This window comes from Haliotis cracherodii, unplaced genomic scaffold (genome assembly GCF_022045235.1).
Source record: "Haliotis cracherodii isolate W230 unplaced genomic scaffold, xgHalCrac1.p SCAF_14, whole genome shotgun sequence".
Lineage (NCBI taxonomy): Eukaryota > Metazoa > Mollusca > Gastropoda > Lepetellida > Haliotidae > Haliotis > Haliotis cracherodii.
The window spans coordinates 18154485-18226573 of NW_027266269.1; the positions used below are offsets into that span (position 1 = coordinate 18154485).

The 72089-nt window shown below is 42.9% G+C and overlaps 3 protein-coding genes across 3 annotated transcripts in view; 1 reads left to right on the top strand and 2 right to left on the bottom strand.

Annotated features, from left to right (window-relative positions):
- Positions 1-293: 293 nt before the first annotated feature.
- Positions 294-27837, top strand: LOC139461047 (melanotransferrin-like). The gene is made up of 8 exons (XM_071242556.1): positions 294-567; positions 8525-8622; positions 10719-10854; positions 11055-11318; positions 13162-13620; positions 21984-22227; positions 24244-24362; positions 25126-27837. The coding sequence occupies exons 1-8, from the start codon at positions 498-500 to the stop codon at positions 25920-25922; spliced, it is 2187 nt and encodes a 728-aa protein (XP_071098657.1). The 5' UTR covers positions 294-497; the 3' UTR covers positions 25923-27837.
- A 4377-nt stretch (positions 27838-32214) lies between these two features.
- Positions 32215-53434, bottom strand: LOC139460601 (apicoplast pyruvate carrier 1-like). The gene is made up of 11 exons (XM_071242067.1): positions 53326-53434; positions 52704-52893; positions 50675-50801; positions 43332-43471; positions 42496-42628; positions 40481-40587; positions 39689-39809; positions 38530-38652; positions 33790-33999; positions 33428-33527; positions 32215-32279 (listed from the first exon to the last, which is right to left on the bottom strand). Exons 1-11 carry the CDS (start codon positions 53432-53434, stop codon positions 32215-32217), a joined length of 1425 nt encoding a protein of 474 aa, XP_071098168.1.
- A 13543-nt stretch (positions 53435-66977) lies between these two features.
- LOC139461048 (ras-related protein Rab-11B) overlaps positions 66978-72089 on the bottom strand; it is a 16794-nt gene continuing 11682 nt past the window's right edge. Inside the window, exons 4-6 of the mRNA XM_071242557.1 lie at positions 71906-72089; positions 71132-71212; positions 66978-70613 (exon numbers count right to left, since the gene is read on the bottom strand). The exon at positions 71906-72089 is cut by the window's right edge and continues 10 nt beyond it. Of these exons, the coding sequence (XP_071098658.1) occupies positions 70474-70613; positions 71132-71212; positions 71906-72089 (405 nt within the window). The 3' untranslated portion in view covers positions 66978-70473. The remainder of the gene's footprint in view (positions 70614-71131; positions 71213-71905) is intronic.

Here is a 72089-nt window from a genome sequence, read left to right on the forward strand (position 1 = left end):
CGCATCGCGTCGTGACCAAATACCTCGGTTCGCACCAAAAGTTTGGCGTCTGTTCGAGTCACGCACGCACGCACGCACGCATACATACATTCCTATGGAGATTTATAAACAAACTATTGGAGAATTCATCTTTCACACATCGCAATTGAACCCACGTTACACATTGCAATACCAGCCCTGTACATTGTGCGCTGGAGCACAACATACATGTACCTTGCACACCAAGACACCGACGGCGGGGACAATGATAAATGTAAAATCTCAAGTGTGACATTTTCAGTCACGTGACATGATGCATAATAGAGGCTATACACCACCAGGGCTGCATTTGCCTGTTCTTTGTTTCTGAACTAGCACATGTTTACACGTAGACCGGAATAGTCTTCTTCAATCAGCAAACAGGTCCGGTTCTGGGAAAACCTTGATCCCGCTGTTCACCACACGTGACGCGGAGGACATAGCATCAGACCAGTGGCAGAGGTCGGCAGTACATCAACATGGGGCCTACCACAGCGGTTCTCGTCATTGCGATGGCTAGTTACCTGGCAACAGCCGAGGACGTTAATGGTTAGTGCGCTCTCTCTCTCTCTCTCTCTCTCTCTCTCTCTCTCTCTCTCTCTCTCTCTCTCTCTCTCTCTTTCTCTCTTGTACTGTAGTCAACGCTCACAGATTACTATGATGTAGATTGTTTTCACTTTCATGTTTTGGGGGATGTGAACAAGGGAGAAGTAACGCAACTAAACAAATGTCGCTGGTTTTTCATGTTTGTTTTTGGCAAGAAATAAGGAATATTTGGGAGAATTGCTTCTAATGGTTTCTTTGAAAGGTATCGAGGTGCTTCATTGCCATTCTAAGCAAATTGTAGTACAGGGTTTTGTCAAGTCAACGTCAACGGGAACACCATAGAGCACTTATGGCGACGTTACGCTTCAAGACATTCATTTGTTTTCCCTGGATTTTGGACCCACAAAACATTTTTGGTCCGGACAGACAGTGATTCCTCGTGGGTGTAAAACACCAGGCCAGATAATCCCTGTAGTACTGCGACAAAGTATGAACACACACATGTAATCTACTAAAGAAATATAGTCTCCACTCCCTACCATTTCAGTTTTGAATAAAAGGTCCAGAGAGTAAAGGTGACAAAACACTTTCCATATTCACAAGGAAGACTCCATTCTGCGATTCCGACTGTATCAGGAGAATGTGTTTACTTGTACGAGGGCTGTCTGATACATTCTGCCCATTCTGGGGGGGGGGGGGGGGGGGGGGGGGGGGGGGGGGGATTGCGTCATAGTGTACTCTCTTGTTGTGGATAGTACATGATGTCATAGATATGTATCAACAATACCTTGACACATCAGTACAATAAACAGGTGGCTGTTGACCTTTGGAAAGTGAACAAACTTGGAAACGTGTATTGATCAAGTACTTCCAGAAAAGGGGTTAACGCCGCCAGATATGAGAACAATCGTCCATCAGGACAATGCACCAGTGCACAAATCAATCATTGCCCTGGATACAATCTATGAGTGTTTCTTTGGACTCCTTCAGCATTCACCGTTATTCTACAAACACGAAGAAAGCTCTCTCCGGAACCCATTTCGACTCGACCGATGACGTAATAGCAGTTGTGGAATTCTTTTTGGACAGCCAAGGGAAGGGCTTCTACTATACTGGGATAAAATCCCTCAACATCGTTGGCAAAAAATGTATCAATGTGGAAGGAGATTGTGTTCAAAAATAAATAATTTAAATGTCTTTAGGTCAAGCCTTTTTATCATATCAATCGCCTCTCGTATACATGTATTGGTTTAACTATGTTCCCCTTTTCAGAAAAGAACAAAACAAATAATGACATATCAATAACAGATCAGAACATTGTACCTATTGACTATGGTCATGTAGAAACTGCAAATAAGAAACATACTGAGCACGTGACAGTTCCTTAATACGTTTCATATTTCTTACTGTTGTGTGCAATTTTTTATTTACTCAGAAGTCAGCAATATTCCAGCTTTTTTGCTGGTGGCGTACATTCTTAAGTCTGAGCCAGACAAGCCGGTGGTTAAAGTACTAGCATGGTCGAGGTCCAACTGCTTCGGCTGCTACAGTATTAAATCAGCCGACTGACAGAACCTGGCCACTCCAATGCCAAGTCTGTGGTAACTGCGACATATTCTGGATAGCCACTGGGTAGCAATGAGTGAACATTTAAATAGCATCATAGTGTGTATCGGAAAATAACATCCGGACTCAAAGTTAGGAAAAGACGTGTGCAGCTTTAATGTCTCTCTCAAACATTTATGAAAACTTTTTCAATTATATCACGCTGGGAGTGGCTGTAATATCCGTACATCCGGGTCGTTAAAGTGTTTATGAGGCTGAACGCTTGTGTCGCCTGTTAACTGATATTGTCAAGACCGCGAGGTTGTCCCGACCTCCTGTGTGTGTCCTGTGTCACTTGATATATTCAACTTTAGTCAGCCGACGCGAAGACAAGGAAGTTCTGCTGGCAGTCACAGGGCTTCGCGCACATTTTTTCCCTTGTTCTGCATTGCGTAATTCATGTTTTGGATGAAATGTGCCTTGATTAAACAAAGCCTACACATCGAAAGTAAACCCGCAACAATACGTCAAAAGTAGATTGTTTGGACACAAGAAGCCATGGTCAAACGCAACATTCAAATTCAGAATTTGAATCTAGCACTGTTGACCTAAGATTGAAAATACCGATGTCTTTGCGGACATTTCACGTGATTATCTGCCATTCCGTAAGTAAAGTGAGTGAGTGAGTTTGGTTTTACGCCGCTTTTCGCAATATACCAGCCATATCATGGCGGGGGACACCAGCAATGGGCTTCACACATTGTACCCATGTCGGGAATCGAACCCGCGTCTTCGGCGGAAGTAAAGCGAATGAGAAATTAGTTAAAGTCACGTTACCATGAGAAAGCATGGTGCACGTCAGTGCATCTTGCAACACTTGGCTATAAATTGCCTTCGACAATAATGCAACCATCAGTTCAAATCTCATTGTTCGTGGTCAAAGTTTAAGTTAAGAAATTCGAAATCAAGCTATAGCATTCTGCAGGATGGCAGATCACAATGATGTGCAGCCAGACGGTTCGGGGTGTCCCAAAAGGCTATAGAACCTTTGGATTCGGTTCAAACAGACAATTCCGTGAGTGATCTTCCTCGATCAGGTCGCCCAAATGCCTCCCAAATGCCTCCACAAGAAAGGATGACCAGTACCTGCGTGTGACAGCCCTCCGGAACAAACACACCACAGCCAGATCACTATCCGATAGCTTACATCAGGTACACGTGTATCGGTCGTTTAGACGTCGACTGCGTTTGCAGGACAAGACAGCATCTGCAGAGGGAGCATCACGGATGGTGATAAGTTCTCTGTTCGGATGAATCCCGTTTCAATTTCCTGTTCAAAGATAGACGGAGAAGTGGTTATTGACGCCAAGGTGAACGTTACATTGACACTGCAGTTAACGATGGAGCACAGCACATCCCCCAGCGTCAGATCGGGATGCAGAGGCAATGTAGAGCTTGCATCTTGGCCAGAGGTGGTCATACCCGATGTTATGTTTGTGGTACCATCACCTGTTGTTTGGCATATTGTCCGTTCTAGATAAACTGCCTTTTGATTTTCGAGCCTGTGCCTTTGTCACATTGTGTACAATTAATGTCACATGTTATGTTCATCCTATTCCCAGATTGTGATCATAAACTCTTAGTTGTGTCACTGAAACGTGTTTTGTGTCATTAAAGATCCATATAGTCAGTTGACCACCAGCGGAAAAGAGGTTTAGTTTAGATTTTCGTTCCCACATTTTCCTGTATACCGTAAACCTTTTCTATTGCATAAAGCAGGTATCTGTACAAATTTTCATTAGGTAGTAAGCTTGCAAGTGTGTGCGTGAATTTTCAGGTGGTCAGAATTGCATAAATTGAAGGGAAAATGCTTAGTTGAGTGGTGTGCTGTGGTGTTGTGTGATGTAGTGTGGGGTGGTGGTGTCTGGTGCGTGTTTAAGTATGCTTGTGTTGTCTGGTGAGTGGTGTGCTGTGAGGCGGTGTGTAGTGGTGGTGTCTGGCGAGTGGCGGTGTGGTTCAGCGGCGTTTGTGGTGCGTGATGGTGTGGTGGTGTGGTGATGTAGTGTGGTGGCGTGGTGTGTGATGGTGTGGTGGTGATGTAGTGTGGTGGCGTGGTGTGTGATGTGTGATGGTGTAGTATTGTATGGTGGTGTGTTTTGCGGTGTAGTGGTGTGGTGTGGTGTAGTGATGTGGTGGTGTGTTATTGTATGGTGGTGTGATGTAGTGATGTGGTATTGTATGGTGGTGTGTGGTGCGGTTTAGTGATGTGGTGGGTGTGGTGTGGTGTGGTGTGGTGATGTGAGGTGTGGTGTGGTGTGGAGTGATGTGATGTGGTGTTGTGTGGTGTGGTGTGGTGATGTAGTGTGGTGGCGTGGTGTGTGATGGTGTGATGATGTTGTATTGTATGGTGGTGTGTGGTGCGGTGTAGTGATGTGTAGTGATGTGGTGGTGTTGTGTGGTGTGGTGTGGTGTGGTGTGGGCTTGTGTGGTGTGTTGCGAGTTGATGTGGTGTGGTGTGATGCGCGGTGATGTAGTGTGGTGGCGTGGTGTGTGGTGGTGTGATGGTGTGGTATTGTATGGTGGTATGTGGTGATGTGTGGTTTGGTGTGGTGTGGTGGAAGGTGATGTGGTATGGTGTGATGATGTGGCGTGGTGTGGTTTAATGTACATGTAGTGTGAGGTGGTGGTGTCTGGTGAGTAGGGATGTGGACTGGTGTGGTGTGGTGGCGCGGAGTGATGGTGTATTGTATGGTGGAGTGTGGTGCTATGGTGTGGGCTGGTGCGGTGTGGTGATATGGTGTGGTGTGGTGTAGTGTAGTGTGAGGTGGTGGTGTGTTGATTGGTGTGGTGTGGTGTGGTGTGTTGATGTGGCGTCATGATGTGGCGTGATGATGTGTGATGTGTGAGGTGGTGGTGTCTGGTGAGTTATTGGTGTGGTGTGGTGTGTTGCGCGGTGATGTGATTTGGTGTGATAATGTGGCGTTGTGTGGTGTACATGTAGTGTAAGGTGGTGGTGTCTGGTGAGTAGGGGTGTGGCGTGGTGTGGTGTGGTGTGGTGTGGTGTGGTGTGGTGTGGTGTTGATTGCTGTGGTGTGGTGTGGTGATGTGGCGTCATGATGTGTGATGTGTGAGGTGGTTGTGTCTGGTGAGTTATGGGTGTGGTGTGGTGTGTTGCGCGGTGATGTGATGTGGTGTGATGATGTGGCGTGGTGTGGTGTACATGTAGTGTAAGGTGGTGGTGTCTGGTGAGTAGGGGTATGGACTCGTGTGGTGTGGTGTGGTGCGGTGTGGTGTGGTGTGGTGTGGTGTTGATTGGTGTGGTGTGGTGTGGTGATGTGGCGTCATGATGTGGCGTGATGTGGTGTGGTGTAGTGATGTGGTGTGGTGCGGTGTGGTGATGTGGTGTGGTGTAGTGATGTGGTGTGATGTGGTGTGGTTAAGGTGATGTAGTGTGGTGGCGTGGTGTGTGATGGTGATGTGGTGTGGTGTAGTGGTGTGGTGTGGTGTGGTGATGTGGTGTGGTGTAGTGATATGGTGATGTTGTGTGGTGTGGTGTGGTGTGGTGTGGTGTGGTGTGGTGTGGTGGGGTGTGGTGTGGTGGTGTGGTATTGTATGGTGGTGTGGTTTGGTGATGTGGTATTGTATGGAGGTGTGTGGTGTGGTGTGGTGTGGTGTGGTGAGGTGTGGTGTGGTGTGGTGCGTCTTGTGTGGTCTGGTGGTGTGATGTGGTGTGGTGTGGTGAGGTGTGGTGTGGTGTGGTGTGGTTAAGGTGATGTAGTGTGGTGTGTGATGGTGTGTGGTGTGGTGTGGTGTGGTGTGGTGTGGTGTGGTGGTGTGGTAATGTATGGTGGTGTGGTTTGGTGATGTGGTATTGTATGGAGGTGTGTGGTGTGGTGTGGTGTGGTGTGGTGTGTTGTGGTGTGTTGTGGTGTGTTGTGGTGTGGTGTGGTGGACGGTGATGTGGTGTAGTGATATGGTGGTGTGGTGTGGTGATGTGGTGTGGTGTGGTGTGGTGTGGTGTGATGTGGTGTGGTGGTGTGGTGTGGTGGACGTTGATGTGGTATGGTGTGATGATGTGGCGTGGTGTGGTGTGATGTACATGTAGTGTGAGGTTGTGGTGTCTGGTGAGTAGGGATGTGGTGTGGTGTGGTGTGGTGTGGTAGGGTGTGGTGTGGTGTGGTGTGGTGTGGTGTGGTGTGGTGTGATGTGGTGCGGTGTGGTGTGGTGGGGTGAGGTGGGGTGGGGTGGGGTGGGGTAGTGGGGTGGGGGCTGGTGTGGCGTGGGCTGGTGTGGAATATTCCGAGGTGATATGATGTGGTGTGGTGTGCAGTGATGTGGTGTGGTGTGGTGATGTGGCGTGGTGGCGGTGTGGTGTGGTGTAGTGATGTGGTATTGTATGGTGGTATGGTGTAGTGATATGGTGTAGTGATATGGTGTGGTGTGGTGTGGTGTGGTGTGGTGTGGTGTGGTGTTGATTGGTGTGGTGTGGTGTGGTGTGGTGTGGTTAAGGTGATGTAGTGTGGTGGCGTGGTGTGTGATGGTGTGTGGTGCGGTGTAGTGATGTGGTGTTGTGTAGTTATATGGTGGTGTGGTGTGGTGTGGTGTGATGTGATGTGATGTGATGTGGTGTGGTGTGGTGTGGTGTGGTGTGGTGTGGTGTGGTGTGGTGTGGTGTGGTGGTATTGTATGGTGTTGTGGTTTGGTGATGTGGTATTGTATGGAGGTGTGTGGTGTGGAGTGGTGTACTGTGGGGTGGTGGTGTCTGGTGAGTGGTTATGTGTGCTGGAGTTGTCTGGTGTGCTCTGGTGTTGTGTGGTGTACTGTGGGGTGGTGGTGTCTGGTGAGTGGTTACGTGTGCTGGAGTTGTCTGGTGTGCTGTGGTGTACTGTGGGGTGGTGGTGTCTGGTGAGTGGTTACGTGTGCTGGAGTTGTCTGGTGTAGTGATGTGGTGTGGTGGTGGTGAGGTGTGGTGTGGTGTGGTATGGTGTGGTGTAGTGTGGACTAGTGTGGTGTGGTGTGGTGTGGTTTGGTGTGGTGTGGTGTGGTGCGGTGTGGTGTGGTGTGGTGGGGTGGGGTGGGGTGGGGTGATGTAGTGGGGTGGGGGCTGGTGTGGCGTGGGCTGGTGGGGTATATTGCGAGGTGATATGATGTGGTGTGGTGTGCAGTGATGGGGTGCGGTGTGGTGATGTGGCGTGGTGGCGGTGTGGTGTGGTGTAGTGATGTGGTATTGTATGGTGGTATGTTGAAGTTATATGGTGTAGTGATGTGGTGTGGTGTGGTGTGGTGTGGTGTGGTGTGGTGATGTGGCGTCATGATGTGGCGTCATGATGTGTGATGTGTGAGGTGGTGGTGTCTGGTGAGTTATGGGTGTGGTGTGGTGTGTTGCGCGGTGATGTGATGTGGTGTGATGATGTGGCGTTGTGTGGTGTACATGTAGTGTAAGGTGGTGGTGTCTGGTGAGTAGGGATGTTGACTGGTGTTGTGCGGTGTGGTGATGTGGTGTGGTGTAGTGGTGTGGTGTGGTGTGGTGTGGTGTGGTTAAGGTGATATAGTGTGGTGTGGTGGTGTGTGATGGTGTGTGGTGCGGTGTAGTGATGTGGTGTGGTGTAGTGATATGGTGGTGTGGTGTGGTGTGGTGTGGTGTGGTGTGGTGGTGTGGTATTTTATGGTGGTGTGGTTTGGTGATGTGGTATTGTATGGAGGTGTGTGGTGTGGTGTGGTGTGGTGAGGTGTGGTGTGGTGTGGTGTGGTGTGGTGTGGTGTGGTGTGGTCTGTTGTGGTTTGGTGGTGTGGTGTGGTGTGGTGTGATGTGGTGTGGTGTGGTGTGATGTGGTGTGGTGTGGTGTTGTGTGGTTAAGGTGATATAGTGTGGTGTGGTGGTGTGTGATGGTGTGTGGTGCGGTGTAGTGATGTGGTGTGGTGTAGTGATATGGTGGTGTGGTGTGGTGTGGTGTGATGTGGTGTGTTGTGGTATGGTGTGGTGGTGTGGTATTTTATGGTGGTGTGGTTTGGTGATGTGGTATTGTATGGAGGTGTGTGGTGTGTTGTGGTGTGGTGAGGTGTGGTGTGGTCTGTTGTGGTTTGGTGGTGTGGTGTGGTGTGGTGTGGTGTGATGTGGTGTGGTGGTATGGTGAGATGTGGTGTGGTGTGGTGTGGTGTGGTGATGTAGTGTGGTGGCGTGGGGTGTGATGGTGTGGTATTGTATGGTGGTGTGTTGTGCGTGGTGGTGTGCAGTATTCATCGATGTCGCACCAGTGACGTCATGACTTCCAGGTATCAGTAGGAGACTGTGGCTGCTCCATGTTACCCGTTAGCAGGTGCTTCCAACCATGACCCACATTCAATGTGAACAGCGTCTCACCTCCTCACCTCCTCGATCATTGTGTCTCAGTAGCTGTTTATGCATTTGTTTCAGTGCGGTTCTGTGTAACCTCCGAACCAGCCATGACTAAATGTGAGGCCATGAAGAGGGCCTTTGCTGACGCTAGCCTAGGCAATATCGGCTGTGTGAAGGTGAGTGAGTGAGTTAGTGATTGAGCGAAAATTTCGTTGCATGATACCCGTGCATATCAAGTATATGCGGCGTTACAGCCTGATTGGCAGGAAGACCCCGCGAGACAACAGCCGCTGGGGACCGCTTTCTGCTGCGACTTCGCTTTGACGTACAATCCGTCGAATGATAGCGGGGTCTGTCGTCCCTGAGCAGAACCTGTGCTTTTTTCTGATGAGAACATGTCCCAACTGTTCCGAGACGACGTCATAACACAGATCTACCGACGTAGCCACAGAATTCGACGCTGCCCCAATCCTCGAATGGGCAGAGATCTGATTGTTCAGGCACTGATTCATTGACATTGATTTTGTGATGGTTTTCTTGATAGTGCTATGCGAAATCGCACATTTTCCACTTGTGCTGTTTATGAACAGGCGTTGACATTTGATTAGACTTCTTGTGTATACAGTGTTACACTTTTAGAAATACAACGTTCGCTCAGCTTGTTTGTGGCAACTTTTATCGTTTCGATGCTATGAGACTGTGGAAGTTATCCTATGAAAAGCTAGGTCGTACAATTTATCAAGTACCCAACAGGAAGCTGTTTGATGCCACTGTAACACCTGTATTAACATACGATTCAGATATTGGGGGCTTTGAAATCTTAAGAATGTTCACTTGACCTTCATAAGAAAATTACTTCGTGTGAAGAAAAGCGCACCTCTATATATGATGTATGGTGAAAGTGGAAGAAAACCTATATATATTGATGTGTACTCTACAATGATCACCTACCGGGCTACATTTTTAAATGAAAAACCAACACTCTTTTCTTCGCTCATGTACAAAGTTCTGAAAGGGTATTTTGTGAAAAATACTAATAATAAACCAGAAAATAAGTACCTCGATTGAATTCAACATATTCTCTGCCGTACAGGTTAAAACTACATTTGGACTTCTTTTACAATAGAAACTAGACATTATCTGAAATTGAAAATAAAACAAATGTCTTGAAGACCATTATATCCAAAACTGGAGGTCTGACACAGAATCATCATCTAAGGTTAAATTCTATAATATAGTCAAGGATTCCATTGAAAATGAATTTTATTATCAGAATCTGCCCTATAAATGTATTTTTACTTTAAGACTATTCAAACTTTCAAAGCACCGACTACCAGTGGAGCTTGGTCGGTGGCGCCATATAGCTCTGTTTCTTCTGCCAGTCAGATGGTATTGTATCACTATTTATTTGTTTTTGCGAATATTTTGTAGATACACATGTATAAGAGAGAAATTAGTCCCATTATACTGTCTGAAGAACCCTTGTGTGTTCAATATGATAAATGAATTTAAAAGTATAAATACTATTTTATCAAAGAAGTTTTTTAGATTTTGCTGTCAAATAATAAATAAGTGTAAGTATAATGAACTCTGCCGCCATATGTCCGTCTACTGATCTCTGATAACTGCCGCCATATGTCTGTCTACTGATCTCTGATAACTGCCGCCATATGTCTGTCTACTGATCTCTGATAACTGCCGCCATATGCCCGTCTACTGATCTCTGATAACTGCCGCCATATGCCCGTCCAGTGATCTCTGATAACTGCCGCCATATGTCTGTCTACTGATCTCTACCTCATAATGTTATGCTATGTGGCCTTGAGTGAATAAAGTTCTGTTCTGAAAAACTGATCGGCATACTTTACTTTTGTCCTGAATTGTATCAGGACCATTCAGTCATCGTCACTACGGAAAACCTTTGACCATAGATATTGATATCACGCGTTCAACTAAACACGTTTCTTTATGATTGTGGAAAACATATCATGTGTGCAAACCTGATGTATCTATGCACGCAAATACTCACAAAAAAATATTGATGAAATACCGCGCTTCTTTAAAGTTCAGTTACGTATTGACGTATGAGTAGATAGCACCTACCTATATATAACGCAGGTAATAACGAACTCTAAACGTAGCTCTCTTGGTGACCCAACGGAGGGGCTGGACATTGGGACTTGTTTTTAAAATCAATAGTTTACATTTACATTGAATCAAGCAATTATTTACCGGTGCCCCAATTTTACCGCAAGTTATCAAACCCCAACAGGCAGATGACCGGTACCAGTGTATGAAGAAGATAAAGGCCGGGGAGGCGGAAGTCATGCGCGTCGACGACACAGATATATACGCAGCTGGGAAATATTTTGGATTGATCCCGATCCTCAAGGAATCCAACAGTCTGAGTAAGTAGTAAGATATTACCTTCAAGAACAAATCAATACATTGTTGAAATGTTCTTTTCTTACATAAATTCCGGTTCATAGTTTTAAATATAAAACATATCTGATTTTGTAGCTGTTGCTGAAAATATATCTATACAAAATCCTCGATACAATATCCCAGGCACTTGTGGAAAATGACGAGACTTTGGTGTAAATTTCAGGTGCCAATGATGGGTTGTTTCTGTACAAGGCTGTGATCGTCATCCGCAAGAACAGCAGTATCACGTCACTGGAGGGGCTGCGGCAGAAAAAGTCGTGTCACACGGGGGTGGGGCGGACGGTGGGGTGGACGGTGCCGGTAGCCAACCTGCAAGCAAGGAAGCTCATCACCATCCAAGACTGTGACAACACTGTCAAAAACGTGGCCAACTACTTCCGAGAGAGTTGTGCCCCAGGCGCATTCGACGCGAAAAATGATCTTGATAGTAGGTACTCCGTGGGGATTCTAGGGACGGTAATTTCCCCAATACTAACGCTTGTCGCTAGACCTGACTTAGAGAATTGGTTGGTTACCATGGGTGAGCTGGTTGATTGTGTGTCATCGTACATCCTTGGTGTGGATTGAGTGGTTATAATCTGTGAGCAGGTTGATTGTGTGTCATCGTACATCCTTGGTGTGGATTGAGTGGTTATAATGTGTGAGCTGGTTGTTTGTTTGTCATCGTACATCCTTGGTGTGGATTGAGTGGTTATAATGTGTCAGCAGGTCGGTTGTACATCCTTGGTGTGGATTGAGTGGTTATAATGTGAGAGCTGGTTGATTGTGTGTCGTCGTACATCCTTGGTGTGGATTGAGTGGTTATAATCTGTGAACTGGTTGATTGTGTGTCATCGTACATCCTTGGTGTGGATTGAGTGGTTATAATGTGTGAGCTGGTTGTTTGTTTGTCATCGTACATCCTTGGTGTGGATTGAGTGGTTATAATGTGTGAGCTGGTTGTTTGTTTGTCATCGTACATCCTTGGTGTGGATTGAGTGGTTATAATGTGTGAGCTGGTTGATTGTGTGTCATCGTACATCCTTGGTGTGGATTGAGTGGTTATAATGTGTGAGCTGGTTGATTGTGTGTCATCGTACATCCTTGGTGTGGATTGAGTGGTTATAATGTGTGAGCTGGTTGATTGTGTGTCATCGTACATCCTTGGTGTGGATTGAGTGGTTATTATCTGTGAGCAGGTCGGTTGTACATCCTTGGTGTGGATTGAGTGGTTATTATCTGTGAGCAGGTCGGTTGTACATCCTTGGTGTGGATTGAGTGGTTATTATCTGTGAGCAGGTCGGTTGTACATCCTTGGTGTGGATTGAGTGGTTATCATCTGTGAGCAGGTCGGTTGTACATCCTTGGTGTGGATTGAGTGGTTATTATCTGTGAGCAGGTCGGTTGTACATCCTTGGTGTGGATTGAGTGGTTATAATGTGTGAATTAGTTGATTGTGTGTCATCGTACATCCTCGGTGTGGATTGAGTGGTTATTATCTGTGAGCAGGTCGGTTGTACATCCTTGGTGTGGATTGAGTGGTTATTATCTGTGAGCAGGTCGGTTGTACATCCTTGGTGTGGATTGAGTGGTTATTATCTGTGAGCAGGTCGGTTGTACATCCTTGGTGTGGATTGAGTGGTTATTATCTGTGAGCATGTCGGTTGTACATCCTTGGTGTGGATTGAGTGGTTATAATGTGTGAATTAGTTGATTGTGTGTCATCGTGCACCGGAGATCGACGCCCCAAACTTCCACTCTCTGGTCAGTCTCTCTACCAGTAGACCACGGGGCCGTTAGAATAACGTTAAAGAGTACATGTATCAGACTCTAGATCTCCAGGACTAGTATTTCGGTACACCTACACTAACCCCTTGGTTTATGAATGATAGGAAACGTCCGCTGGTGATTATGCATGTTACTGTTCATGGAAGACGTTGTATCATAATAGTATGTGGTATACTAGTATATATTTGTACATATTTTATTTGGATAATGTTTCATAAAAAACAAACAAATCGGACTTATCTGTTGCTGCATTTAACCCTGCTCGTACTTGCTTCTGTAATGGCTTGGTCTAGCGGTTACAGCTCTCGCTCGTCACGATGGAGGCCAGGGTTTGATTCCCCGAATAGGTGTAATGTGTTAAATTAGTGTTCCCCGCTGTGATATTGCTGGAATATTACTAAAAGCGGCGTAAAACCATATTCACTCACTCACACACTTACGGTACGTACTGGTCGTATCAAACATACTCTATGTCGATTGAACCTATACATTTCCCCCCGCAGGAGACAACCCAAAAAAAGTGTGTAAGATATGCGGCAACCCTCAGTGCCCGTCTGACGACACCTTTAGTGGCTACACAGGCTCCGTACAGTGTCTTCTCCAGAAGAGAGGCGAAGTAGCTTTCGCCAAACACTCCACCATCGATGAACTTGCTCGCGGGAGCGCAACTATCAGGAAGGATGATTTCCGTCTTCTTTGTCCCGACGGTCGGATTGTACTGGTGGACGAGTGGGAGTCCTGCTCCTGGGCAACGAGACCTACTGACGCCATTGTGACGTCGCCAACGTTATCCCGGGCAAAGATAGACAAACTACGGGACATCTTTGAAAATGGCGCCAGACAGTTTAATAGACCTGGATCGTTCCAAATGTTTAATTCGACCGGAGGAACTGACTTGTTGTTTACAGATGGAACAAAGCGACTGCTGGGAGTAAGCGAGACTAACTACATAGCTTATTTAGGTAAGTGAGTAAGCATGGTGAAGTGTACCCACTCTTAATATTTTTTGTACACTGAAGGCTTAAGTCACGCAAGACAAGACAAGGCAATTGATTCAACATATATTCAGAGGCCACTGTCCCAAAACACAGAAATATAGAGGATAGTTTTCTAACCGCTGCAATTTGTAGATACACGGAGAAAGTACTTGGGGTGTAGTCAGTATTTGTCTTTGTACGAGGTATACAAATATACACACATACAGCACAGACACACATATCATTTGTAGTACTCTTGACAATTCAGAATTATAAATGGTATTAAACTTATTTCTTTTTTTGCAGATTATATAGGTAAATGTGTGTTTTCAGTGTACATTATGTTCATGAATGTATTTACTTCTCTGTTACCCCGGACATTTCCCCACATATTGTTTATGCAACACACACACAACACACACATGAATGTCATCTTTCACGTACTTAATGTCAACAGTCACATATGTGTTGAACATGCTTTTTCCAGGTTAAATAGTCAAACTGCCTTAAACATGTTTGTGTTAACCTCTCGCCCACAAGATAGTTCTGAATGTGAAGCACTCCTTGGTGCCTTCTCTGATGATTTACAAACCTTCAACACATTATCATCAAAGCCTTGCAAAGATAAATCAAATGTACCAAACAAAGACAATGGTATGATGTTGAATGTGAAGAGGCAAAACGTATTATGGAGGAGTTTAATAAAAAAAAACAATATATCAATTAATACTGGGGCTCTGTTCTCTATCCTTCCAACATCTGGGTTAGACAAGGATGCATTTTGTCTCCAACATTATTTAATATACACCTCAATGATCTTCCACATTATAACAAATCTCATAGTAATAATATAACACTTTATGGTTTATACATTTGTCATTTGTTGTTTGTCGATGCCTTAATATTATTTGCCGACAAGTGTTACTTGATGGTCACAGTGTATTTTGAGTAACAAATAACCTAAAGATTAATGGTGACAACACAAATAATGTAGTTTTGGGCAAATTAAGTAAAATTGAAGAAATGAAAACCTGGACTGTGGGTGATACAAAAATACTAGTTACGGATAGATATAACTACTAAAAAATTACATTTGATGCAAATGGTAAACTTCTAAATAGTGCTAAACGTCTCCTGAAAATGTAAAATGGACTGCCACACGCTTCAGTCCACCATATTTCAACCATACCTATTGCTCTTGCTTGCAAATAAATCGAAACATTAATCGAGCCAGTGAAAAAATTATTACTGAAATCTGGGGTCCTCCTGAACAACTGTGATTTATTCAGCATTGAGAAACTGCAGCACAGAGTTTGTAAATCCATGTTGGGCAAGTCCAGCAGAACTAGGATTCTATCCTCTCATCTACACAGTACAAATAAAAATAAAGGTTTTCTATCACCATGCATCTTCCCGAGGCAAGGGCGTGAACTGACCATAAAAGTCTATTCATTCCAATCAAAATCGCGCAACAACAAGGATTATTTCAACGATTTCGGTCAACTGCAGGATTTGCAAAGCATGTGTACCGCCAACTGTGCGTCGGCAGATATCTTGCAAATCTTTAATCAAGGTGCTAAAGTCAGTTCATGTACTTCGCGAGGTGAGGCCCGTTTTATTACAATATAGATCCTGTTAAATAATCATAACAAGCAAAGACTCTGCTTACCAATGCACGACCAACAACAGGTCGTGGTGAATACTGAATAGATAGCTCTGCTTATAAACTGACAATCATGGTTGACCTGCTCTGCCGACTTAGTAGTTCTCACGGTCCCTTTTCTATGTTTCGTGGTGCGTTCCGCATCTCCAGTACAGTAAACCCCCTGTCTTCATCCTGCTGATTGTATGCATGAAACCACAACCATGTCAGTAACTGCAACCTCTTGACGTTGGAAGAGATATTGAATGTGATGCACATAACTTCAACAAATTATGTTTCTAAATTAAAATATAAACTAGTGTCCAAAAGAAACGATACCACCTGTTTGCAACGACATAAAAGAAAAACTAAACAATGCAGAAGTTTAGGATTGGTGTTATGCTTTTGAGAAATCCTTTCACAACATCTGTACAAAAATTTCATTTTAATAAAATCTGTACAACCAATATGACAAGCCTTTAAAGATGGGTGGGGTCGAAAAATGAACATTTCGTTAGAGCACTGATCACAGAAACAACGGTAAATGTCACACCACTCGTCTCAAAGTCAAGTCAGTAGCGGAGATGTCCACCGTGAGCATCAATACATGCCAGAACACGCCTACGGACTGATGACGTCAAACGTCTGATGACGTTGGGAGTGATGCGTTGCCATTCCTCGAGGAGACATCGTTCCAAGTCCTGGACGTTGACTGGAGGCACACGGCGACGTCGGATTAGCCGATCGAGGTGGTCCCATAAGTCCTCGATGGGATTCATGTCCGGTGAACATGCGGGCCATGGCAAAACCTGTACGTTGGCGTTGGCAAGGAAGTTCTGTGTCAATCTTGCTGTGTGTGGCCTTGCATTGTCATGTTGGAAAAGGAGTCCACGAAGCTGTTGCTGAATAAAGGGCACCACAACAGGCCGTAGGATGTCATCAAGATAACGCTGTGCATTCAAGTTTCCACGAATTACGACAAGCATCGTTTTGACGTCACCACATATGCCACCCCAAACCATTAACCCTCCACCTCCAAACGGCCGGACCTGTTGGATACAGTTAAGCGCCAAACGTTCACCAAATCGTCGGTATACAAGCTGCCGTCCATCGTTTCTGAAGATGAGGAATCTGCTCTAATCAGAGAACATAACACGTGCCCAGTCCCGCCGTTGCCAACGTCGAACTCGCCTGGCCCAGATCAGTCTGTTGTTCCGGTGTCGAGGCGTCAGGAGCGGTCCGCGGTAGGGATGACGTGGCCGGATACCATACTGCCGTAGTCTCCTGTAGACGGTCTGTCGAGTGATCCTGTGTCCCAGTGCTGTAGCCGCCGTGGACGTCGCTGTTACGGTGCGGTTCCTGAGGTGTAATACCCGGATGTAACGATCTTCACGGGGCGTGGTTACTCGTGGTCTTCCACTTCTGGGCCTGTCTGACGTCTGACCTGTCTGACGTAACCGCTGCATCAACCTGGTGATAGTGATGCGTGCGCAGCCCAACCTTCTGGCGACGTCGACGTGTGACGCTCCTTGTTGGACCATTCCAACGGCTCTCTCTCTCTCGATGGCTGTCAAACGTGGCATATCTTGTGTTCTTTTTGTTGCTGTGATATCAACGTGTCTGATCAGCCGTTTTATACAGTTTTTATGCACGTGCAGAACATGCTAGAGAGGGAAATGTCACTTTCACGAAATTTACGTTTTTTCCCGGAAGTGATCACGTGTTCCCGGTATTTTTTATCGACTATGCTGTGTTTGGGATGTGCAAATTGGCATGTTTTCATACTAGACAATTCACTTAGTAAAAAACAATTTTGAAAATAAGTTGGTATCGTTGTTATATACATTAACGTTTTTATTACACAGATTAAGGTAAGGTGAAGGACGTTTAGTCATCAGTTCTAAAAGAACATTGTTAAAGTTTTGGACAGAAGCTAAAACCGGTGAGCGCAGGTCAGTTGTTCACACCGCCCCTCAATCATAAACCCTTAAAGAAAACCAAGCAAAACAACAAAAAACTTGATAGTGCATCGCAATTCACCTTCATGCGAATACCTAAAATTAAAAAGTCACCTTTATACGAAGACCCCATTACAACACATGGCTGCAGACATGGTAGAGGCCTTGGATAACGTTAGCGCTTGGGGGAAAAGATGGTGGTGAAGGAGAGCAGCGCTCTGATTGGTTAAATGGCTCCCGGTCGGAACTATGTGTCACTTGGCGCCGACATTTTGTTAGAAGCAATTGCAAGTGATAGTAGGGGTGGAATCTGATTGGACAGTAGGAGATACATAGACGGGATGTAACTCGTAATAGCCAGATCTCGGCTTGGACACTCGCCCTGCGAACAAGTCGTCCTGAGCTCTCAAAACCACAAGCCGACTATGAGAGACCTCTCCAAGTCACTACCGATGGAGCTTGTCTCCATCCTGGAGCCCCTGCTGGCTTACCGGGTTGGGGACTACTCCCTCAGGACTTCCTATAAGTCCAAAACTTCCACGCTCTCCATCTCCTTTGACCTAGGTCAAAGGAAGAGGCCGATGGTCAAGGCTCCGGCCAAGACCAAGCCTCAGATGGCCCGCACCCCGGCCCCAAATCCTCCTGCACCCCGCCCGGTGCAGAAGAAGAGGCCCACACGGGAAAAGAAGACCCCTCCTCCAGTCATCGACATGGAGATTGAGACTTCCCTCCCCACCACACCGCCTCCCCCGGCAGCTGCGTTGGAACTCGCTCCCCTCGAATCCAGAGGGGAGGAGCCCTTCCGCTCGCCCGAGGGCACCGGCCACGGGGGAAAAAAGAGGAAGAGGAGAGAAATCCCCTCTCCTGAACCAGCCTCCCGACCACCCACCACCACTGCGTCCACTGAATGCCAGACCTCGTCGCCCCCCATGAGCGACAGCTGCATCCAGACCAGTCCACAGGAGCCCCCCTCCCTTAGCGACGGCCAGACCCAGACCACCCCGGTCCAGGTCCAGGATAACAGCCTCAGAGCCGTGCTTCTGGAGAAGGCAAACAGCATCCTCAAGCACTACAAGAAACACGACTCGATCAGCGCGACTCACGTCCAGGACGGCCAAGACGAGCTCTTCCCCTCAGAAGACACCTCAAGAGGCTACCTCAAGCTGATCCAGGTCTTGGGAAGGGAGAGATTCGAACACGAAATCTACAGCTACAAGGATCTCTCCCACTTCCTCGTGGATTGCGACCTACAGCGCAGTAAGCACTTCATCGCCCACTCCGCCGCCCTCCTCACCAAGTGCCTCTTCAAAACGCCAAACCCCAGGGAAGAGGCCATAGCGAAGAGACTACTGGGAGGATTCCGCCGCTAGACACCATGCTCGCCCGCCGACGCCGTGCCTTCCCACGCTTGACCCCCCTCCCCTCCAACCAACTTTTTCCATATTATTGAGTACTTTTTTACCACCCACTCCCACCCAGCCAAACCCCCACCCTCCGCAGCTTTATTAGATTAATTCTGTAAAAGTTACATTTTTGGGGGGTCGAACTTCTTTATTTATTCATTACGAGGGGCGGTCGGGTTGCCTAGTGGTTAAAGCGTTTGCTCGTCACGCCGAAGACCCGGGTTCGATTCCCGACATGGGTACAATGTGTGAAGCCCATTTCTGGTGTCCCCCGCCGTGATATTGCTGGAATGTTGCTAAAAGCGGCGTAAAACCATACTCACTCACTCACTCATTACGCTTTTTTCCCCAATAGTATAAAGTGCTTCCCTGTGTGCGAAATACGCTTTTAGTCGGAAAGCGCACGTAAAATCTCCAATGTTACTGACTGACCGTAATAGCCATTGGTTGCGCAACGATCGAGCCAGTAAAGTCAAGCCTAGTTCGGCAAGGGTGGAAATTGGACTTTCATAGTAAGTTAACGCCCTTGATTCGGGAAAATGTCCAAAAATGTAATACTTCAGAATACTTTAGCTGAAAGTAAATCTTTGGTGAATAAACCAATAAGATGGGTATACCATCTCACTCTATTCTGAGAAAAACAAAAATTATAAGTATTTATAAGATTTCCTATGACCAACATTGAAGGAGACAATAGAGTCAAAATTCGACCCTCTCTTCAAGGAATCTCTTCAAGATGCTAATTAATACAACTAAAGGCACAATAAACAGACTTAGGACATACGGGTAGTTAAAAATTAAATTAAATTAGAACCTAAGTCACCGTAAAGTAAGAAAATACCGAGTGCACTTTGCTAAACTAAGAGTAAGTAACTATACATTAACTATAGAACTTGGAAGACATACACAACCAACCACCCCACTGCATGTTCATCAACTAATGATGATACATATATGTTCCTTGGAAAATTGTCCACAAAAAAAGTGAATGTCATGATAATGAAAATACATCATTTCTCTTCATCCTCTCAAGGAATGAAGCCATCAACATCAATTGCAAAATTTTTCATATCTATAATTTAAAGAAATAAATACCCATTGATCATAATCAACCTATGTCATTTTATGTATATCATCAAATCTGTAATACTGATATTTTCTTTCAATGATCCCTTTGTGTTTACATGTTTGTCTGTATATAAATTTATGTATGTATGAAGCATAATGTTTTGGCATCTAAATATTGCATCTGGAAGTTTTTCTGCAATACATATTATCGTATTCCTTTCTATCTTATCTTATACCAAGTACATACATGGTGAATAGTACAATATACAATGACAGTATGTGGACGAAAGGGTGTTTATGATTATGTTTCTAATTATTAGAGAGGTAAAAGATTAATATGTGCATTGTTTGCAAATGCTTAAATATTACCAAAGTAAAGTAGAGTACACATGCAGAAGGAGACCAGGCGATGTATAGACTAGACTGGAGGCACGGGTGGCCCAGTCGTCTAAGGCGCCCCGATTCGCTGTGCAGAGTTGCGTCCCTTGGGCACGCCAGAAACCTGAGATTGTGGGTTCGAATCCCGGTTCGCCTCGATTATGTTTCTAAGTCTGTCAGCACCATGCCCGTGCTCGTGGGTTTCACCGAAGCGGTAAACGTCTGAAACCTGCATCACTTCGGGCTTTCCTCTCACATTAAGCTGACACGCCGTGATAAAACTGGAATACTGTTCAAAGCGGCGTTAGACCCTAACTCACTCACTCACTCACTCACTCACTCACTCACTCACTCACTCACTATCGACTAGGCGAGTACAATTACGCGAACAAAAGGTTCACGTGTGAACAAAATATCACTTTGTTATTTCACGAGCCCGATATCAAGGTATGATAGAGTGCATTCATTCCTATCTGTTAATGAGTGCGGTTTTACGCCGCTTTAAGCAAAATTCCTTCAATATCACGATGGGGAACACCAGAAATGGGCTTCACACTATCTGCTACTGGTTAATGTTAGTTATCTGTTAAACTACCTCGTGAATCAGGATACTTAGTAATCTCCATCATTGTCTGCATGTGATCCCGGGTCATGTGGGCTCTGTGGGTCATGTGGGCTCTGTGGGTCATGTGGGTCATGTGGGCTCTGTGGGCCATGTGGGCTCTGCGGGCCATGTGGGCTCTGTGGGCCATGTGGGGTCTGTGGGTCATGTGGGCTATGTGGGCCATGTGGGCTCTGCGGGCCATGTGGGCTCTGTGGGTCATGTGGGCTCTGTGGGTCATGTGGGCTATGTGGGCCATGTGGGGTCTGTGGTTCATGTGGGCTCTGTGGTTCATGTGGGCTCTGTGGGCCATTTGGGCTCTGTGGGCCATGTGGGCTCTGTGGGCCATGTGGGCTCTGTGGGTCATGTGGGCTCTGTGGGTCATGTGGGCTCTGTGGGCCATGTGGGCTCTGCGGGCCATGTGGGCTCTGCGGGCCATGTGGGCTCTGTGGGCCATGTGGGCTCTGTGGGCCATGTGGGTCATGTGGGCTCTGTGGGTCATGTGGGCTCTGTGGGTCATGTGGGCTCTGTGGGTCATGTGGGCTCTGTGGGTCATGTGGGCTCTGTGGGTCATGTGGGCTCTGTGGGCCATGTGGGTCATGTGGGCTCTGTGGGTCATGTGGGCTCTGTGGGTCATGTGGGCTCTGTGGGTCATGTGGGTCATGTGGGCTCTGTGGGTCATGTAGGCTCTGTGGGTCATGTGGTCTCTGTGGGTCATGTGGGCCATGTGGGTCATGTGGGCTCTGTGGGCCATGTGGGCTCTGTGGGTCATGTGGGCTCTGTGGGTCATGTAGGCTCTGTGGGACATGTGGTCTCTGTGGGTCATGTGGGCTCTGTGGGCCATGTGGGCTCTGTGGGTCATGTCTGGTCCATACCCCTTTTCAACAGCATGAATATGTACTTCCGGACTACGGCTTAAACAACATGCAAAGATAATCGCGTCTGACAAACCAGTGGTTGATAGTATGAGCACCAAGCAATGTCTCACGACAACAACCCTATATTAGTCGGCTCAGAAAGGTAGAAGTCTCCTGGCGCCCTGGAATCAAGGCAATATGAATGGCTTCCGTTATATCACGGTGTTTCATCATAAACCCCCCAATGGGGGCAATGTTATGATGCAGACAAACCAAAGATCATGTTTTGGATTCGAACCCACGAACATCGTATCCTGGCAAACTAGGCGCCACAAATCGCGGCGTCTAACACGGTTGGTGAATACCTAACCCCCACTTCACACGTTGTGGTACATGCAGCCTCGGCTTTACATGTCTTTAAATGACTTTACATGTTTCCAGGGGATGGCTACCTGAACACGCTGGAGAACTACGTCAAGTGCGACTTCACCAACAGGTGGTGTGTTGTCTCTGACGCGGAAGCAAACAAATGTTTACAAATGAGTGCAGCGTTCGCCGCCGGGCGGATCAGCAGCCAGATGACGTGTGTGCGCGCCGAGTCACACAGAGAATGTATGGAGAAGATTGAAGCGGGAGATGCAGACCTCGTCACCTTGGATGGAGGAGATGTGTACACGGGCGGGAAGTAAGGAAGCTTGACTAGGGAATCTGTTACGTAGAGATATGTTCCGGGTCCCTTCATTTCTAGTTATCAGGGATTCACTGTTTCTGTTAATTGCAGAATGTTTCAAATTTTTTGCCGCAACAGGTATATATATTTAGTTCAGAGAAGGCTCTAATCTTATACTTTTCATAAGATATTTGCAGTGGCATGAGACTACAATCACTATATCTGACCAAATATTATTTAAGAAGTTAATGGCTACATTTTTATTGATTTGGTAGTTGTTACGTTAAATCTTTAAGAGTTCAGGGATGGAGTGTTTTGGGGTTTTTTAATTTTAACTTAAATTTTTATTGTTGCTTTTGTCTCAAGTCCGATCTGTAAACCGAAAAAAAAACAGTGCGGCCTTAACAAGATTTTGCCATTTATTTCTTTACAACGTCAAGTTGTTCCCGACCACAAATGTGTCGCTCTGAAATGTTTTCACGTTTTATATGGGCTGGATTCAAGAAACTGAATGTAATTTGATTTTCCAGGCCAGAAGTAAGTCGAAAGTGCGTCTTCATTATGCTTGAAAGTTATTTAAAAAATATACCCCACTGTCAACGTAATACGCTTGATACTTTTACTCACCGACCTTTGAACTGGCTAGTTAATCTTTGAAACCACTTGAATTATGAAGCTGGGGATTTGTGTGTACATGGTGGTAGCAATGGTTATCTGCAATCAACCTGAATCCATTGCTCACTTGGTACTGGAAGACCATCCCCGGCTCGCTTAAAGCAAGACTTCAGTTAGATCCGCTATCTGTCGTAGATATCCTAAAGACAAAAGATGCAATAACGAAGGCCATCTAACTCTATTTCTGAGAGATGAACAGCTACTCGACCGAACAGTAATACATAAAAAAAACATGTCAATACTTGTATACAAAAATAGAAATCTTATCAATTCAAAAAGAGAAATGTTATTAATGCTAAAACTCTGCGGCCTCGTAGCCAATTAAAGCGTATCTATCGCCATGGATTGCTAGACCGTTTACGGGTCGTTTTGTTAACTGGGTGGTCATGTCGAAAGTATTGTGATATAGGACTGACTTACTGGTGTTACTGGGCTAAACCTCGGATGTAATATCGTAAACAAACTTTTAGTAGTAATCCGTGAATAAACAATTTTCCTGGGATTGCCTAGTTTAGGCCCAGTACCTTTTTATTGCTGTGAGTCTAGTCCAAGCGACTTTAGTCTATAAGGCTATATTGCCATTCAGGCGTATTGGTTTGTCTTCAGACCGTCTCCGTGGTCTAGTGGTAGAGTGTCCGCCCGGAGAGAGGAAGGTCCAGGGTACGATCCCCGGCCGCGTATGCTAAAATACGTTAAAAGATGGTACTTGTTGTTACCCTGTCTTCCGCTCGGTATGAAGGGGCTAAAACAAGGACTGGTCGGCTCGGAGTCAGTATACTGGTGTCTGAGTAGGGTATTCATGTTAAACTGCGACTGTTGGCTAGAACTATAAAACTGGCATCAGTCTGGACTAGTACAAGCAGCCAGACACACGTGCATGCACATCACTATATAAGTCCAGTAATCTTGAGTGCGATGTTAAACCCCATTTCACCTCACTTCACCTCATACAGAGTTAACAGACCTTTGATCCATGTTTAAACACGCCGAATACTGACCATGTCGTGTCTGTAGGGTTGGGGGTGTGGGGGGATGGGGTGGGGGTGTCCTCGGTACCACATGCTTCTCCGGTAGTCTACGACAACGAAGCTCAGGTAGTTATAGCAGTTGACCTTGGTGTGTCAGTGACTCATGATATCGACCACTGGTTTTCCCAACCCTCGTGAAAACAATACGGTGACTTACTTCCCTCGCAAGCGCAGCATAACATTTGGACTATGTGCTTTAACACGAAGGCTACGGACAACACGCAATTCCAAAAATACCTTTGTCGCCTAACCCTCGTTACAGACTCCTCGAATTCCTGTAAGATTTCTGATGCGGCGTTAAGTAATATTCACTCACTCCTTGTTTCAGATATCACAAGCTGGTTCCTCTGATGGCGGAGAACTACCAGAACACAAACGACACGAGCTACTGGGCTGTAGCCGTCACCAAGAAGAGCAACACTGGGGTCAGCTTTACTAACCTGAAAGGTAACCAGTAGTTATATCCTGCACATAGAACATGCGTTTATCCACCTTGATCAGAGATTGTACGGAGCTTCGGGAAATACTGTAGCCTTACCTCGCGAGTGGAAGGCCGGGTCAATGTTTCCACTATCAATGGTGAGGACTCTTCTGTAACCATGCCCCTTGTTTCTCACTGTCCCACAGTGTTGAGGGAGTTGTAGCGGTCATCATGTCAATCTGTAGTGTCAGTCATGGTCAACATGTTTCTGTTACATGAAATCAAAACTTGTACAATGTGGTCTATGACATATTGTATCCTAAAAAAAATATTTCATTTCGAAAAATCAAATGGACTAGGCATAAGTGACACACTTACGAGACTTACGATTTGTTTTGGATTCGCGATTTATTAAAGGTACATTTTCCTGACCATGTTACATTTGCTTCCGTGTTAGATTTAATCTTGTGAGTCTGCAATGTCGATATGTCCAAGCAAAAGCTGACGATTAAATAAATCATAATTACAAATTGATTACACTATTCTGATAAACATTTAGAGCCTGAAAAATATATAAATACTATGATTTGGGATATGATCTGCTATAGCACAGATGGATGCGATCTAATGTTTCACATCGCCTGGACAATTGCCGTTCTTTAAGTGAAAGGAAATTTATACATACCCATGTTTTCTTGATCCAGAATTGTGTTAATCCGGATTATTTCAATGGGAACGATACCGTACGGATTAACGAGGTTTGGCTGCATTGTGTTGTGTGTATTTCAGGGAAGACCTCCTGCCACACAGGCATCATGAAGACGTCGGGCTGGAATATTCCCATAGGAACCTTGATTGAGAAGGGGGCAATAAAGTCTTCGTCCACACGGTGTGGCATCATTGGGGAGGTGGGGAAATTCTTCTCCAAGAGTTGTGTCCCCGGGGCATTGGACACCAAATACAACCCAACCGGAAACAACCCCAGTAATCTCTGTGAACTGTGCGGGGGGAAACAGTTCTGTCAGAGAGACAGTTCCAACAAGTACTACAGCTACAAGGGGGCGTTTCGGTGCTTAGTTGAAAAAAATGCTGACGTTGCTTTTGTAAAACACTCCACGGTCCAAAGTTACACGGATGGTAATCTAAACGAGGACTGGGCGAAAACTCTTAACTCCGCGGACTTTGAGCTTCTTTGCCCTGACGGGTCTCGGGCGTCGGTGGATAAATGGCGTCAGTGCAACCTAGCTAAAGTTCCCTCTCACACTGTCGTCACAAGTGGCACGAAGACGGCGTCAGAACGACGTCACTACTCCACCATATTAAGGAAAGGTCAGCTCAAGTTTGGGAAGAACAGTGATGTTTTTCAAATGTTCGCGACATATGAAGGGAAGGACGCCATCTTTGATGACTCAACCACATCCCTGTCTGTTGTACCGCAAGACAAGCAAGATTACACCACGTGGCTCGGTAATGAGTACGTTGGGGCTTCGGCTGCTTTGGACAAGACAGCATGTACCAGCGGTGGGCACGGACTTGATATAGTCCATACCGTTATGGCTGTGCTCGTGTTGGTTAACCTCATGTAGTCCATACCGTTATGGCTGTGCTCGTGTTGGTTAACCTCATGTAGTCCATACCGTTATGGCTGTGCTCTCGTTGGTTAACCTCATGTAGTCCAAACCGCTATCGGCATGTACCTAATACCACAAGTCACATGAGGCACTTCCTGAAACTATTTTATAACGGTTGGCTGTGTCATAATTATACAAATGACAATACTGCGACCTTTCGTAAATAAATCATTTTGCTCGGTTTCAGATAATAATAATTTACTTGTGAACTCTTGGAGTAAATGCTTTGTGTAATACTGTAACACATTTTAACCATTTCTTACCATGACATGCAAATATCAACGAAAAGGGCAACCTTTTGATCACATTTGATAAGTCAGTGTAATATATACGTCGAGGCAAAGTCCAACCTTCGTTATGATATGTGTTTGAGATGCTGTTACGGCAAACGTTCTATTCTAGCCCTGTAAGACATAATATATAACCGTTAGGAATTGAATACCGTAAAGAAGATGTTTTGTGACTTGTTGACAAAGGACGTCGGTCTTTTGTTTCTATAAATGCATATACCCTAAAGAATAATCAGTTTTGTGTATCACCTGTATTGATAAAACATGATCGATCTTTAGAAATCCCCATCAAATGATAAGTTGTTAGTTTACCGATAAGACATCAAAAGGATGAATCAGAGCAGTCTGTCTGCCATTCTAATATTCTATGGGTATTGTAAACGCCACTTGAACAGTATTTCATTTATGTTACGGCGTGTCAGGTTGTGGGGGAACATCACAAAGGGAAATAAATGGTGGACCTTTTTTTGTATTTCGTGATCCCCACCAGCACGGGTTTGTGCTGACCGACCAAGGATTACCACCAGGACGAGTCTGTTTTTCGAACCTTAATATTGTAAACAATCCACAGCAGAATAGCTTGTGAATGTACTCGGTTGCGTATTGTTTTTGTAGATTCGGTGCGCTTGCAATTCTGATATATATTTGACAAGTTTTGTATATTATTGCCTAGTATTGAATATACAGAAATTTTATCTCTACTGCTCAGAGATGTGGGGCTTTCACGCGTCTCAGGATGTCATCAATGTACATGATAGATTCTGTAAGAATATTTTACAATATTGGAGATTTGTCCCTAATATAGTTGATCGTGGTGAGCTTGGACGTTATTCTCCTAAAGTCAATCAACATGTTCGTATTGTCAAATATTAGCTCCGACTTGTTTCTCAAAAAATTAATATAATCCTTAGCCATGCTTATTCATATCAATACAATCTGGCAGAAAAAGTGATAATTGCTGGGCACTAAAAGTAAAACAACTTCTTTATTTATATGGTCTTGGCCATGTTTGGAATAGTCAAGGAGTAAATCATATTGGTTTTATTGATAACTTTAAAACAAGATGTATTGATATAGATAACCAACAATGGTCTAGCAGTTTAAGAACTTAAAAACTCAAAACTTTCTTTTTATTCTTGTATTAAGCAATATAACGTATTTGAAATATATCTAGATTGTATTCCAGTAAGTGCCTATCGTATTGCTTTGAGTAAATTTAGATGTTATGGTCATACTTTGCTAACTGAAAATGGAAGGAAGTACAACCTACCTAGAGCGTAGAGACTATGTCCATTTTGTGTAAGACCTGAAGTGGAATCTGAATATCATTTTATCTATATTATGACAGAGACGTAATGGTCTACCTTATTATTTTTACACAAATGTATCTTTTGATAAATGTGTAACACTCTGTACATCTAAAACCCCATGCATAATTAATGCTTTAGCTTAATTTATATTTCTTGCTTTTAAAAAGCGTAATAACTTTCTCATTGACGCTGAAATTTTCTACTTCTGATATTATGTATTGTATAATGGGCCGGTGGCCCCCTTACTGAAATAAAGCTCTCTCTGTCTCACCTTGTATTGAATGTATTTCCAATTTAACGTAGAATAAAATGACACGAATCAGGCAATCATTTTGAAGTCTTAGATTAAGGTTTGCAAATGGGTGCGAGTGTATCATTTAACGCCGCTTTAAATACTGCATCTGTTATGTGTTAGTGTCACATTCATGTGGTGGTTTGTGTGTGTGTGTGTGTGTGGGGGGGGGGGGGGGTGGGGGGGGGGGGCGCGCCCATAGGGAAGTTAGACATTTGTCGGTTCGGTGAAAACCCACGAGCACGGAGGCTGACATATCCGGACACAACTGGAATTAATATCTTGGGCAAATTGCGCCCCATATATAGTGTTCAGGAAAAGTTGTACACCTATGAAACCGAATAGGAATCCTGCTGAGTACAACCCCATTAATTCGAAGTCCATTGACTATATTGACTTATCCGTAGCTCGAGGCAAGCGGATGCAATACAATAGGGATTCTGGAGGGGACTTTACCTTACATCGTCTGATAGATGAAGATGGAGGTCGTGTTAACGAGGTTGCACTCTATACAGCTGTAACATTTTTTTTCGTATTTAAAAAAAGACACCATGTTACTGTATTATTTAATATGTTACTTTTAATGGAGATGCGTACAGCTCTATTTGTAAAGATCTAAAATAAATTCAATAGTACTATGTTCAAAGAAAACCAATATTTTGAACGAAACTGAAAGAATCAGATGTGTGTTTATTCAGAAATCATTTAGTTAACGATTCGTTTTGTCCTCGTATCGTCGACCCAAGATCGAAGATTTCTGCGTTTGATTTATGTCGATGCATAAACATTGAAACCTAGTTTGTCTGGAATCCTTATAAAACGGACTTCTATTCTAAAGGGATGTCACTTGGCACACACGATTCGGTTAACTGGACTACCTTTTTAAAGGACAGTTACTAGGTATCCAAGATTCGGTTAACCGGACTTCTATTTTTAAAAGGTTGTTACCACGTATCCAAGATTCGGCTATCCGGACTTCTATCATTAAATGGTTGTTACTAGGTATCCAAGATTCGGCTATCTGGACTTCAATCCTCAAAGGGTTGTTACTAGGTATCCAAGATTCGGTTATCCGGACTTCTATCCTTAAAGGGTTCTTACTAGATATCCAAGATTCGGCTATCCGGACTTCTATCCTTAAAGGGTTCTTACTAGATATCCAAGATTCGGCTATCCGGACTTCTATCCTTAAAGGGTTCTTACTAGGTAGCCAAGATTCGGCTATACGGACTTCTATCATTAAATGGTTGTTACTAGGTATCCAAGATTCGGTTATCCGGACTTCTATTTTTAAAGGGTTGTTACCAGGTATCCAAGATTCGGCTATCCGGACTTCTATCATTAAATGGTTGTTACCACGTATCCAAGATTCGGCTATCTGGACTTCTATCCTAAAATGGTTGTTACTAGGTATCCAGGATTCAGTTATCCGGACTTCTATCCTTAAAGGGTTGTTGCTAGGTATCCAAGGTTCGGTTATCCGGACTTCTATCTTTAAAGGGTTGTTACCAGGTATCCAAGATTCGGCTATCCGGACTTCTATCCTTAAAGGGTTGTTACTAGGTATCCAGGATTCAGTTATCCGGACTTCTATCCTTAAAGGGTTGTTGCTAGGTATCCAAGATTCGGTTATCCGGACTTCTATCTTTAAAGGGTTGTTACCAGGTATCCAAGATTCGGCTATCCGGACTTCTATCCTTAAATGGTTGTTACTAGGTATCCAAGATTCGGCTTTCCGGACTTCTATCCTTAAAGGGTTGTTACCAGGTATCCAAGATTCGGCTATCCGGACTTCTATCCTTAAAGGGTTGTTACTAGGTATCCAAGATTCGGCTTTCCGGACTTCTATCCTTAAAAGGTTGTTACCAGGTATCCAAGATTCGGTTATTCGGACTACGTTTATGCAACATCAACACATCAAACAATACCGAAACCTTGAATCTTAAACCTGTTTGCAGGACATCCAAGATTCGAACTAAATGTGTTTACCATACACTACACTTCAAACCTTACGATAAGCGGTGTGGTAGCCTAGTGGTTTAAGTGTTCACTCGTCACACCGAATACCCGGGTTTGATTACCTGATGAGGAAATCACGTGCAGCATATCGTGATAAGAATAGAAACATGCTGTGGTAACACTTGACTGATTGTGAGTCTCACGTTCTGTATCCTGCACATTGTATTTAGACACACGTGTTTAGTTGTTGAATGTTTCATATTTCAATGTCAAATGTCAAGTATGTGAAACTTTATGTGTTTTAAACCATTCCAATGTAATTTCGTTTTATATTATGAAATAAATTTGTACACAACATCCACATATTTGTCCATGTACGAGTGTAAGTGTACCATTTTTATTTAAGTCACTTGATGAGACCTGGTAGCTAAGGTGGCGTTATTTTTAATGTTCTGTTTGTTTGTTTGTTTGTTTGTTGTTTAACGCCTCACTCAGCAATATTCCAGCTATATGACGGCAGTCTGTCAATAATCAAGTCTGGAACAGACAGTCCCGTGATTGACATCATGATCATCGGTCTACGCAATTGGGATATGATGGCGTGCATCAATCAAGTCAGCGTGCTTAACCACCCGATCCCGTTAGTCGCCTCTTACAAACATGAGTTTCTGAAGACCTAGTCTAACCCGGATCTTCACGGGGTTTTTATCTGTTTTCTTTCACATGTAGTGTATACACGTCGCTATTATACATTTGGGTAAAAAAATCAATTTGGCTCCGCTTTCAAAGACAGGAATTCCCTTGCCTGACTGAAACAATATTCTGTCTGAAAAAGAACCCACGGGAATAGCAAATATCGGGGCATTCACCTTTCCAGGGCAAGGGAGTTAATTGACTGTAAAGTCAAGTTTCCGCCCTTGCCGAATGAGGCTTGAATTTCTAGGCTCGATCGTAGCGCCAGTTGCTATTACGAGTCGTGTCCCTTCTATGCCCACCCCACCCCCCTCCCCCCACTGACCAGTCAGATTCCACGTCTGATATACTTTACATTTGCTTCAAACAAAATCATCGATCAAGATCTATACTGTCTTAAAACGGGTCTATATTTCGCAAAGTACATGAAATCACGTGAGCACCTTGATTAAAAACATGAACAGATTTTGAAAATACGCTAATTCCAGCCTAGTTCGGCAAGGGTGGAAACAGGACTTTTATAGTCAGTAAAACTCCCTTGCCTCGGTAACATTCATCGATAGGGGGACGAGTCTTCTTCTAGGATACGGAAAGGGGCGAGTGGTGACGAATGTGAGGCTTCCTAAACACGTGGAGATTCCGGGTTAGAATTGGTCCCCAGCAACCCATGGATCGGGTTGTTAGACTCGGTGAGGCGGGTGATGGCTGATGACGCCTCTTTAACTTGTCCTGTAAATGTTGGTGTCCATTGATGACAGATGAAAGAGTATAACAACAGCAATGACAGTGTTTATTGTACCTCAAGGGCAAAGAAATCTCCAAATACAGAAAAATAAAAATACGAGGTGACTAAGTATCTCTCGGTTTGGCACTATGGGTGAACTATTATTAAGGATGCTGGTGTTTCTGGTGATGGTGGGGCTATAGTTTAAGGGGTTTTAGCGGCCAATACTTTGACTTGAGTTGCTAAGAATCACAGCAAAGGATTATATTGCAAACAACTAGAAAGCATTTGGACAACGGAAAAGAGATGTCAAGATAAGTAATGTGCATTACATGCATGCATACACGTCAAATGGAATCTAATGACATGGGGGAAAGACGGGGGGAGGCTGGAAAGAAAACCATCCTCCTGCATGAGATGTATTAAACCCGCAAGGCCTCATTTCTAAAACATCCAAAAATTTGTTCAATAAAACCTCAGGTCAACGAGGGAATGTAAAGATTATTTAAGATGAGAGAAATGTTATTGATCATGCCATTGAAGAGCCTATTGTGTGATACGCCAGATGCACAGGCATTACGTAATACTGTTCTTTAGGCTGAGCCATACACGCTGATAGGCTCCCTAACGTAGCTCAACAATACTAGTCATCAACTTCAAGGACAGAACTCCTGAGATTTGGGATTAAGTTATTTTTACAACAGTAAATTAGATACAGTCCTTGCAAAGATCTCATTATTGGGTCCTGAATTTGGAGTTACCCGCCCTTGTCATAATTTGTTTTATTAACCTTTAGCATTTTTTTAAGGTTTGCGAGTTCTTTCAGAAGTTGAAAGCATCTTACTAAAGTCTGATAGATACACCGTTGTTGCATGTAAATACGCGTTTGTATAATCTACAAGCTAGACGATGACGTCACGGATATGAATAGACGTACATCTCGTTATTTTGCAGATTTACAACCGGAAGTCGTTTCAGGTCACATCCGGTGCTTCTTCCAATGTCGGCGGTGATGTATCATCATTCCCACCGACAGAATCAGACCTGGAATAACATATAGCAATTAAATCCTGTAACAAAAAAAGTATAAATTTACACATGCATGAAGTATTCGGCTGTATCGCTATAACAAGCGTGTGCACAAATCCACCAGTGTTTTGTATCAGGAATTACAGACTACACAGGAAGAACCAACTCTATATTTACTGAGCCAACCATTTTAGTGCCGAGTTCTGCTGAAGGCAATGTACTAGTTACTTGCATGTAATACCTCACTGTGACAGATTTAGAGAGAAAAACAACGAGGAACGAGAAATTACGCAGTATCTGCCGGATTAAGTCCCGAGCTGTCATCTTTCATTTAACGAGGAACATTTAGACATGACACGACATTCTATACATTACTCATTGTTATGAAAAAAAGAATATGAAGAAAAACGTATGAAGTATAACCGTAACAGAGAAATATGACTTAAGACAGCTTCTTGTTCAGATGGTGTCATGATTTCAATTTGTGACGTAATAAACAAGGAATGACGTCAACAATGAAACACTATGATGTCATATCGCTTCAAAAGGCCAATCAGCACTGAAAATCTAAAATGCACATGTGCAAAATATTGGAAAGTTATCAAGTCGATCTTCTTCCCCTTATGGGTAATAAAGACGTAGATGTACGCATGGAAAATCACCAATACTGCATGATGTTACATCGTGTTGTCCTTCAATACTAAAGAAGTCCCTGGGTGAAGAGTAAGGACCTCGTATGATCACAACTTCACTAGCCTCTCACACTAGGTTCGGGGCCCCCACGGAATCTCGGTGCCAACACATGCGTTCCTTCAAAGTCCTCCCATATTTAGTTTCAATCACCACGCATCTCCTTGTTGGTCGTGTTCAACTCATTCAGTTCGAAGCTACCTCTTGGTGGAGCCTTGGGTCCCCAACTCCCCACTTCTGATCATAAGATACGATTGAACTGGATCAGGCTCTGTATGAAAGCTGATCCCTTGTCATCCTGCCAGATGTCGTGGAGCGCTGCTCATGGTTTCAGTCACTGGTTTACATGGTCCAGACTCGTATATTTACATGCTGACATGATACACCTGGATTAGTGTTACCTGCAGCGTTAAACAACATTCACTCACACACTCTCTTTATCAGTATGCGTGAGTTAGGGGTTAATTACATACTGAAAAACACCCCTCCTGCTCCGATGTAGAGAATGCCTTTCCACCCGATGCTGTCTTTCAGTTGGGACGTCAACAGACCTCCAGCAATTTGAACCACGATCTGAAATAACCCACAATGAATTAAAATTCACGAGAAGGTGTAATATCGCTGTTAAAAGTGACCAATAGTTTGGTTGCGAACTTGGATGGCCAACATCAGGGAAGACCGAGTGGCAGCAGGCGTTCAACAGTGGGTCCATTTATTCTAGAAAATATTACTGGATTGGCCGAGAGGTGAAGTTTTAGATAAGAAACATTGGGTTTACACAACAGTAGCGGGTTCCTTTCTGTCAGTATATGTAACATTGATAGAATCTACTCACCATAGCCGACATTAAGAGGCCGTAGTTTGAGCTGTAGTACTTGTGTCCAAATATGGAGACATTTAGGGAAGGCATGATGCAGTAGAACCCGGAGAACGTCCCATAGATCAGACACATCCAGATCATCAGCATCACCTTCCCGCCATACTCACACAAGGTGAAGGTCGCCGCTGCACTTCCCAATATGGCGCAGACAACAACAAGACTTTCCTGTTTAGGTCACAAATAACATTACAGTAAACGTCGTTTATAACGAACACGCTTATAACGAAGTGACGGATATAACGAACTGTATTTCCGTCTGTTTGCTGCATATGTGCTACATATATGTTTATAATGAACTACGGTTATTACGAACTGATATTAGTGGTTCCTTTGAATTCGTTATAACCGTATTTTACTGTTTTATAAGTGCTTCTTTGTCTTTAGTGTGCTCATCAAGTGCGACCAATGATACATCGATAGCGAACTGTAGGTTGTGTTATGGGGCAGAGTATTTTAATGTTTAACAATGATTGTGGTTGTGTTACATTGCGTCTATTGAGATTCGGTAGACGCTCATTGCATTGTATTTGGGCAGTAGTTAGTCGTCAGGAATTTTATACTATTTAAGGTAAGCAGTCGTCAGGAAGTTACTATGTTTAGATGCTGGTGTGGTGTGTAAACTTCCGGTATACCGTAGACTGGTATGGGATATTCTGTGTTGTTCTGGAAGTGAGTTGGACTATATATATAAGGGGACAGTTGCGTGTTTGCGCATCTCTTACACATTCTCGCACACATTTCATCTCGCACACATTTCATCTCGCACGCGTTTCGGAAACCAGCTTTGGAAGCAGCTTGCACGTGTGTACTGCCGCTCTGTTGTGTACTGCCGCTCTGTTGTGTACTGCCGCTCTGTTGTGTACTGCCGCTCTGTTGTGTACTGCCGCTCTATTGTGTACTGCCGCTCTATTGTGTACTGCCGCTCTGTTGTGTACTGCCGCTCTGTTGTGTACTGCCGCTCTATTGTGTCCTGCCGCACTATTGTGTCCTGCCGCTCTGTTGTGTACTGTCGCTCTGTTGTGTACTGCCGCTCTATTGTGTACTGCCGCTCTGTTGTGTACTGCCGCTCTATTGTGTCCTGTCACTCTATTGTGTACTGCCGCTCTATTGTGTCCTGCCGCTCTGTTGTGTACTGCCGCTCTATTGTGTACTGCCACTCTATTGTGTACTGCCACTCTGTTGTGTACTGCCGCTCTATTGTGTACTGCCGCTCTATTGTGTACTGCCGCTCTATTGTGTACTGCCGCTCTATTGTGTACTGCCGCTCTATTGTGTACTGCCGCTCTATTGTGTACTGCCGCTCTATTGTGTACTGCCGCTCTATTGTGTACTGCCGCTCTATTGTGTACTGCCGCTCTATTGTGTCCTGCCGCTCTATTGTGTACTGCCGCTCTATTGTGTACTGCCGCTCTATTGTGTACTGCCACTCTATTGTGTACTGCCGCTCTATTGTGTACTGCCGCTCTGTTGTGTACTGCCGCTCTATTGTGTCCTGTCACTCTATTGTGTACTGCCGCTCTATTGTGTCCTGCCGCTCTGTTGTGTACTGCCGCTCTATTGTGTACTGCCACTCTATTGTGTACTGCCACTCTGTTGTGTACTGCCGCTCTATTGTGTACTGCCGCTCTATTGTGTACTGCCGCTCTATTGTGTACTGCCGCTCTATTGTGTACTGCCGCTCTATTGTGTACTGCCGCTCTGTTGTGTACTGCCGCTCTGTTGTGTACTGCCGCTCTATTGTGTACTGCCGCTCTATTGTGTACTGCCACTCTATTGTGTACTGCCACTCTGTTGTGTACTGCCGCTCTATTGTGTACTGCCGCTCTGTTGTGTACTGCCGCTCTGTTGTGTCCTGCCGCTCTGTTGTGTACTGCCGCTCTATTGTGTCCTGCCGCTCTATTGTGTACTGCCGCTCTATTGTGTACTGCCGCTCTATTGTGTACTGCCGCTCTGTTGTGTACTGCCGCTCTATTGTGTACTGCCACTCTATTGTGTACTGCCGCTCTATTGTGTACTGCCGCTCTATTGTGTCCTGCCGCACTATTGTGTACTGCCGCTCTATTGTGTACTGCCGCTCTATTGTGTACTGCCGCTCTATTGTGTACTGCCGCTCTGTTGTGTACTGCCGCTCTATTGTGTACTGCCGCTCTATTGTGTACTGCCACTCTATTGTGTCCTGCCGCACTATTGTGTACTGCCATTGTACTTGCTGTGCAGTAATTTGTGCGAATTTGTAAACTTACTGGATTGTGTAATACATTTGTTGATCGTACACAATTTGTTGGTTGTTTGTTGGTTTCACACTAGTTTTACATACAGGACAGATTTCTTGATTAACATAGTGTTTCAATTTGGGAATCGACACGTAACAGTTGCATTAATTGTTCGTATCAAGGTTACCTTTGAATGTATTTGTGTGACCACATTGATCTTTCACAAATATTTGTGTAACCTATAGATTGTCCTATCCACTTTACTGAAGTTTGACAGACCAGCTTGATACGTGCCTTTGTGACCCAGTGACGCAAAACAGACATTAAAAAATAGTGAAATGGGCATGATTTTTCTTCCAACTTCTACTGTAATATCTAGTATTAGAAATTCCGTGAATCAAGATGAATGTTTCACCATATGTGACCCTCGAGGAGAAAGGGACCTTATGGGTGCTAGGATACAATTGTATCAGAAACAAATGTGACGTCATAAAGAATGACGTTTGACGTTAATTTACCTCCGTATAAATCGCCATGTGTGCGGACTGTACAAACATATCTTATTTTTCTGTCGTTATTTTGAAATGTAATAAAAACATTTCAGCATGCATGTCAATTTTTAATTAATAAAACTTTATATCTAAAAACTGTAATCATTACATAACAGTTATAAGTCTGAAAATGGGGCTTTGCAGAAAATGAGTCCAAATATTTCATGCCATCTATCTCTGTAACAAACATAAATTGCAGATTATGAATCTATTGTATTTGTGTGGTCCTAAGATACTGTAGTTTTAAAATGTAATATGAAGTGAAAATGTGATTTTTTAACCAATCTATCTCATTGTAGGACACATAAGTTTGAACAGTCCTTTTGTACATCTCCTAGAAACTCAGGTTAGGACAAAGGATTTTTCATTTTCAAATATTAGAAAATGTCTACAGGAAACCTTTCGCCTCAACCCGTTGCATATATGTACAAAGCCTCATTTCCTTTCATATGAACGCATCTGCATATCGTCTTTCAGTGTTGCTAATTAATTACCTCCGTTTTGTAGGTCCTGCATACCTTAGCATACGTTGTCCTTTCTAACTGATATCGGTGAGCTGTGCGGTTTTCTTTGGGAAAAGGAGAGTACTTTTTGTAATGTGCTCGGACCATGCATTTATCATACTGGATAGTGTTATCGATGTGATAAGCCAATCCGATAAACTTGATTTCAGATCCGATATAAATGCAAATGAGGTCAGCAAGCAGGACACACCTTCAATCTCCATACTTGGATACAGTGTCTGCGTTCTCAAGACACTACTGAGTAACACACGTGTATCATATATGTTCACAAAGTTTTTCTCTAATGTTTCTGTAGACAAACATGGCTGCAAATAATTTGGAACTACCTGGTATATGAGGCGGTTCACTCAAATGCTGTATCCATAGGCTGTTTCTAACAGTTACTTCATTGAGAGAACTGTCGTCTCAATCGTCGATAATATTAAGAATGGCATTATATCACTACGGGAGTGTTACCCTTTCTCTTTTGAAAATATCAATGACTAAATGTCAACAAATGGACGACGACCACGTACATGTGTATATAATGTTCATTACACCTCATACTGAGTAGCACTGTGCAGTTTGGGATGGCCCTGGTACAACTAGGAGCCTTCATGACTAGTACTGGTTTCAGTGGGTTTCTTTGATACCCGGGTTACAGTCGCTGGTTGCGAGGAGGACCATCAGGACAGATCTTTGTTCCATGAAATCCACCATACTCGAGAACATTTATCTGACATGCATTGTACCTACTGCTGTAACAGTCTTAAACAATCTAAAACATTCGGAAACCACCAACCTGTACAAAATATTCACATCAGTCATTGTCGCCAGCATGCCATGGAAACACACAAAATACGATCGCTGATTGCAAACAACGAAAACAACCCTACAGTCAGGCTCAGATTTAGTTTTAATGGAAGGCGAAGACTGACTATTATTTAAGCCAAAGTAGTTACTTCTAAAGCCAACTGAACTTTAATTAATGTAGGACTGTATTGAAGAAACATCTGCCTGTCAATGTGGTTCGCCCTACCAGAACTGGGTTTTTTTTATTTCTTTCGTGTGAACTTTTGTATTGAAGATTAGCCATGCCAGGGTCGGTTGTTCCTGGGTAATACACCCGGATTCACCATAATTAAAGTCAAACACCTTTGTGTCGAACTTTGATGTGTCGAAATTACGGTTGTCTCGAAGTAAGAATTCCCTACGTATTGCTTCTTTATTCATCATTTTTCGGTTGTGTCGAACCTCGGATATCTGAAGTATTTACGAAGGTCCCTTCAACTTCGACACAACGGTGTTTGTCTGTATATTTGAGCTATCAGCTCTTAGTTTCCATACATTCATTGGCGTTCCACAGACAATATGCTGACATGAGGCTTTATAAACAGCTTTCCACTCACGTCTACACACTACACTTACCCTATAGCCAAGCTTGTCGCCAACTGCTCCCCAGAACGGTCGACCCAGAGCATTTAAAACTGAACTGACTGACCCAGCAAGAGACAGGAAGTGATCGTCCTTTATGAATGTCTGGGAGAATGTCTGCAACAAATATGGTTCTCTGAACAGGGTTGGCAACCATAGTTATCAGACAGTTAGTACTGGGCAGTATTAGAAGATACATGAATGAGTCAAGAAGCAGTGCCGGGATAGTGGTGCTGGCGTGTAAATACCAGAGCTGGCATCAAAGTACCAAAGCATTTATTTAGTATTGGCATTGAAGTACAACCATTTAAGTACTGTTATTAGAAATGAAGTATTAAAGTATCATATTAGTACCAGTGGTTGCATGGAAGAACCATTTTACACTTTAAGTACTCTTGGGTGAGTGAGTGAGTTGGGTTTAAAGCCGCTTTGAACAGTGTCCCAATTATATCACGGCGTGTCAGCTTAATGTGAGAGGAAAGCCCGAAGTGATGCAGGCCTCAGACGTTTACCACTTCGATGAATCCCTTGAGCATGGGTATTGTGCTGACAAACCTAGAAACATATTCGGGGCGAACCGGGATTCGAACCCACAATCATAGGTTTCTGGCGTGCCAAAGGGAAGCAACTCTGCACGGCGAATCGCGGCGCCTTAGACGACTGGTCCACCCGTGCCCCTAAGTTCTCTTGGAGGTATTGAAGTTGCGATGTGCGATTCACATACCAGTGGGGTTGTTAAAACATCACTTTATCATTCAAATACTGGTGGTGGCATTGAAGTACTAGTGTATCATATTTGCACTCAGATGGAGTTGTAGTACTATTTACCATTTAAGTACAAGTGATGTTACTGAAGTACCACTTTAGCATGTAAGTGCTTGTTGTGGTATTGAAGGACCCCTGCGCCAATTTTGTATTTCGCCCGTCCACACACACACACACACACACACACACACACACACACGGAGAGAGAGAGAGAGAGAGAGAGTGAGTGAGAGAGAGAGTGAGTGAGAGAAAGAGTGAGAGAGAGAGTGAGAGAGAGTGAGTGTGGGAGAGAGAGTGAGTGAGAGAGAGTGAGAGAGAGAGAGTGAGTGAGTGAGAGAGTGAGTGAGAGAGAGAGAGAGGGGGGAGAGAGAGAGAGTCCGACTGATACCTTATAAAAGTTGGTTATGAAGAAGATGCCAAGAACGACACACACGTATATCGCCCACATGAGGTAAAATATCTTCGTTCGAAGAACCTCCCAGGGTGCATAATCGGTCTGCTCTTCAACGCTGAAGCGAAATATAATTTGCACATAACATTTGGGTTCTTGGTGCATGCTGAATGTATATGTAATATCATCTGACAAAGTCGTGGGTGTTGTGAGCGAACATCTGAATGAGGCCCAGACACTCACTAACTCACTCACTCACTGATGTTAAGGGGATACAAATACAAAGTCCAGTAGTTTCGTTTGACTGATCTAAAAACACTAACAACAAAAAGTTGACTTGTCTTGCAAGAAATAATAATAATGTACGGTATTCAAAGTAACTAAAACGTGTCTTGTGCATAGCTGCAGAGATTTCAAACATGCTCAGGCAACAATACGAACGAATAATATGGCTGTCAACCTGATGTCCTACATTATGAGAACCAATATAACCAATCACTGAATTCTAAAACAACCCTCAGAGTAGTCAGTAATGACAAACATCAATATCGACATGACGCACATTTTGGGCAGTCGTTTCTGAGGAAAATAACAAGGTCTACGTGTAACCTCGTCTACAACGGGCGAATTAGATGATCGATCAAATACTCAGAAAACACACCAAACAACTGTATTTACGGGTTTTAGCTTTCTGAACATTGTGTTTATTATTGTTGTTTGAAGTGTTATGTGGTTTTTCCTAAACTGAAATAATAACTTTCATCCATAATCAGCCTCTCATAAACTTACACTGATTTTGTTTTCGCCCCTGATCCTTCTCCGTCTTGACAATTCTCCTTGTTTTCAGGGCAGTCAAGGACGTGGTCCATCTGTGTCTCTTCTGTGAGAGCAGAGTTCTGGTAGATAGATCAATGTGTCACTGCTGGTAGACTTACAATGAAAGTAGTATCAATTCGCCGGGAACAAGAACAAGAAAGTAGTTCGTCAAATCTACAGCTACACAGTACTGATATTATACTCAGTGCAAATGGACTGTGCCCGTGATCTGTCCACACCCAAAACAGATAAATAAATCAGGCAAAAATTCTGATACATGCTAATATGATCATGACCAATCATCATCTTCCGATGGATGTCTTTCGTCTCTCATTGAGAAAAGGAATTACTTGAGTATATCATAAGTGATCAAGGAAATATCAATTTAAGATAATTTCCTTCCTTAAGATGTGTTTACCTATTGCACTAGATACTAACTATTGATGACCCTAAGGTTGGTTTTGTGTGTATTCACGGAATCAGTACAATCTGCATATACGTGGTCTGTATGTAGGCCACCTGAACATAACCAACCACACGCGTGACCAACCGCCAGGTTAGGGACCTAAAGGGCAGGATTCACATTTTGACTTCTTATCATAGCTTAAAGCTACAGTATCTTGACACCACCAACATACAATTGATGAGCTTCAATTCATATTGATTAATTAGATAGATGGCATCAAACATTTGGACTCATTTTTGGCAAAGTCCCATTTTCAGATTTATGACTATTTACGTAATAATTGCATTTTTTGGATATAATGTCTGATTAATTAGAAGTACACATGTATTCTGAAATGTTTTGAAATAATGTTTTTATTACATTACGAACTAACGGGAGACAGATAGTTTTTACATTCCGCACACATGGCGATTTTTACGGAAGTAATTTGACGTTTAACGTCTTTCTCAATAACGTCATAGCACAATTGTATCATAGCACCCATACGGTCCCGTTTCTCCCGGTGGGTCACATCTATACCCAGGTATCAGGAGGCTGCACTCTTCAATAGGCGGTCGGGTAGCCTAGTGGTTAAAGCGTTCGCTCGTCACGTCGAAGACCTGGGTTCGATTCCCGACATGGGTACAATGTGTGAAGCCCATTACTTGTGTCCACCGCCGTGATATTGCGGGAATATTGCTAAAAGCGGCGTAAAGCCATACTCACTCACTCACTCACTCACTCACTCACTCTTCAATATGGGTATCTGTACACCCCAAACCTCCAAGTGATATTGAAGTATGATTTGTATTTTGACGTCAAATATTATTAAGAAAACATGTGAGAAAACCTCCATTGCTGCTCTTTTCCTTCTAAGTGTAAGATGTGTTTTACAATTACCCATCTTTAAGGTACACGATTTTTTTAGACTGAAATGGTATATGTACTTGTTAAACACTGATACAATGTCGTCTTTATAATGTCATACTTCAAGAAACTGTGGTCAGTGGCCAGTCATGTAAGTATCGCATTCCAGGAACGACATGGCTGGTAAATATAAGATGTCAATGCAAGTGAATAACCAGTGTTGATTATCCGCGGAAACAGATTCCAGTTGGCCTAAATGGTAAAATATCTGTGAAAATTTTACGAATGGACCACTGAATATCAGTGATCACACCAGGTGTTCGCGAAAAGGGTGAGCATGTCCCTGACCCGGGTTCGAATCCCGACATTGGTACAATGTATGAAGCCCATTTCTGGTGTCCCCCGCCGTGATATTGCTGGAATATTGCTAAAAGCGGCGTAAAACCAAACTCACTCACTACTCTTTCACAGATTCATCCCGTGGCGATTCCGGGTTGGAAGATCGGGTGATCAGACTATGGGACAGGGTTGGGTGCGTGTCATCATACTCCGACTACGGGGGAGGTTGCACCTGAGTGCCTGGTCCACGCTTACTATTTACATTCTCATATAGCTGGAATGTTGCTGCGTGAGGAGTTAAACAACTCAGCAACAAACTCTTAGTTATAATACTGACCTCCGGTGCTGGCGCTGCCGGTTCGTGCTTGCCAATGAGGAGTACCCCCAACAGCTGTATACCAGCATCAACACCACCCAGTAGAAGGAAGCAGTAAGGGACCTTATCGAGTAGTACAGCCTGTCTAAAATATCTGTAACAGAATCGTTGATACGCTATGATAGTGATTGGTTAATTATATATATGCAAGTAACCTTTCATCAATGCAGTAAAGACAAGACAAACATGTGACTGATATCCTTTGCAAGGATGTCACAAACATGACCAGTTCGCACAAGTGACAGACCGATTTGGACAATGTCACGATTAATGTGGTGAGATGGTAATTCTCTTGTTATCTTGTTATCTTGTTTTAGACTCCCTGTTGTCAGGCTACCGTGGGGTTAACGCCGTTTAGATAGTTGTAGTGACGTCTAACACAATGTTTCTGGCAATTTCAAAGATGTACTACGCTCTAAGTTACTTCTTGTGCTTCTTAAGTTAATGCTACAATTTCGGGAAGTTATATTAGCATTAAATGCAATTTCGGTGAGTGAGTAAGTGAGTATGGTTTTACGCCGCTTGTAGCAATATTCCAGCAAATTCACGGGGGGGGGGGGGGGCAATAGAAAAAGGCTTCACACATTGTTCCCATGTGGGGAATCGAACCCGAGCCTTCGGCGTGATGAGAGAACACTTTATCCTCTTGGCTACCGCACCGCCCCCAGTGATGTCACAAACTCAAAAAGACCAGAGAGAGTCTCGCAGTCACTAGTCACAAGTGCTACTTACAGGTCGCCATGATGGGAGGTTTCCGGCAGGAGGTTGTTGGTGTAACTAAAGCAGGTGTTACTTACAAGTCGCCATGTTGGGAGGTTTCCGGCAGGAGGTTGTTGGGGTTCATGAAGTGTGTGATGACCTCATTGAAGGCAAATGTTCCGCCGCCTATTCCAGCAATGATCAGACCGGTTACCAGACCCTTCCTTTCAGGAAACCACTGAATCGGAACAAAAGCATATCAACATGAACAGGCTCGTGAGTATCAACATGAACACACTTGTGAGTATCAACATGAACACACTTGTGAGTATCAACATGAACACACTTGTGAGTATCAACATGAACACACTTGTGAGTGTCAACATGAACAGGCTCGTGAGTATCAACATGAACACACTTGTGAGTAGCAACATGAACACACTTGTGAGTATCAACAAGAACACACTTGTGAGTATCAACATGAACACACTTGTAAGTATCAGCCTGAACACACTTGTGAGAAGCAACATGAACTCACTTGTAGGTAGCAACATGAACACACTTGTGAGTATCAACATGGACACACATGTGAGTATCAACATGAACACACTTGTGAGTATCAACATGAACACACTTGTAAGTATCAGCCTGAACACACTTGTGAGTATCAACATGAACTCACTTGTAGGTAGCAACATGAACACACATGTGAGTAGCAACATGGACACACTTGTGAGTAGCAACATGAACACACTTGTGAGAAGCAACATGAACACACTTGTGAGTAGCAACATGAACACACTTGTGAGTATCAACATGAACACACTTGTGAGTAGCAACATGAACAAACTTGTAAGTATCAACATGGACACACTTGTGAGTAGCAACATGAACAAACTTGTAAGTATCAACATGAACAAACTTGTGAGTAGCAACATGAACAAACTTGTGAGAAGCAACATGAACACACTTGTGAGAAGCAACATGAACACACTTGTGAGTATCAACATGGACACACTTGTGAGTAGCAACATGAACACACTTGTAAGTATCAACATGGACACACTTGTGAGTAGCAACATGAACAAACTTGTGAGTATCAACATGGACACACTTGTGAGTAGCAACATGAACAAACTTGTGAGTATCAACATAAACACACTTGCGAGTATCAACATGAACACACTTGCGAGTATCAACATGGACACACTTGTGAGTAGCAACATGAACAAACTTGTGAGAAGCAACATGAACACACTTGTGAGAAGCAACATGAACACACTTGTGAGAAGCAACATGAACACACTTGTGAGAAGCAACATGAACACACTTGTGAGAAGCAACATGAACACACTTGTGAGAAGCAACATGAACACTCTTGTGAGTATCAACATGAACTCACCTGTAGGTAGCAACATGGACACACTTGTGAGTAGCAACATGGACACACTTGTGAGAAGCAACATGAACACACTTGTGAGAAGCAACATGAACACACTTGTGAGAAGCAACATGAACACACTTGTGAGTATCAACATGAACTCACCTGTAGGTAGCAACATGAACACACTTGTGAGTATCAACATGAACACACCTTTAGGTAGCAACATGGACACACTTGTGAGTAGCAACATCGACACACTTGTGAGAAGCAACATGAACACACTTGTGAGAAGCAACATGAACACACTTGTGAGTATCAACATGAACTCACCTGTAGGTAGCAACATGAACACACTTGTGAGTATCAACATGAACACACCTGTAGGTAGCAACATGGACACACTTGTGAGTAGCAACATCGACACACTTGTGAGAAGCAACATGAACACACTTGTGAGAAGCAACATGAACACACTTGTGAGTATCAACATGAACTCACCTGTAGGTAGCAACATGAACACACTTGTGAGTATCAACATGAACACACCTGTAGGTAGCAACATGGACACACTTGTGAGTAGCAACATCGACACACTTGTGAGTATTGAATTGAATTGACACACTTGTGAGTAGCAACATAATTAGTGAGAGGGGCTACCGCATGTGAGAAATTTTAACAACAATTACGGTAGTAATCATAAAGTAAATTTCTTTATGTTTAGTGGAACTTGGAATTTTGATATATCTTCCCCACTTTCTTTCCACTAAGATAATAGTCAACCAGTCTTCAGTGAGTCTCTCGATCCTCTTCAGGTGTTCGTCCTACACCATGGAATGATTGATGACATTGTCAAAGTAGGCTTCGACACCCTCAGGATTGGCTGTAATGTCATTGCCCAGCATGTATTGAATTTCCTTCTTCAGAGCTTCAAGCTTGATTGGATTCATCCGGGAGGGATGGTGTTACACAGGCACAGCGTCGCCCACATCTTCATCATGAGACACTAAATCTGTACATCCGGGTACATCCGTGAACACGTGAGCAAACTTTTGAATTTAACTCTGACACTTGAGCCGTTTGCTAAGATGACAAATGACTTAACTTAGCAACCAAGTTAGCTAAAACTTCAGAATTGTTTCGCTTAGGGCTAGTTTAGTCAGCAATGCCTTCAAACCTGACAAAGTTACAATTCTCATCAGTAACACACCCTGATACAATATCTACAGGCAACACAGTGGCAGCACACCGAGTAGGTATATTGTCATTTCTTTCATGATACTTTCCAATCGTATTGACATGACAAAGCTGTGTCTTCTTACGGTGGTCTGTTTTTTGTACAGCATAGTCAGTATCACTGACCTTTCGGTCAATAACATATGGACCGTGGTACCTAATGTGTAAAGGTTGACCAGGACTTGGCAAAAACGCTACGATTTTATCGTCAAGACTGACATTTCTCTCTTGAGACTGTCAGAATGTACTTTATTTTGTCCTGGGCTTTCTTCGTGTTATCACAAGCTCCTGAAAGTCTAGCTCGAAATGATGAGACACACTCCAACAAACTCATGTCAGACCTATCATTAAGCCAATGCTCCTTCAAGTGTTTGAAAGGTCCACGAACAGATAGGCCAATGACAAGGTCAACAGGACTAAAACTTCCTTACAGCAAACAACAACAAATGAATGCCTTCATCCCAATCCGTCTCAGTCTCGAAACAGAAAGTCCTTAGCATGTTCTTAAGTGTTTGATGAAACCTCTTTAAAGCTGCTTGAAATTCAGGATGATATGCACTAGACTTAATCTTAGTTATGCCTAATTGGCGCACAGCCTGTTGGAAAACACCTGCCATAAAATTAGAGCCTTGACTGTAAAGTCTTAGGCAAACTAATCATGTTGAAGAACTTTACCAAGGCCTTGATAATAACCTTAGCTGTAGTTTTCAGTAAAGGAAAAGCCCCTGAAAACCTTGTGGAAACAAACATGATAGGAAGCATGTGCTCATTTCCTGACTTAGTTTTAGCAATCAATGATGACCCTGCTGAAACGTTCTTGAATTGGGCTCAAAGGTGTGGCTGGGATTTTCTGATTAGGTTTGCAAAAATTGCTTTGAGAACTATTGGATCTTCCTCCGTAACTTAACTATCTGCTTCCTACCATGAACTGGTTCCTCAACAGCTAAACTGTCAAAATATTTAGTACTGTCCCTCGAAAAGTTAGACAGGTCAAGAGAATGATCCACGAACGTGCCAGCCAAATCATGACTGGAATCAGTCCCAGAAGAGCTTTGCTTAGCCATAGCAGGAATAACATACACGAAGGAAAATACCTGGAGTTCTTTTCAAGATTTTCAGTACTTTCCGAAGTGCTAAGCTCAAGAAAAACAACAGGATCAGCCAAAAATCTTCCCCCTGCCAAATCATTCCCAATGAGCAAATCTACACCTTTTACAGGTAGAGTTTCTACAACCCCCCAACTTGACTGACCCAGAACCAAATCTGTCTTCAAATTCACAAAATGGAGAGGTACAACCACATAAACCCTATAACAAAACAACAGAGTTCACTGATAACTCCTCAGAAAGTGGCAAAAATACCATTCAAAATCAGAGTTTGAAGAGCACCTGTAACCATCAAAACGGCAATGGGCTCAAACACACAAAACCTTCACGAACAAAAGGTGAGTACTCCAGTCTAACAACAACAGACTTTGATGACTGTTCTCCAACAACTACCTCCCCCATTACCCAAACACCAACTGCCTCAAACTATTAAAATCACCACTGACCTCCTTTGAAGTACACCACCTATCAAACAGAGTTTCCTTCTCCCTTGCAAACTCAACAAAAGAAGAACCATCCCTTTTCTTGGCAAACCTAAACTATTGCCTGCAGGCTTCGTGAGCTACTTCATAAGCCTTCAAAACTTCATCCTTAAGAACCTGTTAATGAGAACTCCTATCAATAGGTAAGGCACAATAACATTCCTGAGTTATCCCCTTAACACACTTTGTAACAACGTGGTCCACTGAGGCCATTTCAAACTGTTAGCCACCTTTTCGAAATATGTATGAAAAACTTCTCAAGATCAAGTTCAGAGAAGACAGAAGATATCTAATCTGCTTGGAAGATCAAACAATTCATCACCTTACAGTATGATGAGAGAAATCATTCCGTAATTCAAGTTCTTTCAGCTTAATTTCTTTATCAGCTTTCAATCTTTATTTTTCATTTTCTTTCTCAGCTTCCATTTCTTCAAGCCGGAATTCTCTCTCCTTTTCTTTCTCTTTTTCTCCTTCAATTCTCAATTTTTCTGTTTACATTCTCTCTCCAAACCGAGTTTCATTTTCAATTTCCATAGCCAATCTTTCTCTTGCAAATTTTAATTTCTTCAAAGCCAAAAAGCCAGATCTTTCTTCAATAAAGGCCAAAGCATCATCATCCAAAAGATCTTCCTAAATCAGGTAAGTCTTCAAAATTGTCTTGACACCAGCCTTAAGCATAGCCGATTTGATGTCAAGTTTGTAATGTTTGGCCAATTCGACCAGTTCGGACTTTTGGATCATACAGACTTGTTCCGTAGAAGGCTGACTAACGAACTCATTTACATTAAACACCATAGTGAATATTGGAATATTGGAATATAATAATAGACAATAAAATGTTTTTCCAGTGATTTGACAAATGATTTATGATATATTATTTTTCAATCCCAGACAAGCCCCCAATTTGTGCTACGTGTCGATTCCTAAATTGAAACAATATGTTAACCCAGAAATCTGCACGTAAAACAATTTAATGTGGAACCAACTGACAACCAACAAATGGAATCAACAAATATAAACTGAATAACAAAAGTTCCTTTGACATTGAAGAAGATTTAATGCAAAGTTATGTTTTTTACCAAATCTGAAACAATTTCGGTTTTCAACCGATAAAAGACTCCTGTAAGTGTTCAAATGGTTTAATTTGCCATACTGACTTCAGAAAATGCGTGATTTCATAAAAAAAAACATGAACATGCCAAAATGTCAATTTACAAATCAATAGCGTGTTTGTCCACCTCTGGTTGCGATGCAAGAAACACATCTTCGTCTCATGGAATGGACCAGGCGTCGCACAAAGTCTTGTGGGATATCTGTCGATATCTGCTGGAGCATGTTTCGAAGTTCCTGGAGTGTCTGTGTAACACGTGGATGACGTCGAAGGCGCCGATCCATCTCATCCCTTATGTGCTCGATTGGTGAGAGATCAGGGGAGCGAGCCGGCAAGGGGATGACATTCACATTGTTTTGTTGAAGGGAATCCTGAACAAGTCGAGCAATATGAGGCCGGGCGTTGTCATGTTGAAAGGTAATGCCTGGGCAATGACGACGCAAAAACGGTAGAACAACAGGGCCGATGATCTCGTCGCGGTAGCGCTGTCCATTGAGATTTCCCTCTACCAGTATCAAACGGGTCCTCTGTCTTGCTCTAATCCCACCCCATGCCATAACGCTGCCGCCCCAGAACCGATCTTCTTCCATGACACAATGATTGACGTAACGTTCACCTCGACGTCGGTGCACTCGAATCCGTCCATCAATGCGGCTGAGGTGAAAACGAGACTCGTCAGTGAATAGAACTTGTCCCCACTGCATGGCCGTCCAGTGTAGACGCTGTCTGCACCACTGTAGACGTGCTTGACGGTGGTTTCCTGTCAAAATGGGACGTCTGGTGGGTCTTCTGGCGACAATCCCTGCACATCTGAGGCGACGACGCACGGTTTGTGAAGATATTCGTCGAAGGCCAGGGATGCTTCTTGCAGTCATTGTTGCTGGCTGGAATCGATTTAGTAGGTGTGTTGTTCGAATCCAGTTGTCTTTTCAATTATTGGTTACGCGTGGCCTGCCACTCTGAGGATAGTCTCTGACTGTTTTCGTCTGTTGCCAACGTTGCCATAAACACCAAATGGTGTTTCTGTGGACGTTAAATTGTCTTGCAACATCACGTTGACTCGATCCTGCTTCAAGCATACCAATGGCTCGCAGACACTCATTTCCGGACAGGCGTGGCATTTCGTAATGATGAATAATTGCGTGATTTTGTTGGTTTTTTCTGAGTGGTTGTTGTCAGCACCATGCTAAACAATGCATATGGAATCCAGTTAAAGAACATGTTTTTATACCCATTCTTGGGTAGTGAAATGCATGAGGCTTGCATAAAAGTCAACTTTTGCACGGAATGCATGCTTTTCTGTAGCAGTTGCGTTTTTGTGACTTGATTCCATACATGTACTACAATATTGAAAAACAAACTTTTACTTGTTTGAAAAATACAGTAAAATATTGGTGTCACAGGAACCTTTGTTGTTGAGAATATTACAAAATCCACTAAGTTTACAAATCTAAAATAATTACTGCACATCAATTACATTTGCAGTACACAACAGAGTGGTAGCACTATATTCAATGACAGTATATATTGTGATGACAGTGATCACTATCAAATACAAAATACAGTGGTGATAGCAAAAATCAGTGAAAATAATACAATAGGTCAAATCATCACAAGTCTTGGTGTAATGAAATGTGTGAGAGATACAAGAGGAACGCTCTTGTCCCCTTATATACGTTTATACTAGTTACTGGAAAGTTCCACACAGTGCCATCACAACAAAGAATACTCTACATGTTTCTATAACACACTACTACAGTCCACGGTATTCCGGAAGTTTACACATCGCACGAGCATCTAAATATAGTACCTTTCTCACAACTGCTTACATTAAATAGTACTAAATCCCTGACAACTAATCACTGGCTATATACAATTTACTTTATTAATTACAATACCCACAAGTGTGTTCATGTTGATACTCAAGTGTGTTCACGTTGATACTTCACAAAAAAAAGATATCACAATTCGATAACATATCATAAACTTGATTATTGAAATCACTAAATCGAAGATGTTACATCAAACTGCTGTTTGCCTGGTATCAAAGCCGGCAACACTAGTTTACTTCACTGTTTCTATATCATCAGTTGTATGTTAATGTCCTTAGTGACAGTCGACCTACCTCAAGGCCACATTTGACGGCTGCTGGGTAGGCCATTCCTTTGCCTGCACCGTGAACAACGCCATACGTCAGGATCGTCAATCCCAGCGAGTGGCGGACCGTCCAGTAGGTCAAAGCCATGCCTAGACTGAACAACATTGCGTCATGCTATTAGACACATAGGTAGCTACATCATTGCACAATTTATTTTCAGGAAGTTGAACGACGAACACGTGTCAGTTAGCACGACACGTCAGCTCGACTCTCAGGTTACATCGCACGTCATGCGTATTTAGCATTTGGTTGCTCCAGTATCCTTGTATTTTCAAATATGTTTTACACTGTTCATTACGTAAGTAGCCTTGCATCCTTGATGTTTTTTATGTGGGAATTCTGGCATCCCTGACAGTTTAGTAGGGATTCCGGTATCCCTGACATGTTACGTAGAGATTCTGGCATCCCTTACAGTTAAGTTTGGATACTGCCATCCCTGACACGTTGAGAAGGGATTCTGACATCCCTGACAGGTTAAATGGCGATTCAGGCAACCCTGACAGGTTAAATGGCGATTCAGGCACCCCTGACAGGTTAAGAAGGGATTCTGGCATCCCTGAGTTACAAAAACCCAGTGATTCTTGAAATCCCAACATACCTTAAAACACCCCTGACACATGTTAGGTCTTTATTCTGGCATCCCTGATATACGTGACGTAGGTAATCTGACAGTGTTTAAAGCAACCCTGACACATGGTAGGTCTTTATTCAACTATCCCTGATATACGTGACTTGGGTATTTTGGCAGTGATTAAAGCAACCCTGACACATCTTAGGTCTTTATTCTGGTATCCTTGATATACGTGACGTAGATAATCTGGCAGTGCTTAAAGCAACCCTGACACATGTTAGTTCGAGATTCTGGTATCCTTGATATACGTGACGTAGGTAGCCTGGCAGTGTTTAAAGCAACCCTGACACATGGTATGTCTTTATTCTGGTATCCCTGATATACGTGACCTAGATAATCTGGCAGTGTTTAAAGCAACCCTGACACATGGTAGGTCTTTATTCTGGTATCCTTGATATACGTGACGTAGATAATCTGGCAGTGATTAAAGCAACCCTGACACATGTTAGGTCTTTATTCTGGTATCCTTGATATACGTGACGTAGGTAGCCTGGCAGTGTTTAAAGCAACCCTGACACATGTTAGGTCTTTATTCTAGCATCCCTGATATACGTGACGTAGATAATCTGGCAGTGATTATAGCAACCCTGACACATGTTAGGTCTTTATTCTGGCATCCCTGATATACGTGACGTAGATAATGTGGCAGTGATTAAAGCAACCCTGACACATGTTAGGTCTTTATTAAACCAACCCTGATATACGTGACGTAGATATGTTGGCAGTGCTTAAAGCAACCCTGACACATGGTAGGTCTTTATTCTGGTATCCCTGATATACATAACGTAGATAATGTGGCAGTGATTAAAGCCACCCTTTAGGTCGTGTTTCATGCATGTCTGGTATCCGTTAAGTGGATAATCTAGCAGATACTATGGTTCTTGTTACACTTACATATGTGGAGAGTATAGAATATAAACGTGAAGCATGTAATCTTGCGACGTTTGCGAAATTACCGCGGTACGTTTCCGGATTTATCGTACCGTTGTGGTATCGCAAAAATCGGGTTTAAAGTGCTAGCTCAGTAAAATACCCTGCCGCAGTCAAACAGAAATAACTCACTCTCACACATTATATTGACTCTGAGCCGACCATTCCTTGTTTTATCCCCATAATAGATGGGTAACATTAACTGCCATCTCTTAACGTCTTTTGGTTTGACGCGGCCGGAGATCGAACCAACGACCTTGCGCTCTCCAGTCAGACACTCTACCATTAGACCACGGAGAGGTTATTGTACTTGGGAGCGATTTCTGTATACACATATTAATTTCACGTGTTATTAGTTTAATGTAAATATTACAGTAGTGAAACCATCTACGTTGTTATGAGTTGGCAATTTCTAGTCAAAACAGCTTAGGTTACCTGAAAGTCCACGAGCCAATGAGCACACAGTATTTGGGATGAATCCGTTGTTCCAGCAACCCCAAGATAGGCATTGCCCCCGCCATAGACATAGCCTGGGCAGTTGATATCCATATGGTCTGTGTGTAGCCCACGCTGGAGTTCTCCTCTCCCCCTCGCAGGTAGGAGGTAACGTACGGGTTCATATTCCCTGTCAGTAAACATCATTAAGTGAATGGGTGCTCTGTTATCACTTTTCAAATTAATGAACTTTTTCGTGTTTTACAGAACAAAACGATCATAAACTTTATCATTTACAACACAGTCAATTTACGATAAAAATGCAATACATCCACAAAAGGAATTTTAAATTCCTGTATTCGAATAATTATTTTATATACGTTGTATCCAGCATTAGAATAATCATTATATATTACATATTGTCCAGTATTCGAATAATTACTATATTTACGGACCCGTGATGATCCGGGGTAGAATAGGTCTTCAGCAAGCTTTACAAGCTTTTGATCAGCAGAAACCATCAGTCCCGAAGCAGTACCTATTGGAGGTTTCCAAGCTCTTGATATAATTACCTGATCTAAATCATCTGAAGCAAATCGTTAATTTACTTAAAGTCTCTTACCGAAAACATAGGTGGTGCTGAGGGTCAAATGGACGAGAAACCCGCCCAGAACAGTTACAATCCCTCTCACAGGCCATCTTGATACACTGAAACAGGCACTGTCCGCCATCGTGTTTGTGAACTGAATACCTGATGTGTCTGGCTCTCTGCTTTCATGCACGACGTGATACGACTGATCATGTCAAAGTGAAGAGCACTGTCATGAGCCACGCGACTATCAATATAAAGAACTATCCTTCTTTGATGCAAATATGCTCAGTTTTAATATGTCTGTGACGGAGTTTGAAAAAAGTAATAATAGAAAACGTAGCAAAAGTCTTTTGGAAAAACGGTGAAGGGTGAGGGTGAAATTGGGGTTAACGTCGCGTCAAATTCAAGATTATTGCACTTATATAGCGACGTGCATGCACGTGTGTGTGGCTGCTTGTACTAGTCCGGACTGATGCCGATTTATGGTGCTAGCCCACTGAAATACCATGCCGCAGTTTAACATGAATACCCCACTCAGACACAGTATACCGACTCCGAGCCGACCAGTCCTTGTTTCAGCCCCTTTATGCCGAGCGGAAGACAGGATAACAACAAGTAACATCTTGTAACGTATTTTGGTATACGCGGCCGAGGATCGAACCCTGGACCTTCCTCTCTCCGGGCGGACGCTCTACCACTAAACCACGGAGGCGGTCTTAAGACAAACCAATACGCCTGAATGACAATATAGCCTTATAAACTTATAGCCGATTGGACTCACAGCAATAAAAAGGTACTTGACCTAAACTAGGCAATCCCAGGAACATTGGTTATTCACGGATTACTACTAAATGGTTGTTTACGATATTACATCCGAGGTTTAGCCCAGTAACACCAGTAATTCAGTCCTATATCACAATAGCTCCATAATTACTTAACAGCGAAACTAACTTTCGACATGACCACCCAGTAACAGAACGACCCGTAAACGGTCTAGCAATCCATGGCGATAGACCCGTGAAGATCCGGGCTAGAATAGGTCTTCAGCAACCTATGCTTGCCGTAAAAGGCGACTATGCTTGTCGTAAGAGGCGACTAACGGGATCGGGTGGTCAGGCTCGCTGTCTTGGTTGATGCATGTCATGGATTCCAATTGTGTGGATCGATGCTCACGATATTAATCACGGGATTGTCTGGTCCATACCCGATTATTTACAGACCGCCGTCATATTGCTGGAATATTGGTGAGTGCGGCGTTAATCAACAAACCAACAAACAAACCATGGCGATAGATACATTTCTTTTGTTGTTGCTTTAATTGGCTAAGAGGCCGCAGAGTTTAAGCATTGATAACATTTCTCTTTTTGAATTAATAAGATTTCTATTTTCGTATACAAGTATTGATATGATTTCTTTTTTATGTATTGCTGTTCGGTCGAGTAGCTGTTCATCTCTCAGAAATAGAGTTAGTTGGCCTTCGCTATTGCATCTTTTGTCTTTAGGATATCTACGACAGATAGCGGATCTAACTGAAGTCTTGCTTTCACCGAGCCGGGGATGGTCTTCCAGTACCAAGTGAGCAATGGATTCAGGTTGATTGCAATATGGGCATACATCTTCATCATGTTTTGTGACCGAGTCCGAGGCGTGAGATCCTGCCTAACCTCCAGCAAGCACACCCCACGCTTTACCCCCGGGGCGGGAATCCCCAGCCACCTAGCCCGCGTGAGATTAAACCGCTAGAGGATAAAACCTATGGTCGATAAAATGTTAATGAAAGTTAAGGTCGGACATTTAAGATAAGAACCACGGGGGTGGGTCCAGGGGTTCCTGTAGCTCACCTGACACAATTTGTCCATAGATAGTGGTCGACAATTAAGAACATAAATTTATTATGTCACGACTATTCAATGTTACTATTCTGTATATTCTCCTAAATAGAGTGTATTATAGCTCAACTCAAGTGAGAAGTGAGCATCCCTGTGCTGTAGTGAACAGAGCGCCTGCCCGGAGATCGGTGACGTCGTACCAAAAGACGTTAACAGACGGTAGTTGCTGTCACCCTGCCTGTTGTTAAGCATTGCGGGATAAAACAAGGACTGGTTGGTTCGAAGTCAGTATACTGTGTCTGTGTGGAATATCCATGTAAAACTGCGGCATGGTATCTGCGTGGGCTAGCACTATAAAACCGTTATTAAGGTACAGTCGGAAATGTTAGAAAAATGCTCCTCTGGCTACATTTAAAAAGTACGAATCATAGGGCTAGGAAAATAGCGTATATCAAAATAATGCAAATCTACCTCATCTGATTGACAATGTGGTTAGCCTATAAAGTAACTTTTACAGGTAAAATAATGATAAACTTTTTAGTCGTGTGTTGTCATGCACGTGAGAAACGACCTATAGCCTGAGGTAATTACGTCACACCTGTCCCGCGGTAAAGACCTAACGCCGACCTGTGCCTTGCCACAGGTACAAATGTCACCTGAGGTGGGGGTGGTCTCAAAATATTTATGTTTTTGTACTTTATCGAGATATGCGTTGGCGAGGGTAGCAATTAAGATGTATTCTGCAAAAATAAAAGAATATAAATAGTCAACAAATGGTACTCGATTGTTCAAAATTGGCACACATCATTGTCATTGACCCAGGTTCCATAGGATGCACATGGAACATTGGATTTTCAAGGTGAAGGTCATGTGTTCTCAATATCTTGTATGGCCACCATTGGAGTCCGAGACTGCAATCAGATCCCGATTTGTGACCTGGCGAATGTTCACCCACTCTGCCTGCAGTGCTTGTGCCAACTGTCGGAGGTTCTGTGGTTGCTGCTGACGTGTTCGCAGTCGTTATCCAATGCATCCCATAAATGTTCGGTTGGGTTTGAGACCTGGAAGGCCTTGACAGGACCCGGATGTTATGATTCCTGAAAAGAGCTGTTGTCAGTCTTGCCGTGGGCGGTCGCGCGTTGTCATGTTGGAAAGGGACGTTCGCTTGTTGCATAATGGAAGGGCGTGTGGCCGAAGAATCTCATCCGTGTTATGATGTGCCGTTTAATTCCCCAGAACTTTCACCAGGTCTGTTCTACCAGTGTAGGAGATGCTACCCACATCATCACACTACCTCCAACGTACCTGTCCACTTCCTGAATGCAGTTCCGGGCATAACGTTCTCCGCGACGCCTGTAAACATGGCGCAGCAAAAAACGTGACTAGTCACTGAATCAAACTTGTCTTCATCGCAGTTGTGGCCATACTCTGTGACCTTAACACCAACGTGGTTGTGCTTTTGCGATCTTTTCACCAAAGTTCTGCAGTACACATTCTTTCCACACAAATCAATTTCTATCAAACTCTCTATGAAACGAGATGAGTATTGGAAGGTTGAGGGTTTTGAATCAAGAAGGACTTGTTCTACAGATTATTTCTTCAGCCAGCATCTGAATCTGAACCATCACCCAAAGGAATGATAACTGGTGCAACAAGGTCGATATCTACGCCGTCACGTTGGCGGTATTGACGTTCTATTTCAAGAACGTGATATGCGACCTTTTGCCGTACCTCTGTTGTGATTCTAGCAAAGAGTGCGTTGATCAACCCTTTGACCTGTGTGAGTTTGAATGCTGTGTTATGTCTTGCCACGTACCTTTTGCGGTTTGCCCAGATAAGGTCGATAGCGTTGAGATCACAATGTCTGACTGGCGTATGTAACCGTGTTGTGTCTCGTACTCTACTGGTTTCTTATTCAAGCGAATTTTCTCCATGATGACGGTTATCAAATGTTTTCTCTGTTCTTCATATTATCTACATATCTTTTATGGTTTTAACGTTATCCGCAGTTTATGTACAACTTGCGGGGGAACGGGTGGTCCAGTCGTCTGAGGCGACGCGATTCGCCGTGCAGAGTTGCGTCCCCTGGGCTCGCCAGAAACCTATGATTGTCGGTTCGAATCCCGGTTCGCCCCGATTATGTTTCTAGGTTTGTCAGCACCATACCCCTGCTCGTGGGTTTCACCGAAGTGGTAAAAGTCTGAGACCTGCATAACTTCGGGTTTTCCTCCAACATTAAGCTGACTGCCGTGATATAACTCGAATACTGTTAAAGGTGCCGTTTAACCCAACTCACTCCCCCACTCAATCATTATGTACAGCTTGCATTAATTTTGCGGTTGAGTTTAGGATACTGCATGCGTCTCGTGAAATACCATCATGTTCCCCTGACACTCGGCGAGAGAAACATGACATTTCACGAGACACGCGGAACATCCTCTTTGAAAATTAGAAGACCTGTTGTTAGAACTGCTTATGTCTACTAGTATTTACCCATCACTCATTCCTCTTGATAAAAGGAAATCTGTAGCTGGGTAGTTTTGTGTAAAAAAAAGATTGGGTCAATAGAGACTGGGGTAACAAATGAATCATCCTCTCTATCTCCGGGGACCACATTTCGGTAAAGCAACACTAACTTCAGGGTCCATTCCGCCGTTATCGCGATCTCAAATTACCCGTACTTGAATTTAATTCGCCACATTTGACTTGCTACGCTACTTTTGTCTAATGGACAAAACAGAGTGAGTGAGTGAGTTCGGTTTGACGCCGTTTTGAACAGTATTCAAGTTATATCATGGCGTGTCAGCTTGATATGGGGCTGCAGGTCTCAGACGTACTTTGGTGAAATCCACGAGCACGGGTATGGTTGACCAATCAGAATACGAGTTACAAACCAGCCTCAAGGTTGGGTTGGCGAATTCAACAACCTGGCGGCCAGTCCCTATGATTACGGTAGTGTTTGCAAACATTTCAAAATTGAAAAATGGACTGTCACGCAAAAGAAAGCCATCAAAAATATTTTTAGGTGGAAAGGATGTCTTCATGCCAATTTAACAAAAAGGTCCATTAAAACTGGCGGGTGGCTTTGGTTTCTAGGCAATATGAGTTACCCCTCTTACATTTTATCTCAGCGTTCGATTGCTCGGTAAAATGTTAAAGGCGGGTAATGTGAGAGTGAGTGGGTGTGGTTTTACGCCGGTTTTCGCAATGCTCTAGCAATGTTACGGCTGGGTAAACCAATAAAAGGCTTCACACATTATCCATGTGGGGATGCGAACCCGGGTCTTCGGCGTGACGAGCGAACGCTTTAACCAACCGGCTACCCCACCACCCCGCGGGTAATTTGCGATTGCGAAAACCACGGGAATGGATCCTGGGATACGTGTAGGTTTACCGAAATGCGAGCTCTGGAGATATAGAGGGTGGAAATAAATTTGTGATCAATTCCATATTTGAAATGTTGTAAATTTGTTCCGAATAAATGCAAAGATTTTCAAAGGTTACATATCTAAGATACCCACCAGCAGTTGTATACTATGCGAATATTACTATATTAATTATTTAAAGGTTAAATCAAACTATTTTTAAAAATATAACGTTGACTGCTGACTAAGCGCCATTGCTGTTCAATTTGTTTATATCATATCGCTAGCTTAACATATTATCAACTGCAAATCAAACACAAATAATATCAACTGAGATGTATGGTGTCTTTTGCAACCCATGCTTGTCGTAAGAGGCGACTAACGACATCGGGTGGTCAGGCTCGCTGACTTGGATGATGGATGATGTTATTATACCCCAATTGCGTGGATCGGTGCTCATAATGTCAATCACTGGATTGTATGGTTCAGATTCGATTATTTACAGACCTTCTTCATATAGCTTGAATACTGCTGAGTGCAGCGTTAAACAACAAACTAAAACAAACTTACCCGAATCATGCTCCATGTGTTCGGGTGAAGTCGCAAGTTATACTGTCCACCGAGGAAACGGGAGTTGCTGCTTATCAGCTTCCGGTCTGGTATGTACAGTGATGACACACTGTGTCATCGCAACACATAATAGTGACAATGCTGGAAGTCTCACCTGGCGCGTTGGTCGTGTTCGACATTGCTTATATAATGATAAGTTTATTCAAATCAAAGGGTGGAAGTGACAGTTTGAGCCTACACACGCTTATTCACCCCGGCAATACAGCTGGTGCATGGTTGTTGAATGGCTGTCAGGGTCAGAGGTCACATGTACCAAATGAAATGGTGTATACATCCTTCGAGGTACCAAACAGAGAAATTATAACAATTGACGTTAATCCATCCTTATCAAATTGAAAAAAGGCGTCGTATTACTCAAGCTGCCAACCCCCTTTTGATACGCGGGATTCGGGGGTCTATTTAGAAGGTATTCGGTAGTGTGGTACGCGGGATTCGGGGGTCTATTTAGAAGTTATTCGGTAGTGTTGTACGCGGGATTCGGGGTCTATTTATAAGGTATTCGGTAGTGTGGTTCGCAGGATTCGTGGGTCTATTTAGAAGGTATTCGATATTGTAGTACGCGGGATTCGGGGGTCTATTTAGAAGGTATTCGCTAGAGTGGTACGCGGGATTCGGGGGTCTATTTAGAATGTATTCGCTAGAGTGGTACGCAGGATCCAGGGTCTATTTAGAAGGTATTCGGTAGAGTGATACGCGGGATTCGGGGGTCTATTTAGAAGGTATTCGGTAGTGTGGTTCGCGGGATTCGTGGGTCTATTTAGAAGGTATTCGGTAGTGTAATACGCGGGATTCGGGGGTGTATTTAGAAGGTATTCGCTAGAATGGTACGCGGGATTCAGGGTCTATTTAGAAGGTATTCGGTAAAGTGATACGCGGGATTCGGGGGTCTATTTAGAAGGTATTCGGTATTGTGGTACGCGGGATTCGGGGGTCTATTTAGAATGTATTCGCTAGAGTGGTACGCGGGATTCAGGGTCTATTTAGAAGGTATTCGGTAAAGTGATACGCGGGATTCGGGGGTCTATTTAGAAGGTATTCGGTATTGTGGTACGCGGGATTCGGGGGTCTATTTAGAAGGTATTCGCTAGAGTGGTACGCGGGATTCGGGGGTGTATTTAGAAGGTATTCGCTAGAGTGGTACGCGGGATTCAGGGTCTATTTAGAAGGTATTCGGTAAAGTGATACGCGGGATTCGGGGGTCTATTTAGAAGGTATTCGGTATTGTGGTACGCGGGATTCGGGGGTCTATTTAGAATGTATTCGCTAGAGTGGTACGCGGGATTCGGGGGTCTATTTAGAAGGTATTTGCTAGAGTGGTACGCAGGATTCGGGGGTCTATTATGAAGGTATTCGGTAGTGTGGTACGCGGGATTCGGGGGTCTATTTAGAAGGTATTCGGTAGTGTGGTACGCGGGATTCGGGGGTCTATTTAGAAGGTATTCGGTAGAGTGGTACGCGGGATTCGGGGGTCTATTTAGAAGGTATTCGGTAGTGTAGTACGCGGGATTCGGGGGACTATTTAGAAGGTATTCGGTATAGTGGTACGCGGGATTCGGGGGTCTATTTAGAAGGTATTCGGTAGTGTGGTACGCGGGATTCGGGGGTCTATTTAGAATGTATTCGGTAGTGTGGTACGCGGGATTCGGGGGTCTATTTAGAAGGTATTCGGTAGTGTGGTACGCGGGATTCGGGGGTCTATTTAGAAGGTATTCGGTAGTGTGGTACACGGGCTTCAGGGTCTATTTAGAAGGTTTTCGGTAGAGTGATCCGCGGGATTCGGGGGTCTAGAAGGTATTCGGTAGAGTGGTACGCGGGATTCGGGGGTCTATAAGGTATTCGGTAGTGTGGTTCGCGGGATTCGGGGGTCTATTTAGAAGGTATTCGGTAGTGTAGTACGCGGGATTCGGGGTCTATTTAGAAGGTATTCGGTAGTGTGGTACGCGGGATTCGGGGGTCTATTTAGAATGTATTCGGTAGTGTGGTACGCGGGATTCGGGGGTCTATTTAGAAGGTATTCGGTAGTGTGGTTCGCGGGATTCGGGGTCTATTTAGAAGGTATTCGGTAGTGTGGTACGCGGGATTCGGGGTCTATTTAGAAGGTATTCGGTAGTGTGGTACACGGGATTCAGGGTCTATTTAGAAGGTATTCGGTAGAGTGATACGCGGGATTCGGGGGTCTAGAAGGTATTCGGTAGAGTGATACGCGGGATTCGGGGGTCTAGAAGGTATTCGGTAGAGTGGTACGCGGGATTCGGGGGTCTATCTATAAGGTATTCGGTAGTGTGGTACGCGGGATTCGGGGGTCTATTTAGAAGGTATTCGGTAGAGTGGTACGCGGGATTCGGGGTCTATTTAGAAGGTATTCGGTAGTGTGGTACGCGGGATTCGGGGTCTATTTAGAAGGTATTCGGTAGTGTGGTACGCAGGATTCGGGGTCTATTTAGAAGGTATTCGGTAGTGTGGTACGAGGGATTCGGGGTCTATTTAGAAGGTATTCGGTAGTGTGGTACACGGGATTCAGGGTCTATTTAGAAGGTATTCGGTAGAGTGATACGCGGGATTCGGGGGTCTAGAAGGTATTCGGTAGAGTGATACGCGGGATTCGGGGGTCTAGAAGGTATTCGGTAGAGTGGTACGCGGGATTCGGGGGTCTATCTATAAGGTATTCAGTAGTGTGGTACGCGGGATTCGGGGGTCTATTTAGAATGTATTCGGTAGTGTGGTACGCGGGATTCGGGGTCTATTTAGAAGGTATTCGGTAGTGTGGTACGCGGGATTCGGGGTCTATTTAGAAGGTATTCGGTAGTGTGGTACGCGGGATTCGGGGTCTATTTAGAAGGTATTCGGTGGTGTGGTACGCGGGATTCGGGGTCTATTTAGAAGGTAGTCGGTAGTGTGGTACGCGGGACGCAAAAAAAGTTGTATTTGGTACGCAGATTCAACATTTAAAAAAATAATGGTATGAGTAAAAGTTTACTTAAAAATATTATAGTTTTTCGATATTTTTTAAATAATCTAACTTCAAATCGCACCTTTTTCTCAATGTTTTTTGAGATTTGTGTAAAGCAGTATTCCGGGGATTCAGGGGTGAGCAAATGAGGCACCCTTATACAGTCATTCTCAGTGAAATGCAGCAATTAGCTGAGCAAAGTATAGAAAGAATAAAGTGTGATTTTTCATGAAAACACCTACCTGTGGACAACATATAAGCCTCATTACGGATCCCGTGAAGGCAAGTCTTCATATTTTATACTGTACAACATGAACAAGCCAAACCTCTAGATGTTTCCAATGACATCATAAGGCGTGATGCAATGGCCAGTGGTACAAACACGTGTGTTTATATAGTTTGGGGGTTTACATTTACTACTTAGCCTAACGGGGTTTTTTCAAATGCATATCAAACTTAATGTAGTGTAATTACCTTAACGTAAATTACATCTTAACTTCAATGGTTCGTATCTAGATTCATATCCAGGTTTTGGTGCTGTTCTGTTCCAAAACATTTGTGGACATGGAAGCCCTGTTTATGACCACAGGCAGAAACTAATTCAAACTCACATTACCTATTTCTTGCTGTCACGTATAATTACAACCTTAAAAATCGTTTTGAAAATTCCCCATAAACGAAAAAGTTCTTATCAACTACAGCTTTTGTTATATTTTACAAGGTATATACTTTTTGTATGTTTCTTCCAGCTTTGAATAAACCTGTTTGGTTGCAAAATATGATATAAACAAATGAGGTAAGCATCATGAAAGTTAGCATAACGTAAATTTCACATCTGCCTCGATAATTTTAAGTAGTTAGATATTTCATATTCTGGCTCACATGCAGGATTTTTGGCATTGAAATAAGAGGACTATACTGAAGTTTTCAGAATGATAATTAGTATTTCTGACATTGTCACACCTATCTTAGTATTTCTGACATTGTCACACATATCTTAGTATTTCTGACATTGTCACACCTATCTTAGTATTTCTGACATTGTCACACCTATTTTAGTATTTCTGACATTGTGACACATATCTTAGTATTTCTGACATTGTCACATCTATCTTAGTATTTCTGACATTGTCACACCTATCTTAGTATTTCTGACATTGTCACACATATCTTAGTATTTCTGACATTGTCACATCTATCTTAGTATTTCTGACATTGTCACACATATCTTAGTATTTCTGACATTGTCACATCTATCTTAGTATTTCTGACATTGTCACACATATCTTAGTATTTCTGACATTGTCACACCTATCTTAGTATTTCTGACATTGTCACACATATCTTAGTATTTCTGACATTGTCACACCTATCTTAGTATTTCTGACATTGTCACACATATCTTAGTATTTCTGACATTGTCGCACCTATCTTAGTATTTCTGACATTGTCACACATATCTTAGTATTTCTGACATTGTCGCACCTATCTTAGTATTTCTGACATTGTCACACATATCTTAGTATTTCTGACATTGTCACACATATCTTAGTATTTCTGACATTGTCATACATATCTTAGTATTTCTGACATTGTCACACACATCTTAGTATTTCTGACATTGTCACACATATCTTAGTATTTCTGACATTGTCATACATATCTTAGTATTTCTGACATTGTCACACACATCTTAGTATTTCTGACATTGTCACACATATCTTAGTATTTCTGACATTGTCACACCTATCTTAGTATTTCTGACATTGTCACACATATCTTAGTATTTCTGACATTGTCACACATATCTTAGTATTTCTGACATTGTCACACCTATCTTAGTATTTCTGTATTATGTGTTATTTTGTTTCGAATTAAGCTTCTGGTATACTTAACAAAATAATGCGCAGAAATCTATCTTAAAAATACACTACAATTTAGGAATAAATCGGTGTCATGTCTGAGCGTCTGCATGTGTACCTTTTAACTGAGAATGCCTGTATAACTGATAGACTGTTCAAAGTTGATGGTCTTACTAACTAATAATTAGTATTGTATAAATGGCGAGTGAACCTCAATTTGCATGAAGATTACCATCCCATGAGGATCCCGGATAAGACTAGAGCCCCAACAACCTGTGCTAACTGGTCGTAAGAGACCAAATGGATCGGGCGTTCAGGCCCAGCGATTGGTCAATTGCGAGTCATCGTATCCCAACAGCGTAGGACGTTGCTCATACTATCAATCCGTGGTTAGTAACGACTGCTTTGTGAAACGGTGCCCTGGTTCTAATACTTACAGGCAGCCGTCGTGTTGGTGACCGACAGCGTCAACCAACAAGCACAAATATATTTTACGAATGCATCGCTTTCTTTGAAGAATCAGGGGAGGCAACTCTAAACTGCTTGTCGCCAAGAACAATCTTCCTGTGCTGCCAATAATAATACCTGGTGTGTGTGTGTGTGTGTGTGTGTGTGTGTGTGTCCCACTGAGATACCATGCCGCAGTTTAACTTGAATACCCCACTCAGACACGTCACACAGTATACGGACCAGTCCTTATAATTATTAGCCCCTTTATGAAGCAGTCGGTGATCGAATCCCCGACCTTCTCTCTCCGGGTAGACGTTCTACTACTAGATGAAGATCTACAAGGACTTGGGGATGTTCACTCACAAATATGTCAAGGGATTGAAGTGTGTGGATCAGTGGGTTTTTTGCATGCGTTTTTTTCACTAAATTAGTAGATCTACATCCAAAAACTGATCCACCCACCCAAAATGACTGGTCCCTTAACCTCCCATTTCAACAATATTTCAATTCTTTAAGTCAAATGTTATATAAAACATCAAAAACATAAATGTTTCAATGTTCCAAAACAAAGCAAACAACTACAGAAATTATAAGCCATCAGGTTATATTCTCGGAGAGCTGAATCAGTATTTTCTGAAAAGGCCTTGTTCTACATTGGACATATGTACCAAATTCCCTCGTGATTACATCACCAGTGATTACAATATGAGCACGAGCAATTACACACATAAGGGTAGAGGGATTCACATTACACACACGTCACAAACATGTTAGGTGTCACTACACCATGTGGACCAGCCTGTGATGACAACCTGTTCATGTGTGTGTCAGTTGAAGTAGGTAGGCTGTTTTTTACCAAACCAGGGTAGGCTATATTACACCAGACAGACCATACAATGGCTGACAGCATTACCAGCAGGGCATGATCCCACAACCAAGTCACACACTACTCACCCCCCTCATTGCAGTCACCTCATCACTTGCAAGTGGTACTGGGGTCTATTAGGCCTCGGCCTCGGCCTGATGTCATGAGTTAATTTGTTTCACATCATGGACACATGTGACAGTTCATGACTCCACACATCTCACACACTGAATGACATGACAGGCACATCATGAATATTAACGGTTGAATACCAAGTGGTGAAATCTCTCCCCAACAGGTAAGAAAAGTGTGTCTGTTAAGAGAGGTTCTAATGTTTTTCAAAGCAACTGGTTGTTATATGAGGGGGCCAAGACACTAGGCATCCGTAGTACCACTCAATGTGTCTTGGCATCTATCTAAATAACTCTTTTGAGTAATATCAGTGTGCACAGCTGATACAAGTAAATTAGACTGGGGTTTTCACATAGAATGAATGATCATGCATGCCCATATCTTAGGGCTAAAATTTTATTGATTTTTCACCGTTCCTATATATTTCGACATGGAAGTATTGTCATCCGCTACCATATGAACATTTCATGGCATCTTGGGTAGTGCACTGCAGCATTCATGACACTACTCAATAGGGCTTGGTATCCAGCATACCAAAAGGTATGAGATGAATGAGATCGATTTTCAACATGTTGAAACTGTTGACAAAAATACTTTTCCAAAAGTTCTATTTAACTCGAAATGTCACTAGATTCAAGGTCGACATGAAGGTTAAAGGTCATTACTAGTTTAAAGGTCATTACTGGGTCAAATACCATAGACAATCACTGTATACTGAATAAATCATTTACATACTAATATGTGAAAATCATGTACAGCTCAACATAATTGCAGAGGCATTTTCTAAAATCTGTGAACTAGGGCTGGGACAGGTAACTCGGCTACCCGGGTCGGGTTTGTACTGAGTAGGACCCTGGTACCCACAGGATTACCCGGACCCGTGGTTAGTCATGTGATATATTGTCTAAGGATTAAAATTATCTGGAACTCTATGGTTACACTACAAGTCATTACTGTTCGTTTTTCTTTCTGACTATGCACCCATTCCTTCTGATTTTTCATATGGTTGAATAAAAATATAACTTAAGTCGGGGACTTAAACTTCAGTGTATGCATGACCAGATTTAGATACAGTATCTAAATACGTTTTGCCAGGGCTCAGCTAAAAATGTTCCCAATCGGACATTTCTGAGACATCTGGCCCCATTTCATGAAGCAACCTCAGGCACAACCCCTACCATTTGACACAGACCTTGTGCTAAGATGTGAGAATGTCTTTACAGAAAAGAAATGGTGTAAGCAATACTGTAGGAACATCATGTTTGAGGACATCAACAATCAGCTTCACGGGTTTCACCCATGAGGGGAACAAACTTGGGTCTACAGTACAACAGGCAAATATCTCCATCACTAGGTTACCTCTCCCTCTTCTGTCAGTCAGGTACAGGTCATTGTGCCACAACCATGTAAGTCACTGTGTTACTGCGGAACAAAAGCAGTGAGTAAATATAGCAACATCTCAGCTATTTCAGAGGTCCAGGATTTTGAAAAAGGAAGAAGCTCAACAGCCAAGTCACAAAGACAATTGAGACAGACAGGTTTTGACATTTGATCTGTTGATAACCTCTGGCAATCAGGACAGAAGATGTTTCATATGTTCATTTGCTCTTTATTAATACACAAAATTTTACATAGCAAGATAGAAATTATATATGTATATTATATATAGTTTACAGGCAGTAGACCTGGCCATATGAAAGAGGCATGATTTACAATTGTATGGAGCAGAGCAGCAAGCTACAGTGTACATACATGCTAGGATAGATCTGTACATAGACAGGAGGCCTCAGAGGTATTCTACCATCGGCTCAGTAACTTCTACACATCTCTCAATGTATTCCACACAATATTGTGTCCTGTAATGGGAGGCACCCTTACAGTATTCAAGGATTATCTAAAATCTGACAGAACACTATTCTGCCTGGTTATTGTTTAACCCTACGGAACATATTTCCTAATTCAGATACAAAATGATGTGGTGCTTAGCATCTTGTGTACAAAACCAGTTCAGAATAACTTCATAAATACAAGCAAACATATCGTTTCGGAGTGCACTGAATTTAAATAACAAAGTCTGTACAAGAAATGGCCAGGTTTCAAGTAACTGGATACACAGTAACTCACTTGTTTTGATAGTCAAAGGCATATTTTCCCCAATCCCAACTGAAGTCTTATAATATACATAATGCAACACGGATTCTTACACAAACAGAACAGTACTGACAACCACAGCCATGTTTTACTGTGACATGCTGGTGAAGAAGGATCTCTTAAATTAACCAGCTGGATCTCCCGTCAAAACTAGGTTAGCAGTGGGATCAATTGCCTAAGCTGACAGCTCCTTAGGATTGTATGTCCATGCCTTAGAAAAGACTGTGGAGATGGTCATATTCATCAGGTAGAAATCAATGGCGACACCAACAGCGGGAAAGTAACAAATGGAATTTTGTGATTGGACAATACGACAAGTGTGTTACAGACATGTAGTAGCTTTGTACAGAAATAATTTCATGACAATTCATTCTCGGAAGGAGAACTGCCCTTCCTTAAGGGCACAATGAAGTGTCGGCTACAAAAAATTCATCACAGATATCATATACATAAAGCGACATTTATTTGGGTTTAGTCTTCCTGGTGACACATTGCACACTATCTGGACTGAGTGTGGTGGTTATTCGGATCTTAAGAGGAGTTATGGGTAGACAAACCAGCATTTTAGCCCGATTTTGGCAATGGCAATTCTGCTTCATCAACAAGACAAAGAGTCATGTTAATATGCACCATGTTTGTTACTAAATGGCATCCTCAATTTGCCACAATTAATCTACTTTGGCAACCTAGTTCTTGTAAACTGAATCTGGTCACAGAATCACATCCACTTGAGCTAAGAACACCCATCAAAGTTGAATGAACAATTCAAGAACCTAGTGAAACAATATCAAAGGCCAAGACAAGCAGTGCTAGAACACACCAAATCGCTGGAAAACTGAATTTTTTTTCTCAAAACAAGGCAGTCTTCTACTACACCAAGTTGTACAGGCAATGTCAGACTCCATACTGGAGACTTTCCAACAGTCAAAACAGCTTAAGCTAAGAATGTCCTTAAATGATACATTGATGGTTGTTTTGGTTCAGTTAAATGTGACAAACTGTTGACGCAGAATGGTGATTGCTATTTAGTAGCAATTGGGTGCTGATGGGAGTTTGGCAGTACCTTATCAAGATCTTCATCAATGACCATGCTATAGATCCTAAGAACAAAGACCCAACCAAAACTCAAAGTGTTGTGAGACTTGGACTAGAACTCAGGCACATGAATTTATGTGTGTTCAGTTCCGTCATTCTGACTGGAATCATGTTGATGGTGAAGGATTGGGGGCTCTGTTGTAGCAGCCTTCTACCACTACTCTCAATTACCTTAGTCTTGGTGCCAAGACCATTTTGTTGAAGAGGTACCAAATAGCCTTCTCTAAGCAACATGTCCTTCTAGTCCTAAGTTCTGTAATATTAAACCAACTAAACCAGCTTATTCTTCCACAAGGAAGAGTTTAACAAGGGTCATTGTATACATCCTTACATTTAAATAACAAGTCAGCAAAATGAATTACAAAAAAATATATGTCAACTTTTCATGCCTTTGCCACTAACAAGATTTGCATAATCAACAATAACAAATATTGTACCTTAACAATACTAAGATTTAAATCATGTCATCTTTAATTAAATTCGAACAAACCAACAGTGATGTTCTAAGCTTTATACCGCAAACAAAAGTAAGACAAACCTTTGAAGTTTGTGAGAGGCAACCAAGGTCGTGTGTGTGTGTGTGTGTGTCAATGTGTATGTACACAGTTGTTTCCACTCAGTCCATTCATAACACATCATAACCTGCACTGCCATGCAAGAACCTTAAAATACAGCAACCCATACCTGCAAAGGGAGATAACTCACAAACAGTACTGTACACTCCACTCAGCAATATTTCAGCTGGCTAGCAAGTGTGATTCCAAAAAAGGGGAAAAAGATTATGGTTGACTGCCAAATATACTTAAGATCCTTGGTTGTGAACATCCTTTAGTACTGTGTGACAAAGTCTGTCATTTGGGGGGAAAGAAATTACTCGGATAAAGGCCTTCTAGTTGGTTGTTCATAATCATGACCGTTATTTTGGTAAGGATTCCCATTTAAGGATTCATGCATGGCAGAAGTCAACATCATTCCACTACATAACAGCACTTCAGGCATGCAAAGACGTACAAGAACTCGCTCGATCATGAACTATTTCACTGTAGCAGCAATCTGCCATGGATAGCACAAGGTGGAATGTATACATCAGCCACTGCCACAGGAAAACTGGCAGTATCCTACAAATGATCACGATGGAGGTGTTCTACAAGTAATCACTCAAGTTAAATACGAGCAATCACTGTAGTTTTCTACAAGTGATCATGGTGGTATCCTGCCAGTAATCACAGTAGCGTCTTACAAGTGATGCAGTAATCAATCAAGCTATGCAAGGGCAAATCACAAATAGGGATGACACAGGTTGCAAACAGGTCATCGTGACCTCAGTACAAATATTATAAGACACACTGCATTGCAGGGTCCCTAACCTGTCTTAAATCAAGTCTGTAAATCACATTATGTTAATAAATAGATGCTTTTTCCTAACTTTAGAATCCTAATGAGAATTAGAAGTATGCAAGAGGTATACTTACATGGAGCAAGCATACTACTGTGGCAGGTGAACAGAATTATCCAATTATCGTAATGATCGAAATACAATCATTCAAGATTTGAAAAAAATCATAATTAAGAGATCGATGAACAATTTCAATATCAGATATGAACGAAAGTGATGCACCAATGGTCTGCTAATGGACTTAAAAACTCATTCTCCCGATTCGGACCATAACACAAATGGCTAACACATGAATGTACAAAAACGTATCATTGTAACCACCTTTTTCAGTGGCCCTTGTTAGTCAGCGTTCCACATGGAACGCGGCCCCAACTGCACAAGACATGTTCCACTTCTTCCATAACTCGTCTTTCCTCCCAACTCATGTAGCTTTAAGTTGACAGTAATTTGAGCCTAGACGTTACAACATTGTTTCTTGGTTCCCACGGAATTATCTGTGGGCGCAACGGTAATTGTCTGTACATTGCTACTAGGCGAGTTTTCGTCGTCAGGACTATCACGGATTTGCTTCTGAGAAACTATTTTGTAAATCTCTGGAAATAGAGAAAAAACATAATTCATGACATTCATAAACTCATACCTTAATGAAGCCAACACTCCTGGACAATAACAATGTAAATGTTTCTTAAAAGTAAAATATCTAAATCATATTTGTTTATTAAAGAATAGGTCCTGATCATTGAAATCTAGTCTCGTAACTAAATTTGTGTTAATTCAAGATTTTACACATATAATAAAGGAAAACAAGGTGATGTACATTTCTTCCAAGTTATAAGCATCCGAAAGTTAACTTCTATGAGAGGCATTTAGAAGTTGGAGTACTAAGTAAGGATAAGATTTCTTGATGAACTACTACTTTATTGCAATTGGAGCGACGTTTCGGTGTAGGTTCTAACACCGTTATCAAGTAAGTGATAACTACACTGAAACGTTGCTCCTAATTGTAATAAAGAAGTTGTTCATCCATAAATTTTATCCTTACATGTGAAAGTTTACATGAACTGTTTTGAATTGTCAACTGATTAGAAGCATTATACATAAGAAAAGTTACCTGTAAGAATGTTGTGAAATGCTGCTTCAACATTTGTGGAATCTAACGCTGATGTTTCTATGAAGGATAGATTATTTTTTTCTGAAAAAACAACAACAAAAATGTGTAGTATTTTATTTGAAGAGTGAAAAGAACTGCCAAAATAAGCCAGTGTAGACAGAATTTACGGCCGACTATATACACACTCAGCAAATGGCATGGCACTACAAATTCAGACAACCATTAACAGTCCGGCTACGTCATGATGATAGAAACATTTGGCACCAGTCATTTAGTCACAACCAAAATGCATAAAGGAAAGTAGTTAGACAATACATATAAATCAAATTAGGCATTTCAGGCAATTAGGCGTTGCAGCCATCCGGTATATCAACGTATTTTGACCAGAAAAAGCAGGAACATGGAATTCCTTTTTACTTGTAAGCACTATCTGAAGCCTACACATAATATCTTACCTATTCTTTCAGTTCGTCATAATGTCGTAGATTGATCACAACACATACTCAGTGATTTTTTACATGAGAATGAAGTAACAGAGAGAGATCTCGGTTTGTAACTTAACCAGCAGTCAGACATGAAGAAACGGCAGCATCAGTCGTGTCGCTTTAAATGGGGTATTTTTGCTAATCTTTAATACCTTATCAATTTGAAAAGGCCTAACAAAATATCATCATAATAAACCAAACTAATAATCATGGTAATACTAATATGACTTGGTGATTCATAACTGATTCCAAGGTAATGAGCATGGGGTTGTGTATTTGTTCCTGTTACCTGCAAATGCCTTGGCCTCATCTGTGGGTACAGCACGTAAATGTCTCAAGTCACTCTTGTTCCCCACCAGCATTATGACTATGTTTTGGTCTGCATGATCCCTAAGTTCCTTCAGCCACCTCTCCACGTTTTCATATGTCAAATGTTTGGCAATATCATATACTAGCAGGGCGCCAACAGCTCC

Coding starts and splice junctions, on each gene's coding strand:
- LOC139461047 (XM_071242556.1), top strand. CDS start 498: ATGGGGCCTACCACAGCGGTTCTCGTCATTGCGATGGCTAGTTACCTG. Junction 568..8,524: donor AACAGCCGAGGACGTTAATG/GTTAGTGCGCTC, acceptor CATTTGTTTCAG/TGCGGTTCTGTGTAACCTCC. Junction 8,623..10,718: donor GCAATATCGGCTGTGTGAAG/GTGAGTGAGTGA, acceptor AAACCCCAACAG/GCAGATGACCGGTACCAGTG.
- LOC139460601 (XM_071242067.1), bottom strand. CDS start 53,434: ATGGCGGACAGTGCCTGTTTCAGTGTATCAAGATGGCCTGTGAGAGGG. Junction 42,629..43,331: donor ACCTCCCAACATGGCGACTT/GTAAGTAACACC, acceptor ATTCTGTTACAG/ATATTTTAGACAGGCTGTAC. Junction 32,280..33,427: donor AGCAGGAGGGGTGTTTTTCA/GTATGTAATTAA, acceptor ATGTTATTCCAG/GTCTGATTCTGTCGGTGGGA.